This window comes from Marmota flaviventris, chromosome 3 (genome assembly GCF_047511675.1).
Source record: "Marmota flaviventris isolate mMarFla1 chromosome 3, mMarFla1.hap1, whole genome shotgun sequence".
In the NCBI taxonomy this organism is placed as follows: domain Eukaryota; kingdom Metazoa; phylum Chordata; class Mammalia; order Rodentia; family Sciuridae; genus Marmota; species Marmota flaviventris.
The window spans coordinates 24,950,430-25,022,518 of NC_092500.1; the positions used below are offsets into that span (position 1 = coordinate 24,950,430).

The 72,089-nt window shown below is 36.0% G+C and overlaps 2 protein-coding genes across 3 annotated transcripts; one reads left to right on the forward strand and one right to left on the reverse strand.

The window, feature by feature from the left end:
• The first annotated feature begins 2,186 nt into the window (after positions 1-2,186).
• Usp44 (ubiquitin specific peptidase 44) lies at positions 2,187-18,192 on the forward strand. Its single transcript, XM_027929047.3, has 5 exons — positions 2,187-3,608; positions 7,145-7,340; positions 10,096-10,204; positions 16,528-16,733; positions 17,993-18,192. Exons 1-5 carry the CDS (start codon positions 2,187-2,189, stop codon positions 18,190-18,192), a joined length of 2,133 nt encoding a protein of 710 aa, XP_027784848.2.
• A 3,752-nt stretch (positions 18,193-21,944) lies between these two features.
• Metap2 (methionyl aminopeptidase 2) lies at positions 21,945-59,974 on the reverse strand. 2 transcript variants are annotated; one of them, XM_027952145.3, is made up of 11 exons: positions 59,737-59,974; positions 57,870-57,974; positions 51,003-51,068; positions 45,895-45,997; positions 39,121-39,282; positions 38,225-38,406; positions 37,318-37,412; positions 28,813-28,909; positions 24,203-24,306; positions 23,206-23,321; positions 21,945-22,631 (listed from the first exon to the last, which is right to left on the reverse strand). In XM_027952145.3, the coding sequence occupies exons 1-11, from the start codon at positions 59,885-59,887 to the stop codon at positions 22,379-22,381; spliced, it is 1,434 nt and encodes a 477-aa protein (XP_027807946.1). In that variant the 5' UTR covers positions 59,888-59,974; the 3' UTR covers positions 21,945-22,378. The 2 variants fall into 2 exon arrangements, with proteins under 2 accessions (XP_027807946.1, XP_027807881.1); XM_027952080.3 differs by having other exon boundaries at positions 57,870-57,977.
• Between the last annotated feature and the right edge of the window lie 12,115 nt (positions 59,975-72,089).

Here is a 72,089-nt window from a genome sequence, read left to right on the forward strand (position 1 = left end):
ATCCTAGGAGTTCTAATAAAATAGTATGTATGACCAGATTTTAGAACTCAGGAAATTTTTAGGGGAGAGAAGTTAATTTAAAATGGGTATTTGAAATGTGTTCACATGCGCAAATTGGTACTGGCATGAGTTAAGTCATGCTTAGTAGGACTGATATCTAAAAGGAGGCTCTGGTAGCTAGGAGATTTTACAAAGAGAAGTAGGAGAGACCAGAAATCAGCTTTACCTTTGCAGTTTTCATAGGGCCCTGGAGATGGCACTTGAAAGTACCATTGAAATTCATGTCATCTTACTGCCCTTAAAATTTAAAGCATGGTCATGTTACATATGATGTTAATTTTCTCTATCTAGGTTCTCATCTGCACCCTGAAATTTGGCTTCAATTTATGTTAAACCAATGAAAAAATGGCTCATAATCACTAATTTGGTTTTTTTTGTTGTTGTTTTAATTTGTCAATGAACCTTTATTTTATTTATTTATATGCAGTGCTGAAAATTGAATCCAGGGTCTCACACATGCTAGCAAGTGCTCTACCACTGAGCCACAATCCTAACCCTATCACTAGTTTCTAATACATTTTTTTCTTATTATTTTAAGGTATCTATAACAGAAATGCTCCTGACTTTAACTTATAAAGGAGCAAGTTGTATATTAAAAATTATGTAGGCCTTTAAAACAAAAAGTTTATAAACAGGGCTTGGTGGTGCATACCTGTACTCCCAGCTACGCTAGAGACTGAGGAAGGAAGATTGCCAGCCTCAGCCATTGAGCGAGACCCTGTCAAAAAATAAAAATTTTTTAAAAAAAGGGCTGGGGAAATATATAGGTCAGTGGTGAGCCCTTGCCTAGCAGGTATGAGGTCAGTCAATCCCCAGCACTGTTAAAAAAGAAAAAGAAAAGGAATACGCTTCTAATTTCAGATATGCTTAGTCTTGCTAAAATGTTAATGGCTCATTATATTGCCATCCACTTCATATTCTTTCTCTTTTCTCTTTGTTTACACATATTTTTACATTCCTGAGAATATTCAAACATAAAAACATACTCTCTTTCTCCTGAAGGCAAATTGTCAGGTCTGTCAAATAAGAGTATGTTATGCAGCCATTAATTAAAAGTAATCATTGATTTACTAAGTGGAAAGACAAGTTTAATATAATTAAGTCAAATATTTAATTTAAATAAATAGAATATTGACTTATTCACTGTAGCTGCCATTTATGGAGCATTTATCATGAGTCAAATAAACGTTTGTTATCGCTCTCAATCCTTGAACAGTTTTAATGAAGTTAGGATGATTTCTCTCTTTTTTTTAATAGATGAAGTTTAGAAAAGTTAAAACCTTCTTGAACTTTAAAACTTTCTTAAAATATGAATCACAAATAGAATTCCAACACATGCTTTTAACTATGATTATGCTTTGGTAACTCCACATGGGCCTTAGAATGTTAGTAAATATCAGTGAGAGATATATTTGGGTTTTGCCATCCCCAGTGTTTAAGAAGAGCAATGTTTTAGGAACTTCCAGCAAACTAATGGGTAAAAAGGATAGATCTTGTTCGGATTTAGTGAAAAGTGGCCACTACCCATTTTTCACCACTAGATGGTGGCAGAAAATTAAACACAAAAGTTTTAAAGGGAAAGTAAAGTATGTGTTTTGTTTTGTTTTTATATTTTTAGTTGTAGATACAATACCAAAGTATTTGGGTTTTTTTTTGGGGGGGGGGGGCAGGGGTAGTGCTGGGGATTGAACTCAACCACTGAGCCACATCCCCAGCCCTATTTTGTATTTTATATAGAGACAAGGTCTCACTGAGTTACTTATAGCATCTCACCCTTGCTGAAGCTAGCTTTGAACTTGCGATCCTCCTGCTGCTGGAATTATAGGCGTGCACTACTGCACCGGGCCCAAAGTATGTGTTTTTTAAGAGCAAAGTGAATGAGAGATTAGGGAAACCAGGAGTAAGGAGAGAGCGAAAATTACATATGATCTTATGACAAGCAGCTCAGAAATTAGAAGCAGAGAGAACAGATTTATACTATTCTTGTGAATATACCTTATAAAAAAGGAATATTTTTGACTTGCCTTTTATTAAAAATTGACATTGTTCTGCTTAGTTTTCAGGTTCTTCAAGTGTTGTGAACAGAGAGTCGTTTGGATTATGTGTTTCTCAGACAGACTGAATAAATGCTAACAATGGATAAGTGCAAACACGTTGGGCAGTTGCAGCTTGCTCCAGACCATTCCATCCTCAACCCTCAGAAATGGTATTGTGTGGACTGCAATACAACTGAATCTATTTGGGCTTGCCTCAGCTGTTCTCATGTTGCCTGTGGACGATATATTGAAGAGCATGCACTCAAGCACTTTCAAGAAAGCAGTCATCCTGTTGCACTGGAAGTGAATGAGATGTATGTTTTTTGTTATCTTTGTGATGATTATGTTCTTAATGATAATGCAACTGGAGACCTGAAGTTACTACGAAGTACTTTAAGTGCAATCAAAAGCCAAAATTATCACAGTACAACTCGTAGTGGAAGAGTTTTACGGTCTGTGGATACAAGTGACAATTCTTTCTTCTTACATGATGGCACCCAATCTCTGCTTCAAAATGAAGATCAAATGTGTACTGCCCTTTGGCACAGAAGGAGAATGCTCATGGGTAAAATCTTTCGAACTTGGTTTGAACAATCACCCATTGGGAAAAAAAGGCAAGAACAATTTCAGGAAAAGATAGCAAAAAGAGAAGTGAAAAAAAGACACCAGGAATTAGAGTATCAAGTGAAAGCAGAATTAGATAGTGTGCCTCCAAGAAAGAGTTTACGTTTGCAAGGTCTAGTTCAGTCCACCACCATTGAAATAGTTCCTGTTGAAGTACCACCACAAACTCCACTATCACCAGCAAAAGATAAAGTGATATCTACCTCAGAAGATGTGAGATTTAAAAAAGGCAGTGACTCTCCAGTCAAACGAAGACCAATAGGAACTCCTGGTGTAACAGGATTGAGAAATTTGGGAAATACTTGCTATATGAATTCTGTTCTTCAGGTATTGAGTCATTTACTTATTTTTCGACAGTGTTTTTTAAAACTTGATCTGAACCAATGGCTGACTGTGACGGCTAGTGATAAGACAAGATCTTATAAGCATCCACCCATAACAGATACAGTAGTATATCAAATGAATGAATGCCAAGAAAAAGATACAGGCTTGGTTTGCTCCAGACATCCAAGTTTATCATCAGGACTAAGTGGTGGGGCATCAAAAAGTAGAAATATGGAACTTATTCAGCCAAGGGAGCCGAGTTCACAGTACATTTCTCTTTGTCATGAATTGCATACTTTGTTTCAAGTCATGTGGTCTGGAAAGTGGGCACTGGTCTCACCATTTGCTATGCTTCACTCAGTGTGGAGGGTAATTCCTGCTTTTCGTGGTTATGCCCAACAAGATGCTCAGGAATTTCTTTGTGAACTTTTGGATAAAATACAACATGAACTAGAGACAACTGGTACCAGGTTACCAGCTCTCATCCCCACTTCCCAAAGGAAACTTATCAAACAGGTTCTAAATGTTGTAAATAATATTTTTCATGGACAACTTCTTAGTCAGGTATGGATTTTTTAAAATCTTATTTTCATCTTGAATTCGTAAAGTACCAGAAATGCACATTCTGTATGCATCAAGGTTGAGCTTGTTCCACTTCAGGTCAAAATGGATTGATTTTATAAGTGTGTATAAAGAAGTCATTTTACAGTTTTTTCCTTCATGTATCGTTGGAAAATAGTTATGTGTTCATGGAATGAGAAGCTTTTTGAGGGGAGGGGGAAATTAGGAAACAGAACTTTCTAGGTAAATAATAATACATTCATTCTAGGGGATTAAAGATGCTAATGTTCTGTAATATGAGTGGTGTACACTTAAGCAATTTCTTTTTCTTTCTTTCTTTTTGGGGGGGTGGGGGTGGGGGAGTGTATGTGGCAATGGAGACTTAACCCAGGTGTGCTCTATCACTGAGCTACGCCCCAGCCCTGTTTTATTTTTGAGACAGGGTCTCACTAAGTTACTGAGGATGGCCTCAAATTTGTGATCTTCCTGCCTCAGCCTCCCAAGTCATGATATTACAGGTGTGTGCTACCCTGCCCAGCTAATACTTGAGCAAGTTCAGGGATACTTGGAGTACTTTCTGTAAAGCCAGAGGGTCAGAGACTTTTACAAGTAGGTAGGAAAATTTTAAGATAGACAAATGTAATTTTATCTAGAGTAATAATCCTAAATGGTTTTCCTCTATTTTAGTTACTGCTATAACAGTTTCCTCTTTTGTAAAATGTTTCAGTTACAAACTCAGATTCTAATTGAAGGCTCTCTATAATGAATGAACTGTTACTAGAAGTGGACTCTCTTCTTCTCTATAGCACACAGCTTTGCTTTTATTTTAACTGAAATAATTAGGCCTTTAAGTCATCTTCTTCCCCCTGTACACCTAGCTGTATTTTTCAGTTCAACTTTCCATTATGATACCACCTTTTGGGGGTTTTTTGTTTGTTTTGTTTTGTTTATCTTTTATGGTGCTGGGAATTGAACCCAGGGCCTTGTGCATGTGAGGCAAGCAAGCACTCTACCATCTGAGCTATATCCCCAGCCCCCTTCCTTTTGTTTTTATAGAACACTTTTCTAGAATGTTTCTTTAAATAGTTCAGATGCAGTTCTTATAAGGAATAACTGAAGTTTCAGTTTAATGTTTCAGAAATATAAAGATTCAACATTATACCAATTAGCAAATAAGGGTTAACTTTTTTTAATCAGTCTTTTTTTTTTTTTTTTTTTGTACCAGGGATTGAACCCAGGATTGCTTAACCACTGAGTCATGTCCCCAGCCCCTTTTTATATTTTATTTTGAGAGAGGTTCTATTAAGTCACTGAGGCTGGTTTTGAACTTGTGATCCTCTTGCCTCAGCCTCACAAGCTGCTGACGTTAAGGCATGTACCACTGCTCCTGGCTAGTCATTTTTATCTTTTCTATGCAAAAGCTTTAAAATATACTGTAAGTGCAAAATATAGTTGTAGAAAATCTGTATAATACAGGAATTATATAGCAGAAAAAACATTCCCTTCCTTGTCCTATAACGGCATAATTGGTAAAACTTAATATTTTGACATAATTCCTTCTAATCTTTTTTCCTGCACATATTTTGTACCGTAATTGACTTTAATTTAGTATTAATATTAAATTAATATTGTAAGGCTTTTCCATAGTCATTAAAAATATTTGATCATTGTTTTTAGCTGCTTGGGAGGCTGCGGCTAAAGGATAGCCAAGTTTAAGGCCAGCTAAGGCAACTTAGCAAGACCCTGTCTTAAAATTTTAAAAAATTTAAAAAGGACTAGAGATGTAGTAGCTCAGTGTAAAGCAGCACCCCTGGGTTAAATTCCAAGTATTCCCTCCCTCACACACATGAATTGATCATTCTTTTCAAAACATTTTAGTGTCTATTATATGTTTGTTTGTACCCTAACTTTAATCCCTACTTGACTTTCAGATTTTGTCATTATTATAGTATCATGATAAATTAATGTAGTTTTTCTGATGATCTCTTTATGACAGAGTCCTAGAAATAAAGTACTTTATCAAAAGTTAGGACTTTTGATACTTAATGAAAACTTTTTTTTTCAGAAAGATTTTTACCATTTTATATTTCCAGGAGTGTGAGAATGTCTGTTTTCCCCCTCTTTTTCCTTTATAAATGAACTTTGAAATTAATGAAAATTGTTACACAAACTTTGCTTCTCTTAACCCATATTGGGAGCAAGGACAATTGCTGGGGATTGAACCCAGGGCCTTACACATGCTAAGCCCATGCTATACCACTAATCTACACCTCAAGCCCCTTTTCCTTTTAAACGTGTAGTAAACTCAGAAAACTGGTTCACAGGAGATTCCAACAGTTGCTGGGATGGCTTTTATTTCTTTTCTTTTTATTCAAGAAACTTCTCAAAAGGTTAGGCCTGGTGCTAATGAGTCCCCAGACTAAACACCAAGAGTGTTCTTTGTGTCAGTTTGTTATATCTAAAACCTGTAGTAGAACTGGCTTCTTCTTTTTGTTGCCCATGCCAGGAATGTAGCTTATATGAAAGAGTTCCTTTGTGATATTTGTTAATTGTTAGCCCTTAGTCTGTCTTCAATTATGTGCAGGATTGGTGGCATTAAATCCTGTTGTATGTTTCAGTGAAGTTACTTTTTTTTTCCTTCCCTTCCATTTACTGTGTTGCTATATAAGTTGTTAGAATACTTTTTTTATGGTTTTGTTTTTTTTGTTTTGTTTTGTTTTTGTTTTTTTCATGCTGGGGATTGAACCCAGGGCCTTCTTGGTGCATGCTAGGCAAAAGCTTTATCACTGGCCTACATCATCCCCAACCCTTTCTAGGTTTTTTATATTTGGATAGGGATTATATGTAACTTACGTGAAAATATGATATTATTATTTATATGTATTCTTTTGAAATTTCTAGTTGGTAGGGCTTCAAAATCTGCATAATGAAATTTACCAATAGTGTTTTACTTGTACTGTGTTTAAGATGGTGAATTGACGTGCTAGGAGTATAACTCAGTTCTGGAGTATATGCCATGTGAGATGACCTGAGTTCGATCCCCAGCAAGCACCCTGCCCCCCATAAAAGATGGGTTGGGTTTAGAGGTTATAGGATTTGGGGTGATAAAGACAATCAGTAGAAGATGAAGGAAAAAGGGCAAAGGACCTGGTGCCTAATAACATAAAATATGTTAAATTAAGTGCATATAAATATATTTGTGATGTGTATATATATACACACGATATGTGTACACAGACACAATGTATGCCTATCAAATGAGCTTATAGTTAGAACTTTTGCGTAAGTTCTAGATTTGACTTGCATTGGGGCTTTTTGAAGGCCTCATAGTTGAAGCACACTAGTTCATAATGGGTTTAATGATAATCTTTTGGAAAGAAAAATTAGAATTTTTTCTAACAAGAATATAAAGCCAGTAATTCAGCATTTTAATGGTGCATTTTAGAAGAAATACTTATGAATTGTCAATGACCTCTAAGTGAAAGGAATTGGTGTTTCAACAGAATTGTAATCTGAGTAACTAATATTTGTATTTACAGGTTACATGTCTTGCATGTGACAACAAATCAAATACTATAGAACCTTTCTGGGATTTGTCACTAGAATTTCCAGAAAGATACCAATTCAGTGGAAAAGATATTGCTTCCCAGCCATGTCTGGTTACTGAAATGTTGGCCAAATTTACAGAAACTGAAGTTTTAGAAGGAAAAATCTACGTATGTGAACAGTGTAACTGTGAGTACAGAATATTTTCTGCTTTTCTAAGATTAACACAAGTGAGAAGAAGCTAGAAGAAATTCCTTAAGTGAAAATTCATGTTTTTAGTTCATCAGAAGAAATTAGACTAGACATCTCTACAGTATAGTTGGCATTTATGAACTATTTTGCCTTATTGATGACATTAAACAATTTTTTATCCTATAGTCAGTTGAGAGAAGAAATTCATACAATAAGAAATTTAAATTTGACATGTAGAGTAGAATAAAGTGGCAAAGGAAAGCATACCACGTGAATGAAATTTGCTTTATGACAGTTTTGCTACATATCAAAACATTGTTATGTAGATTATGTATTTACATATTTATTAGAAAATAATATGTAGCTGAATTATTACTATGTCAGTTGGCTTCATAAAAACAGATTCAGAACCATCTACTGACTCTTTTGTATTCATTGTTGTAACTGTTGTGGATATAGAGTTAACCAGTGCTCAATATTCCTAGTGGAGGAAACGGACAATTAACATCCATTAAGAACCAGGTGCAGTGACATACCCCAGTAATCCCAGCAGCTTGGGAGTATCATGGGTTCAAAGACCAGCCTGGGCTACTTAGCAAGACCCTATATAAAAAATTTTAAACAGGGTAGACATGTAGCTTAGTGGCAGAATGGTTACCTACCATGTGTGGGTTCAATCAATAGCACTGCAAAAATAATAATAATTCCAATATGATAACTCTCAGGAGCACACAAGAACCCCACATTAGAAGATGAACTAGCTAGGGCTGGGGATGTGGCTATTGAATGCTCACTTAGCACCGGAGGGGTTGCTGGGTTCAATCCTCAGCTCCACATAAAAATAAATAAATAAAATAAAGGTATTGTGTCCAACTACAAATAAAAATATATATATTAAAAAAAAAAAGATGATGATGATGATGAACTAGCTGTCTCAAACAGAAGCATCTATTCCAAGAAAATACTATCTAAAACCACATCAATACATACATGTCAACATATACGTGGTATTTTAGTGTTTATTATACACTTTCAGATATTATTCCTAATTTCCATGTCTCAGAAAAAGATTCTAGAATCTAATCTTTTCTTCTTTGCAGTGCTGGGGATAGAATCCAGGTCCTATGCACATGATAGACAAGCACTCTACCCATAAGTATGTCCCAAGCCCCGATGATAAACTTTTAATGGAAAAGATTTTAAGTTTCAGCGTTGATCTTATCAATTAATGTGATAAGATCACATTAATTGATAGTTTTCTAAAATGACTTTAATTCATGTTTTTCTGCGTACTGTCTAATACGAGTTCTATTCTGAAGTAGTCTAAGATGTATAAGGTTTTAGAAAAAAATGTATAAGGTTTTAGAAAAAATTGACTACACCTTTGTCAATTTTGTTATGATGAAGTGTGTATTTTCTTGCACATAAGTGTTAACAGTCCCAGATGCTTTCATTACCAAATTTGGGGTAGACTGATATTTATAGTTTTATACTGAGTTCGCATATATCTACTGGGGCTACCGCATAGTGGCCTAGAAGAGCTGCTTGAATACACAAAGGCAGAGGTTGAAAGTATTGAGTCAGCTAGGTGAGATAGTGCATACCTGTAATCCCAGAGACTCAGGAGGCTGAGGCAGAAAGATAGTAAATTCAAGGCCAGTGTCAGCAACTTAATGAGGCCCTAAGTAATTTAACAAGAACCTGTCTCAATAATAATAATTTTTTAAAAGGGGGGAGGGGCCTGGGTATATGACTCAGTGGTTAAGCACCCCTGGGTTCAATCACCAGTAAAAAAAAAAAAAAAAAAAAAAAAAAAAAAATATATATATATATATATATATGAGTCAAGGAGTTGGCATCCTTTGTATAGCTACTTGTGGACCATAAGGTTGTAGGAGAAAATCAAGATGTAGGAATAGGATATTCATCAGTAGCCAGGTACCTGGATCTTTGGGTGCTTATCAACATGGCAGAAAGATTTCTGGTGGTCAGAAGAGACAGCTAGAACACAGCTTTATGGTGGACTGATTCTGCCTCCTACATGAGAAGCAGCTGCTGCCATGTCTGGAGTCAGAGTTAATGTTCAAGTTGGAAAAGTCCTGGACATCAAGAGCAAACTTTGCTAGGCAATGGCCCACCAGAAAGCCAGGACACAACCAATCCCTAAAAAGAACACTAGAGAAGTGGAAGGGACAACAAAAATAATCTCAAATTCTATTTGTCTAAGATCTGATGCTAAAAGAGCAAAAATAAGATACCTTGAGTGAGGGAACCCTTGAATGCTCTGCTGGAAGAGGTCCACTTTCTGAGGCCAACAGCCAGGACTGGGGTAGACCCCCAGGAAGGGTGGAGGGGTGTTCTGGACAGTAAGGACCCTGTCCCCCCGGGGTCCTGATTAGCCTCAGTAAACAAGTGACCGCACATTTTTTAACAGTTTGGGAAATGTGTATTAAAATTTTTAGAAGGAAAATTTTAGATTTTTCCTACTAATTGGCCACTTTTAAATATGTGGCAGTATACTTCATTCTTTCATTTGCATAATTTTTATGAAATCATGTGCTTATTTCTAACTTGTCTAGCTTGTTTCGTTTTTTAAACTGTGGATCATAAGTTCCATGTTTTTATCACTAGCACAGTACAACAGCTGTAGCACAGTAAGTGTTCAATTAGTTCATGTCTGAGTTAAGTAAAAAGGATTTATGCAAATTTTCCTTGTATCTTTAATTTGATTTTCATTCTTTCTTTGATATAGCAAAGCGTAGAAGATTTTCCTCAAAACCAGTTGTACTCACAGAAGCCCAAAAACAGCTTGTGATATGCCACCTACCTCAGGTTCTCAGACTACACCTCAAAAGATTCAGGTTAGTAGAAGTAGTGCCAGTTGCCTACTAATTACACACTTCTAACTTGGTTATTGCCTCTCACAATGTTTTAAAACTCGAAAGAACACATATGATGGATTAAATTTTAATACTGTATACTTGGCTAGCAGATGACTAAGGAAAAAAACTAATACATTGTGGCTAACCTTGTTGCTAAAACTAACCTTCTATTAGCATTTCTTTGTAGAATGCATTACTGAGGAATATCCTTACATTTTTGTCAGCTATATGCTTGTAAATTTAATGATGTTTAATGTTCAGCATTTTCAAGTATAATTTTTAAAAATTTAACCTATAATTTTTTTGGAGTGTTTGACATGCTTTGTGCTTGAAAAATATGTGATCAAAAGCATAGCAGTTTGGGCTAGAGATGTAGCTCAATGGTAAAGCACTTGCCTAGTAGGCATGAGGCTCCTGGTTCAGTCCCCAGCACCAACCCTGCCCCCCAAAGGATAGCAATTCAATTCAAAGTGGTTTTTAGAAAGCCAAAATCCTTGCCTTCTGAAATAATAAGGTAAATTAATTGGCAAATCTGTTGGTTAATGAGTAAATGACTTTATACTTTGTGTGAACTGCATTAACCTGAGGAGCTATTTTCTCTTAAGGAATGAGACCCTCTGAAGTTACTTAACATGCAATGGTTTGAAAGCTGTCTAGCCCATGACAAATTACTTGTTGCTATTTGCCTTTGTAATTAAAAAATACCTGTTTTTTTTTTTTTTTGTTGTTGTTGTTGTTGTTGTTGTTGTTTTTGGTGTGTGTGTGTGGTGCTGGGGATTGAACCCAGGGCCTTGTGCATGCAAGGAAAGCACTCTATCAACTGAACTATATCCCCAGCCCCCCAAAATACCTGCTTTTTAAAAATTCAAATACTTTAGTATAGTAAAATTACCTCTCTCTCCTCAGTACTACTTCCCAGAATTGATTACTTTAACATTAATCATTCAGTTATTTATTTTGCTGTTAAAGGTCTAATCAGCAGCATGCCTACAGGTGTTCAGGAGGAAAAGGTCAGCTTCAACAACTTTTAGTGAGTCCCTATCTCAAAATTTTTTTTAAAAGCCAGGATGTAGCTCAGTGGCATAGCATACAAGTTCAATCGCCAGTACCACACATACCACAAATATAATCAGCAAATACCATGTGAAAGTTTAGAGAATTTTTTGTGGGTTGTTGTTTTGTTTTGTTTTGTTACCAGGGATTGAACCCAGGGCCATTTAATCACTGAGCCACATCCCCAGCCTTTTTTTTTTTTTTTTTTTTAATGTTTGGAAATAGGGTCTTGATGAGTTGCTTAGAGCCTCACTAAGTTGCTGAGACTGGCTTTGAACACTCAATCCCATCTCAGCCTCCAGAGCTGCTCGGATTAGAGGCATGTACCATCATGCCCAGCTTGTGAGTGCTTTCTGATTCAAGATATTCCATATATTCAGGCATGCACAGAAATAATGATGCAGTAGAAATATATACACTGCATATAAATATACTATCAGAGATTTGGAGGGAGGGATTTAGCAGATGTCTAAAACTTTCCCAAAGCCTTTCTGAGGGTTCCTCTCGGGCTTTATATCATTCAAGTCCCAGTTCATCTGTGGCATCTTTAGGGAAGTCCTCTCTAAAGTAGCACCCAACCAGCCATCTGTCACAGTATCCTATTTTTGTTTAACAACAAAACCTATTCTCTGCAATTAAGTTGCTTGTTATTTCTCTCCTCCTACCAGGAGGACAAACTCAGTAGACTTAGTGTTTTCATCCCTATATCTCAAGGCCCAGAACCATGGTCCACACATAGTGAGCCCAAAAATATTTATTAAGCAAATGAATGGGGTATATACAGAAGGAGGAGCACTTTAGTCAAAGGGAGCCACATGAACAAAGATATGAATGAAGGAATAGGGTAGAATTTACAACAAAAGGTTTAGTGAAAAATGAGATGAGCCCTATTATTGTGTATAAAATAATGTAGACTGAAAATAAGTTTACCTAGGGCAGTGGAGATTGGAGGGACAATGTATGTACATAATATAACATTCTGCAAAGATAGACTTGAAAAGATTTAAATTTTTGTGATTTAAATTGGTACTTAGTTGGTTACTATAAACTGTTGAAGGATTTCCTGTTCTAATTACTGCTTTAATTCCATCATGGGTACTTCTTTAATCTGACACTTGAAGATCTTAATTCAGATTTGTTTGACATTCCATGTCCCTTCATCTTCTATCCAAAACATTTTTAACTCTTAATACCATTTTTGATTCTAGAAACTTTATCTTGTCTCTACTGCATTTATCTTTCTCTATTCTCTTCATCTATTCAAAGTACTATTGTATTTTCCAGAAGATAAAACATAAAACATGTATAAAAGATAAATCCCAGTTTTTTTTATTTTGGAGGGACACACAGTCTTTTTCTCCAAGAATTAGATATAATTTTAAAGTAGCTTTGTAGAGAGAAACATTTTACTCATATTGTAAATAAGCAAAAATATATAGATAAAAACTGTCACAATTAGTTTTAGTAATTGTACTCGGATGCTATGTATAGAACGTGACAGCACTCCACAAATGTATTAGAAACTGAGGGCCCCACACTTTATAGATTACACTGTAAAACACAAACACCAGTACCATACTTCCATATTAAGGACAATGGGAAAAAGTAAGCCAAGATATAAATTTGAGTAATTGTCTATACAGGCAGTACAAATAGACACCTAATTATAGTATGTTGGAATAAATTACCAAGTTGCCACATGCATAAAGAAAAAGATTTCACTAACAATAGAGAAAAAAATATCCAAAAAAATAATAACTTTAAAAGTGGCATCCTGATATACATCACTACAGAGCCAGTCACAGGGGGAAAATTAATAAATTCTAATAGAAGTTCAAACCAATATAATATATACTTAGCTACATAAGCAGAAAAAAAAGTTTATCATAAGAAGTTCATCCTCAGCTGGGCACAGTGGCACATGCCTGTAATCCCAGTGACTCTGGAGGATTGCAAGTTCAAAGCCAGCCTCAGCAATTTAGCAAGGCCCTAAGCAACTCAGCAAGACCCTGTCTCTAATAAAATATAAAAAAGGGGGCTGGGGATGTAGCTCAGTTGCCTCACATGCATAAGGCCATGAAGATGAACACAAAAAAAGTTCATCTTCATTCTGTGAATGATCTTTGCAGCCAAGTAAAATCTTCATCCAAAGCATTTAATAAGTGTTAATTTCTGAATTTTCCAGATAATTTCCTCTACAGCAGTTTAAATGGTACAATGGTTCACACCTGTAATCCCAGCCACTGGGGAAGGCTGAGGCAGAAGGATCACAAGTTTGAGGCCAGCCTGGGCAACTTAGCAACACTGAACAACTTAGCAAGACCTTGCCTCAAAACAAAAAGTAAAAAAGAACTGGGAATGTAGCTCAGTGGTAAAGCATCCCGAGTTAAATCCCTAATGCAAAATATAAAAATGGGCCCACCGGTCTTTAAAATATTGAGCTCTGTAGAGTGCTTGACAAGCATGTGGGAGGCTCTGGATTCACTACTAGTACCCACCACCTCCCCCCACCCAAAAAAAAAAATCTATTCTGCAAATTTGAACCTACTATTACATTCATATACCTTTTACTTTTGAGTTATGAGTTACAATAGGAATAAATACAATTCTAAAATATTTGAAAAGCAACCCAAGTTTTACTAATGATTGTCAAAAAACCTGGTAAGATGTAAACTTTTTACATTTTCAGCAGGTTCATGTTGTTTAGTCCCCTACCAAAGGAGCTGGGATGGGAGGTTGCTGTGGGCTTGGCTTCTTTGGTTTCATCATCTTGTGGTTGACAACTCTAAATGCAAATGGAAAACTTCTCTCTCAACATGTCCTGATCTTTCTCATGTATGTGTGTTTATGTATGTAGGTATGTAGCCACACTTAAATATATACAGTTACAAAATTTTGTTTAATGATGAATGTATCTTTAAAATACAAAAAGAAGTAATGTTCAAAATAGTGATTGCCTCTGGGGAAAAGGGAAGAGTGGGATTGGGAAAAGCAGCAGAAGTCTATGAAGAAGCATAAGAAGTGAAATATTTCTCATATATCTTAGAAATACTTTGTGTCTACCTCCCAGTCCTATTTCCTTCACCTCTTAGAAGAAAGCTATTACGAATTCTGGGTAGTGTTATCTTGTTCTTTATCATTTTATTTCTACCAGCATAAAAATTTGGGTAGCCAATCTGTTATCAATAGGAGAGTAAATATTTTCTATTCAGATGTCTTACTAGTGTTTTAAATTAACACAGAAAAGTAACAAGGTTTGAATATTATGGTAAAGCTAAAGATATACATAAAGTGAGGATAAATGATAGAAGCTTCTCATATTAACCAAGTCCCATTATTTTATGTGTTGATCTTCCCTTTTATTAAAGTTCTAGGTGCCTTGGATGCAGGATATTTATACATTTCATAGGCAGGATGTACTGTCAGTTTCTGTACTCTCACACACACAGTATTTCTGTGACTTCTGGTTACCAAAACCCATGGGGATTTCTCCCCATCAAGAAAGAAGTTCTACAACAGACCCCAGCTGGGTGTCCTCTAGTTCAGTTACTTTTGACACTAAACTGGAGATAGAATCAGATCCCACAGGTTGAGAGTTTAGCCCCACAGATGGGCCCCTACTTCTTTTAGTCGGAAATCCAGACTTACAGAACTCTAGACTTGTTCAAGGTCCATTAATTTGCTAATTTAAAAAAGTCCTTGTTCAGGGTCCATTAATTTGCTAGAGGGGCTCACAGAACTCAGGGAAATATTTAAGTTTACCCATTTACCACAAAGGTTGTGTTAAAGGATCCAGATGGATGAGATGTGCAGAGCAAGGAGCTTCCGTACCTTCCCTGGCACATCACCCTCTGGGAACATCCACATCTAGCTATTTGGAAGCTGCTGTAGTCCCTTTTGAGTTTTTTGTTTTGGGTACTAGGGATTGACTTGGGGAGCTTTATCACTGAGCGATATCCACAGTCCTCTTTTTATTCATTTTTATTATTTTTGTTTTTGCAGTGCTGGGAATCAAACCCAGAGCTTTGCACATGACAGGCAAGCACTCTGCCACTGAACTATATCCCCAGCTCTATTTTTTTTGACATAGGGTCTTGCTAAGTTGTGGGGGCTGGCCTTGAACTTATGATCCTCCTGCCTCAGCCCTCCCCAGTCACTGGAATTACAAGTGTGCACCACCATACCCACTCCTTTTGCGCTTTTATGGAGGCTTGGTTGATTAAATTACCAGCTAGCAGTGTTCAGTTTCCTGGAGACAGGAGATAGTCTGAAAGACACAACTAGTACCCGTCTCTGAAGCTACTTAGGAGCTTCTAGCCACTAGTCATCTTGTTGGCATTCAAGATACTCACTGGAAGGATTCCAAAGTCTTAGGAAGCTGTATGTCAGTAAGTGAAAGGAAGAATATTTCACAATATCACAGAAATACACCATTTTACATAGTACTAAGCATTTCAACATTTACTTTTCTTTCTAAACCCTGTCTATATTCCTCTGCCTTTTTTCTATTGTTTGTCTGAACTTCAAGTTTTAATACTTTCCATGTATTTATCGTTTGTCAATGTCATCCTTTCCCAAACCGGATTACGTTCTTTTTAAAGAACATAATCCCCCCACCCCGTAGCTCCAATTCATAGTATGCCTATAAGAAAAACACTGCTTGCCATGTTTAGATCCAATAATGGGAGGCATGACCAGAAGATTGAGAAAATCACAATTTAGGGACATTATTAGAATCCTATCAGTAATGGATATTATCCTGACTTACATACAGGCAAGGTCAGTTTCAAAATGTTTCTTTCTTTGATTTTAGTTTAAAGAGCTCTGAAATGTTCCAAGAAAATGAGTTTTTCCCTGTTTGGTTTTCTTTCCTTCTCATCTGGCCAAGAAAAATGTGTATTATCTCTCTCATCTGGGGTACCCTTTCCATACTGTAGTAAGACAATAAGAGATAATAAGGAATTTTGAAAAACTCTTTGGAGCCTTGACTTTATCTGTTAGAAGAGAAAAATGCCCTTAGGGCTATATAATTTTCTAAGAGCTAATTTTCCTATATGTTGTCTAACTCACAAGGCAAATATGTTTTTTGAAACCTGATTGGACCTCTTTAGATTTATTTAACACCTAAATATCTCCATTTATACCCGACTCATCATTAAAAGGAAAATTATATACATGTTTTGTTGTTCTTTTTTAAATTCATGTGCTAATTTTCCTTCCTTTTGCTGATTATTTTACTTTGTTCTCAGGTGGTCAGGATGTAATAATCGAGAGAAGATTGGTGTTCATGTTGGCTTTGAGGAAACTTTAAACATGGAGCCATATTGCTGCAGGGAGACCCTGAAATCCCTCAGACCAGAATGCTTTATCTATGACTTATCTGCTGTAGTAATGCACCATGGGAAAGGATTCGGCTCAGGACACTACACTGCCTACTGCTATAACTCTGAAGGAGGTATAGATAGGAAAAGTTATTTTATCTTGGGTGAGACTTGGATGCTGGATTTCAGGCTTTAGCAATTTGTAAGTTGGCCACTAGATAATCTTAAACAAAGCCACCTGACCACTTTTCTCCTTAGAATGTTTCTGAAATGCTGGGAGTAGTTCCCAGCGGCTTAGAAGGCTGAGGCAGGAGGATTGCTAGTTCAAAGTGAGCCTCAGCAATTTAGCAAGGCCCTAAGCAACTCAGTGAGACCCTGTCTCTAAATAAAATGCAAAAAAGGGCTGGGGATGTGGCTAAATGGTTAAGTACCCCTGAGTTCAATTCCAAGAAAAAGAGAGAAAAGAAAGAAAAAGAATGTTTCTTAAGTATGCTAGTTTAAAGGGGGTGGGGGGCAGGGGCTCTGGCAAACACCTGAAATTCCAGGACTAGGGAGGCTGAAGCAGCAAGATTACAAGTTCAAGGCCAGCCTCAGAAAGCACTAGGGACGTAGCTCAGTGGTAGAGCACCCTTAGGTTCAATCCCCAGTACCAAAAAGACCTTGGGTTTAATTCCCAGTACTGGGGGGAAAAAAAGGGGATGGGGTGGGGTGAGGAGATGTTGTGTAGAAAATAATTGTATTTTCGTAAGGTTTGCAGTAATAGTATATTTTCTGAAAGTCTGAAATACTTTTGAGGATTTAAGGGTTTGGGGGACACAATACTGAAGGTGGTCTTGCTAATTAAAAGTCAGAATGTATACTTTTCTTAAAGACATGCTTCCAATAGCAGGGTCCTATGTTTATTCCTTTTACTTCAGTTCATTTTGTTAACATCTAACACACAGATCACAGATATACAGAACAAACTTAAAGAGTACAAGTTTAATATACATAATGTAGTTTTATTTGTTGTCTCCATGACCCTTCTAGGGACAGTATAATCCTATCAGAAGTGATTGGATTAGACATTTCACTATTCCCATTTTGGTACCTGAATAAAGAATGAACCACCACCACCAGTACCCACACAATAAATAATGTGACCAACACACATACACACCCCTCTACAAAAAGCCCAGATAATCCACAAAGGAATTAATTCAACACTGAATTACCAGGAGTTAGTTACATACTGTAACATACTACATGAGCTGTATTTCTCATTGGAGAAATTAATTGCTGAGAAAATTATTTTTCTTTCAGAAAAAGCTTAACTTTCAGTAAAATTTAGCTTTTTATACTAGAAACTTCTGAGGTTCCTTTATAAACATCCTATTTCTATGCTTCACTCTAGGGTTCTGGGTACACTGCAATGATTCCAAGCTAAGCATGTGCACTATGGATGAAGTATGCAAGGCCCAAGCTTATATCTTGTTTTATACCCAGCGAGTTACTGAGAATGGACATTCTAAACTCTTGTCTCCAGAGCTCCTGTCTAGTAGCCAACATACCAATGAAGAAGCTGATACCTCTTCTAATGAAATCCTTAACTGATCCAAAGATAGTAGGGCTTTCTTCTTGCAATTTGTATATATACTTTTTAAAAGGGCTGACTTAAAATTTTGAGCTTCATTGTATTTTTTTTTTTATTTTGAAATCAGTGCACACTACATTTACATTTTGTATTTATGACAACTTTTTATTTTTTTTACAGAGACAGTGTATCAACTGCAGGGAACTAAACTTTTTTCAAGTACTCAGAGTTTTAAACTTTTAGTGTTTACCTCAGACTAGTGTTACCTCTTATTTTGATGTCTTAATTGGCTCATATCATGAATTTGTGCAATCTACTAAAAAAATTTGGGAGGCATTTTATATACATTTGTTACTTACCTTTTGTAACTATTTTCTATACAAATTCAAAATAGATGGAAAATTAGACACTTTCTTCACAATGTCTTAACCAAACGAAGTTATTTCTTTCAGGCTATTTGTGTATTGAATATCTGCCCCTTGAAGAGAATTAAACTATATAATGAAAGTGAAATATCCAGATATCACCTTAATACTCAGCAGTCATACTCACTGATGTTCCTGAGGCTTCATGCATTACAGGGCTCAAAAGATATCTTGTAAATTTTGTTTCAGTAATTGTTTTTTATTTGGCAGAGTCAATCTGCATTTAAATGAAAATGGCAGATTTACAAATGGTGTATTAAGTGAACTTTGCAACTAAGGACATGAAAAAATGATGGCTGGGACTTATGATTTGTCGGCAGCAAACAGGTTCTAATAAGGCAGATTCTAATAAAGCAGTCATTAAAAAAATTGAATTTAGCAAAACAATATGATGTAATACAAATGTAGTTTATCCTGGGTATGTGTTTATTTTATATTTGATAACATTAGATTTCTTAAAGCTTTGTATACTTGAGATGTTTAGTTCAAAGGAATAAGAAGTCTCAAAAAACTGCATAGGTAGAGAAGGAAAATTCAAAATTGGCAACTGGTTTATATACCTAGTGTCTCATTTTTCTAAAAAACTGAAGCCTGGATTTTTTACTCTTGCTAGGATTATGTGACTACTGGAAACCACTTACACAGGGGCCCCAATCTTAAAAAAAAAAAAAAAAAATTACCTGAACTTGAATTTTACTAAAAACTGTGAGACACTCACTTTACTCTTCTCTAATAATCTCACTAGATGTCTTTTTAAGTCCTACTGCTGCTCCCTTACTCAGAAGGGAACTTCACTAAACTCTGCACATCAGTTCTGTAAGATCTTAAGCACAGTGTTAATTGCTAGAAGATGATTTGTCCCTTTAAGTGGGTTTATTTGCAGCTTGAAATCTAATGAAAAATATCATCCTGTAGAATGCTCTTGGCCACTAGTGCTTGTATGTAAGTATAAACTTGTAAGAGACCTCCATTAGCACATTTAAGTTTCACATGTCATCTGGAGAAGTTGATAACAAAGTGCTATGAGAATTTATCACTGAACAAATTATTTGTGCCAAAAATACAGCTGGAACATAAATGACTAGGTTTAAAACTGTTCATTTTCTGAACACCTATGCAAGTTGTTACCTCTATTGTTATATATTCTTATACCTCATTAAAGATTTATGTGGTCAAGATATCTGAGTTTATCCATTAATTTCAAGTACTGTTTTAAATTTGCACCTAATTTTAATGGGCTCTTAGGATAAATAAGGTTATGTCGTTTATAACGCACGCCTGTAATCCCAGCATCTCAGGAGGCTGAGACAGGAGGATCCTGAGCTCAAAGCCAACCTCAGCAAAGGGGAGGCAATAAACAACTCAGTGAGACCCTGTCTCTAAATAAAATACAAAACAGGGCTGGGGATGTGGCTCAATGGTTGAATGCCCCTGAATTCAATCCCTAATTACCCACCTGCCAAAAAAAGGTATAGTTGCTTTTATTTCAGTGTAAAAATACATGGGAGAGAGTTGGTTGTGGTGGTACATGCCTGGAAATCTCTAGTCAGGATGACGATGCAGGAGGATCACAAATTCCAGGCCAGCCTGAGCAATCCGAGATCTCTCAAAAAAGGGCTGTAGTTCAGCACTAGAACACTTGCCTAGCATTGAGAGGCTCAGGATTCAATGCCCAGTACTCCACACACACACACACACACAAAGCAGTCTTAAAATTTAACACCTGTGTGACCACAGAGGGTATATGGGAAATCTGCAGTATTTTCCATTAGATTTTGCTGTGAATCTAAAACTGCTCTAAAAATTATAATATTAGCAAAACAAGAAACTAAAATCTATTTTTAAATGAACAAATTTTAGATTTCTCACTAAATATCTCAAATATCAACATGGGTTTCTACATTCTCCTAAATTGGTCTAACAAAAAACAACATATTTGGTTGTAAAATAATTTACTAAAGGCACTATTGTTAAACATCAAACTAATTTTACCAATAAGGTACATCATTGTACACATAACAAAATGATTTCAAGAGATACATGGCTAGTAGGCAAACATATACAATTTTTTTTAAGTGACAGCTTTCCTATTTACAAGATCGCATCCATTCCAGGGGCAGCTCCCACTAGTTAGCTGGGAAAGGAGCATGGAGCATATATAGTTATAGATCACTACTGCTAAAAAGGTCTTTCAGCTCCGAAATTCTTCCTTGGATCAGTTTTTAAAATCCTGGGTTTAGAAATCAAAATACTTGTTTTGTATTTCCCACCAAAGCATATAAACAAAACCCCAAAGGAGCTAGCTGGAGGGCCCAAGCCCTACAATGTGTCCACACAAAACTGGTGAGCTCTGCTGCTTGAACAGCATCACAGAAAATGAAGAAATTATTCAAAGGTAGCTATTACATTAGCACCATAATAAACATAGCTTTTACAGCTAAAAACTAGATTGTTTTTCTCAAAAGATAACATTCATTTATAGCTCTAATGCTGAAAGCAGCTTTTCAATGTAACAATCTTAAGTACATAAGTCATAGCTTTCTCCTTAAGAGAAAAAGGTAAACAAAATACAAACTAAACAAGCATCCCAGAGGCAATAAAATCTCATTGTGCTAAAAAGCATATACAAATTAAGGCTTTACCTTGGCACATAACAATATTGAAATTATGCTGGAACAAATCACATATAAGAATTCAAGCAATTAAGGAATCAGTAGTGGGGTCCAGTTCAAACAAGTAAATGTTATGCATCCTTACATTCAACTTAACGCATTTAGCTGCTGTAAGAAGGGTACTGGTAACCTCATTTCCTGAAATGGCCAATCTCGATACTAAGAATCCAAATCAGCTAAGGAACAGAGTGTTAACAGCATTTGACTCACTAATGAAAAACCCTAATTTCAGTTTCACCTTTCTAACTAGAACAAGATCTGAACATGGGAGTTCTTCCTTTGCTTTTGTAGCTTTAATACCCTTATCATATAAGCTGAAAACACCTCCTGATAACTACCACTAAACAAAGGAATGAAATGTTTGTAGGTTTTTTCACTAAATCAATGATTCTCAAGTTGGCGAAATGTTCCTACTTAGTTATGTTTCAATTAGTACATTTTTCCAACATCAGAAAAAAATGAGAGGTACTAATCTGGTTCAATAAGAGGTAAAATCTTATAAAACTGTATACCGGTGAATGAAAAGATTATTGTTCCATTTAATGTACATGAAGATCTTATTTTAGCCATTATGTCAGAACCTCTCGGTATAGTATCTACAGTCCAGATAAAATGCCTTGAAAGTTTTAGCTACTTCCTGTTCAAATTATAACCACAGACATTGAAATGTAGCTCTCAGATCTGAAAATGTCTTTATTTTTTAGAAAATGGATTCCAGGAAGGTTAAAAAGCAATACCAGAGGGCAAAGGTGCAGAATTGGATGTAGTCATTCAAAGCATTCAAGTAAGAATATGGCAATATAAATATCCAAAAAGCATCTCTTAGGTGTTCAAAACAAAATGTATAAGTCAGTCCTAACTAATTTGAGCTTTATAGCATTTCCTAGACGGGGGGTGGGGGAAACAGTTAACATTGTAAAGTCCTGAAAGCTTTTTCCTTTGTTAATTACATTAGACAGTTTGCCTTTGATCAAATTCCTTTAAACATGGATAAAAGTATTACACAGGTCCACTGTTAAAACAGACAACATGTTGCAAATTAATTCTGGTATAATGTATTCCAACAAAGCTTAGAAAATAAAAGATGTTGAGGTGGCTTTGGACTAAGTTTAATAGTCATCTCCTCTGCTGACAACTTCTTTACAAGTCGGACGCAACAGTATGGTATGCTCAAACTGTGCTGTGTATGATCCTTTAATGTCACATAATGGTGGATATGGATCTACAATGCCCAAGTCACACAGATTCTTCAGAGCCATCAAATATTTGCTTTCTCCCAAACGATCCAGCCATCTCCGGCAGAAGGCAAGGGTGCCGAAGTTTTCATTGATGACATTCAGTAAGTGTTTTGTTCTTGGAAGCCTAAGAAAAGAAAGTCCAATGTTAATGGTTGGCAAGAATTACCAACTCATTTTCCCCATTAGGAAAAACCCAAACCTTAGCTGAGTCTTCAGAAACTTTCGTTGTTACTCTTTCAACAATCAAAAGCTGGAATGTGTAATAGCCCATCCCTAATTATATACAGCAGCTGATTAGGAAACCAGCTACATGGTGTGTATGGACATGTGTGTGAAACTCCTAGTGTACTACTCTACAGAGTCATGGAAGTTCCCTTTTGTGCACCAAGCTCAAAAACCACACATAAAAGGAGGTGGAAATCCAACCTTTAATCATCTTATATAAAAAGGTTTAAAAAAAAGGCAATGTAAATTGAAATAACTTTAACAATGGGAAAATACTAATTATCAGACACTTGCCCATATAACTTTCATCTCAGGTAAAAATTTTTAACAGGCTAATCTTTCTAATACTATATTGTAGAAACTCAACTCACATAAGTGTACATTTACAAATGTATACCCTTATGTTTGTCATTATTTTTAGAAATACTGTTAATTGAGAAGAGATATATTAATTATAAATCAATGTCTCTCACCTTATTGGCACATGTCCAACATCAAAATTTTTCATGTAATGTGAACACTCCATATCGTCATGCACAACACCTTTTCCCGTACTACCAAAGGTCTCAATGGCATATACTTCTCCTTCCTTCAAAAGTACATACGGGTCAAGGAAAAAAGAGAAATTCAGAACTAGTTGCAATTACCATCTCTTGACTTCCCACCTAATGCAACATGAAACATCCTGCAGCAGCAGTCTTCATTCAACCTTTCCCTGCCTTATCTCCTAAGCAAATTTTGATCTTTCTGCATTCCTTATTAAAATGCAGGGAATTTTGTTTACTGCTATACCACCAGTGACTACTAAAAAGATTGGACCCAGGCATGGTAGCATCTGCTTGTAATCCCAGGTACTTGAGAGACTGAAGCAGGAGGACTGCAAGTTCAAGGCCTAGGCAACTAAGACATTATCTGAAAAAGAGCAGAGGATAGAGCTCAGTGATAATAGTGGGTGGCTAGGATGTGTGAGGCCCTGGGTTCAATCCATAGCACCGTGAAATAAATTTGAGACTGGTACCTAGGAGATGCTCAGTAAACATTCATTAAATGTTGAAAAAACAACACTTTGGAAGGCCCAGCTTCCACAGCAGACTGGGCTCTGATCTGATCAGATGTGTGTTTGTACAAACATCCCAATTTCTGTCCAGGCAAGTATGAACAGTAAACTCATTTTGTTCAACAAAATGAGTTCAAATTTTGTTTAACTACCATGAGTTTTGGAAGAAAAAAATCCTACTGGCTTGTAACCCAAGAGGCTGAGGCAGTAGGATCTTGAGTTCAAAGCCAGCCTCAGCAAAAGCGAGGCACTAAACAATTCAGTGAGACCCTGTCTCTAAATGAAATACAAACTAGGGCTGGGAATGTGGCTCAGTGGTTGAGTGCCCCTGAGTTCAATCCCCAGTACACACTCCCCCCAAAGAAGAAAAAATCCAAATACTTTTCATGGAAGTGTGTTAATGATTTACATACCTCCATTCTTGTTGCCTCCCCTCCTTTCACAATGGGCACCGTCTTCCCAGCATGTATTCTATATGGCCCAATTGAATGTCCATTCAGATTACGGATTGGCTTCACTGTCATAATAAATAGGGAAGTAAGTGTTATTCAGGGTATCTAGTAGGACAAGCAGATCCTTGGCCTTTTGGGTACAGAGTTAAGGCATTGCTTAAAAAATAAGGAATGGCTCTACTAAATAACCTCACACCTAAAGTAGTTAGATATAAACTGGACTCTAGTGGAACATATAGTTTATTTTATTTTATTTTATTTTATTTTTATTGTTGGTTGTTCAAAACATTACATAGTTCTTGATATATCATATTTCACACTTTGATTCAAGTGGGTTATGAACTCCCATTTTTACCCCGTATACAGATTGCAGAATCACATCAGTTACACATCCATTGATTTACATATTGCCATACTAGTGTCTGTTGTATTCTGCTGCCTGAACATATAGTTTATTGCAGTTATTAATTTAAAAGAATTTAAGAAGGAATGGAAAAAAAATCACAGGATGACACATTAGGAGTCATCTAAGAAGTTATAAATCAATATAAAAGTGTCACGTATGTGGGCTAGAGTTGTAGCTCAGTGGTAAAGTGGTTGCTTAGCAAGCGCAAGGCCCTGGGTTTGATCCCCAGCACTGCATAAAAATAAATAAATAAAATGCATTGGGTCCAACAACTAAAAAATACTTTTTAAAAAAGTACCATGTATGCAAATGATTAAAAGCCAAAAATATTTATCTACATGATTATGGCAAAAGCAAGAATACTGTGCCAATTTTAATAAATGTTAAATTTTATTGTTACATCAACATTTCATATATATATATATGTATATATTAAAATCTAAATCTCAATGTCCTGAAAACAGTGACAGAATAGACAAATCATGGCATAGTTACACAAAGGAATATTATACAACAATAAAAGCAACAAGCTAGGGATACATTTAATAAGTAGAAGAAATACTGATGAATAATTAGTAAAGCAAATAAAATACTCCAGTTCCCAAGACTAGAGGAAGTTTACTAGAGGAAGACTGCTGCAACTGGAAAGGCACGTGAGTGCTATGGTGTGAATATGTCCTCTAAAGTTCATGTATTTGGAAATGATCACCAATGCAGTGGTATTGGAAGGTGACGCCTAATCGAAGATATTTGGTCACGGTGACACCACCTTAATGAATGTACAGGTCAATACCACTATCAGGGGAGTGGATCCCTTATAAAAAGGCTCTTCTGTGTGCACACTGGCTCACTCCTCTGTTCCCACCCTCCCTTTGCCCTTCAAGCCATGGGCTGACACGAGAAGAAGTCCTTCACTAGATGATGGCCCCTTAATCCTGGACTTCCTAGCTTCCAAAACGATGAGAAATGAATAAATTTCTTTATAAAAATTACCTAGTCTGAGGTATTCTGTTATACTAGCACAAAACAGACTAAGCAACGGGATTGAGAGGCTTCTAGAATGCTGGTAACAGTCTTTTCTTTCAAAGGATAAGATCATAGTTTTTGGCATTTGAGATGTTGAATTTTTGTTTTGTGCATTTACAGAACTGCACTTCACAATTAAAAAAAAGAAAAAGTTTAGAAAAATCTATTTCTATAGTTTTAGAATTTCCAGTATAAAGCTATCTTTATTCTGGAGTAGAATTGGAAAGTAAGATTTAAAAAAATTTTTTTTTTAATTGTAGATGAACACAATACTTTCATTTTATTTATTTTTATGTGGTGCCAGGAATCAAACCCAGTGCCTCATGCATTGCTAGGCAAGCACTTTACCAGTGAGCCACATCCCTGGCCCAGGAAGTAAGACTTTTTAAAAACTGTTAACAGTTAAATGACGTGTAAAATACAAAGTTAGGGCGGGTTATGTAAAAAAAAAAAAAACAATTAGCTTTTTAATTCCTCTTATACAAAATAATCTGTTTTTATTTTAAAATTTAAACCTCATTACTCTAAAGACCTGCCTGGCAAACTGACCACACAAGCCTATCAAAAACATTTTTATCTTAAGAAGTTTCTTGGCTACACCTTCCTAGAATATACCAGTTTCAGAGACAGAAATGGTACAGGGATACTCATTTTTATTTATACATGCTGTGACAGAAGTAGACTAATTCTGATGCCAATAGCTTTAAAAGTAAACTTTCCAATCCTTTGGTTTCTTGATCAAAGGCACTTCCCTGATGACCCAGTTCTGCTATGTGGTTTTTGGAATGAGTACTCCTAAAAGTTTAGAACAAAGTCTATTTCTTTATCTTTCTATTATCATTATTTTTCTAATATGCTTTCTGCTTAAATTAGTAAAAATAAATTGTTGCCTTCTAACTAAGAACCTTTATTAATACTCTAAGAAGTATCCAAATAGGTGCTGAAATAATACAACCTAAACTGTTGCATTAGCTTAGTGAAAGAGACAAGAAAACAGGTATTAAGGATCCTAATAATAATGAAGGTTAGAACTACACAGTAAATCAAATTGTCATCTATTACAACTTGAAAGGCAGATCACATGCCAACAAACTGCAGAATTGTGAGAGAACAAACTGTAAAAATGGAGGACATTGGTGTAATGCTGGCTAATATTGGAATTTCCAAGAATTTTCACAAATTCTCAATTCAGTCTAGAAGTACTTTTCACGCATACTGCTATTCAGTACAGGTTGCCACAAATTCGGAAAGAAAAGAGTCACAAATTCGGAAAGAAAAAAACACTCTTCATTAGATGATGGCAACGAACCTAGAAACCAGAAGGCCAAACTTATAGACCCACAAATACCTCAAAATCATTTGGCATTTATTCTCTTAATTTCCGTTTTATCCATGGACAGAAAATAATTCTGGGAAGCTCGTGTCTGAGGCATAACATAAATAGCCAATCCTAAAACAGTTTCTAACTTCTTAAAAAGAACCAGGAAAACAATATTTCACAAAGAAAAGCAACCTGGAAAAGAAGCTTCACCCTTAACTAAGGGACGAGCTAATTTAAATCCACTGCTTTTCATATGAATTAAGTTTTTAAAAATTTCACATAATAAAAGCCAGAAACAAAATATATAAATTATGGGAGGTAATCTAATCCTATGACTTTCAGCTCTTCCAAATATTTTTTTTCAGTTGAGCTTCTGGGGAAAGACAGAGAACGTAGGAGAGGGCTATTAAGGTGTCAGGATTAACGCTGAGTAAAAGATCCTTTTTCTTCAAATAAGAGTGATAAAATTATAAGAACAGAGAAGAAGTATGATTTTCTTTTTGCATCAGGGCAAAAATTAAGGGATATTTGGTTTCTTTAGTTATTTTTCTCTTCAAGAAAGTAATTTCCTGAGAGAAGGAAAAAAAAGACTTGAGAGGATCTTGACCAAGGACTATATTCATGAGACATCCAGAACTGGGGGAAAGAATAGGGAGAAATGACAAGTATTTGCTGAGTGCCTAAGTTCCAGGAACTGTTATATTTCTCAAAAACAAATCCCATGATTAATCCTATAGTCAAAGAAACTTGGGTACTTACAGGTTATAGGATTTATCTAAGATCAAAGTTAGACATGTCTAACCTCAAAGTTCGTTTCTTCATTATCTCACAATATTTCCTCTCCAAGGGTTAACAGCCTTAGAGTATTCTGGCTTCAACTGATGTTCTGAGGGCTAGTGACTAAATGTGCATGAAAGTCATAGAAATAATGAAGTTGAAGGTACAGATGAAAGAGAAGAATTAACACTGACATGAGGGCTAGGCAGGAGAAAGGACATTCAACCATGATGCAACCGAGAGAGTGTCCCACCAGAGGGAATGAATATATGTGTGTGTGTACATTTTTTTTGGGGGGGGAAAGGGGGTGTTGGGATCGAACCCAGGGCCTAATGCATGCTAAGCATACATATTCTACCACTTGAAGTACACCCCTAGCCCCCAAAGGTTATAAAAAAGGAAATGGAAGACATTTACAGTAAGGGAAATTAAATAGCTGGAGAAAAAAAAAAAAAAGACTAATAGTTGTCTAAGAGAACAAGACTGGTGGTAAGTTTCAGTATTCACACATGGGAAAGGACTGTTATGGAGACGAGAGCCACTGAGTTATCAGGTAACTGGTAATACCTAGAGGGATGACATGACTGAATGACATGAATTTACTGAGAGACAAGGAAGCAGGACGAGCCTCCACTCAAAAGTCCACAAATGACAAACAGACGTGGTTAAGAAATAGTCTGCAAGAAAATTATTAGAACAGAGTTATAGAGAGTCATAAGCACAGATCAGGAAGAACTATGGCTGGGGATGGTCAGATAGAATCTGGGAGCTGGAAGAAGGCTGAACTGATGGAAATGAATGCAGCACACCAGAAATATTGGAGAATCATCAGTAGAAAGGGACTCTGGCTTTTCCCTAATCCTTGATTTTACTAGTTATAGAAATTAGTTCAAATTTTGGCTACCTTAGAATAATTTCCCAGATGACTTGTCAGTGACCATAGTACTTCTAGCATGCACCTAAGAGTTGATCCAAAGAAAGCAATCAACAGTAGTTTGAAAAAATTAATTTCAAAATAAGATACATTTTTAAAGACCATACCTTGATATGTCTTCCCATCTATTTCAACTTCATAGGATTCCATAACTTCTTGGATGGCCTCACCAACATCACATAGACGAACATCAATTCCAGCACACTAAAAAAAGAATAAAGTAAACTTTGTTTTTCACAGAGTAAAGTTATGCAGTGACTTAATTTCTTAGTATTTAAAAATAAAGGACAATCAGAAAAACTGCTTTGTACATCATAAATACCTGTATAAAAGACTTTGGGGAATATTCTGGAAAGATGGTGAAATAAGAAACACCAGGAGTAAACCCAAGTTTCTTTGACTATAATAAAATTAATGATGTGGTTTGTTTCTGAGTAATGTAAGGAACATATAATCAGGAATTTGTACCAGAAATATGTGTCCCTACCCAGACAACAAAAGCATTGGCAAAATCTATCTGATGGACCTATGGAAATGCTGGAAATCTACTGAAGTTAAAACCTGCATGGGAAGCATCAGGTGGTTCCTATAATAACCTCCACACAGCTGGGCTAAGCCAGAAGTAGCAGAAAAGAAACTGTCTCAAATATCTTGGAGGGGGCTGAGGGCGCAGCTCAGTGGTAGAGTTGCTTGCCTAACATGCTCCAGGCTGTGGGTTCAATCCCCAGCACCACCACCAAACACACACACACACACACACACACACACACACATCTTGGACTTCCTAACTTCCTCACTTTTGTCTTTCTCCTCTTTTAGGAGCTAAACATTAAAGATCAGTACATTCAAAACAATATATGAGATCATTAAAAGGGGAGCACACATACCCAGGGGAAAATGCCCAGAAAAAATCTGAGAAGACCTTAAGTTTACATAGCAGGAGGACTCTTGACAGGGAACACTTGCAATAAAGAAAGAGAAGAGGGCTTGGGGCTGTAGCTCAGTGGCAGAGCGCTTGCCTAGCATGTGTGAAGCACTGGGTTCAATCCTTAGCACCAAATAAAAATAAACATATAAAATAAAGGCATTCTGTCCATCTATAACTACAAAAAGGGGGGTGGGGATCAGTTTGCATACAAATTGGGAAAAAGTAGCCCATTCAAAGGAAACAAATCAATCAGCAGAAACTATTCTGAAAGAGATGTGAGGGAGATCTACTGGACAAAGACTTTAAAACCACTACCTTAAAGTTGTCCCAAGAATTAAAGGAAGATATGAAGTCCAACAAAAAAATGTATGAACAAAATGGAGATATCAAGAGATTTAAAAAACCTTAAGGAAACCAAAAAAAGTGCAGTAACCAAAATGAAAATCTTTCTAGTGAGAAGGATTCCTTTTTAACTTGTACACAAATGTTTATTAACCAACAGCATCATATTAACAAAGAGTGTCCATCATTGGCAGAAATACAAAGAAAGGATCACCAAAACTGAAGATAAGAGGACCCATAGGTTACTATCAACTAGACCAATATATGCACTGTAGGAGTCTCAGAAGGAGAAGAGAAACAGGGGCAGAGAGAGAATGTAAAGAAAAAATGTCTGTTCCCTACCATATTTGATGAAAGACACAAATATTCAAGAAGTTTAATAAATGCCAAGAGATAAACTCAGAGACCTATATACCAAGACACACTGTAATAAAAACTTTCTAGAGACAGTGTGAATCTTGAAAGCAACAAGAAAGAAATGACTCAGTACATATAAGGAATCCTCAATTAGATTATAAGCAGAGTTCTCATCAGAAATTCCAAAGGCAAGAAGGTAGTAAGATTATATATTCAAAATGCTAAAATATAAAACTGTCAACTAAGAATTCTATATCCAGCAAACTTGTCTTTCAAAAGTAAGGTAGAAAAATAAAGGCATTCCCAGATAAACAAGGCTGAGAGAGTTTAGTACTACTAGGTTTTCCATGTAGGAAATGCTCAAGGAAGTCCCACAAAGTATATAATGAAAGGGCACTAGACAGTAACTCAATCATATGAAGAACTAATTGCTACCATTAGTCTAATGATGATTTCTAACTCCACTTTTTCTTTTTTACATGACATAACTAAGATATTTTTTAAAACTTAGTTTTAATCTAAATGTTATTATGGTATGTATCGTGGTAAAAATTTAAGTTGGAAAATGTGTACATGGTTCAAAAAAATTCACACTGGGGATTTAACTTTAAAATATTAAGTGTAATCCTCATGGTAACCATAGAGAAAATATCTATAGAATAGGCACAAAAAAGAAATGAGAAGTAAACATTTCATTACAAAAACATCAATTAAACAAAGAGAGCAATGTAGGAAATGAGAAACAAAAGAGTTACAAGTTATACAGAAAAATAGCAAAATGAAACCATACCTTCCTTTATCAGTAATATGGATTAAACTCTCAATGAAAAGTCACAGATTAGCAGAATGCATAAAAACGCATGATCTAACTACATGCTATATATCTAAGAAATCTGCTTAGCTCCAAAGGCATAAATAAACTGAATATGAAAACACAGAAAAAGACATTTTATGCACACAGTAACCAAAACAGCTACTCCAATATCCAACAAAATAAAACTTAAAAAACAATAACAGCAAACAAAGGCAAGGAGAGATAAGGAAGACATCAAATTTCAATAAAAGGTTCAATGGAACAAGATATAGCAATTATAAACACCAATAACAGACCATTTAAATATACAAAGCAAACACTAATAGAACTGAAAGGATTAACAGACAAATCTCCAATAACAGATGGAAATGTCAATACTATACTCTCACTAACAAATAAAACAAACCCAACAGAAGATAAACAAGAGGACTTAATAAATAAACTAGATCTAACAGACATACACACACAGTTGGAATTTCTGCAACAGAGAACATGTATACTTCTCAGGTACATAAAGGACATTTTCCAAGATAGAATATATGGTTAGGCCATATATTAAGTCTCACCAGAATTTAGATTAGATAGATACCATCCAAGTTATCCTCTCCAATAACAATGAGGTGAAGAAAAATTAATAATGAAATTAAATCTTGAAAATTCACAAAATTGTGGAAATTAAACAATACATTCTTAAAAAAACTAATAGATTAAAGAAGACATCAGGAGGGTAATTAGAAAATAAAAATACAAGCCCGGTGCAGGTACACGCCTGTAGTCCCAACTACTGAGGAGAATGAAGCAGGAGGATCACTTGAGCCCAGAAGTTCATGGCCAGACTGGGCAATATACAGAGATTCAAAAAAAACAGGGGAAAGCAAAGTGAAAACACAACATACCAAAACTTATGGGATACAATAAAAGCAGTACTAATGGATAAATTTATAGCTATAAGTGCTTACATTACAAAACAAAAAAGATCTCAAATCAATAACATAATATTACAATTTAACCCATTAAGTGTCAAGTTTTCAATTCTGTGACTATTTCAACAAAATAGACACAGGTGCACTAAAATATGTTAGAAATCATAATCTAGAGCTTATGTATTATTATAATTACATTCATTATTATTATGTAGTATATACTGTATTTAAGTTTCTATAGGTTGTCCACAATTGGACAATGGGACAAAACAGTTAAGGAACTTTCTAGAAAAAGAAAAACAAACTAAACCCAAAACTAGCAGAAGGAAGGAAATAATTAGAGCAAAGATACATGAATTAGAGAAAATAGAAAAAAAAAAAGATTAACAAAACTGATAATTCTCTAGATAGACTAAGGAAAAAAAAACTTAAATTACTAAAATGAGAAAGTGGAATATTACTATTGATTCTACAGAAATAAAACAATGATTCTGAGAGAACCACAAACAACCACACATTTACAAGTAGATAACCTGGATGAAATGGACAAAATCCTAAACACAAAACCTACTGAGACTAAATCATAAAGAAATACAAAATCTGAATCGACTTGTAACTACTAAGGAAACTGAATCAGTAATCAAAATTCTTCTGACAAAGAAAATTCCTGGATCTGATGGCATCACTATGAATTCTATCACTTAAACAACTAATACTGGGGGTGCAGCAGAATGATAGAGAGCTTGGCTAGCATACTCAAGGTCATGGTTTCAATCCACAGAACCTCAAAACAAAAACTAATACCAACCCTTCTCAAATTTCTTCAAAAAATTGAAAAGGACAGAATGACCTATCTTATGAGATCAGCATTAATTTGATATAAAAGCAAAACAATGACACTATAAGAAAACTACAGATCAGTATCTCTTAATAAACACTTTATACAAAATCCTCAACAAATATTACCAAACTTAATCCTACAGCATATTAAAAGGATTACACACCATGACTAAGTGAGATTTACTCCTGGAATGCAAAGGTAGTTCCACATATAAAAATCAATGTAAACAAACAAATTTGAAGGGGAGAAAAGTACATGATTATCTTCGTGCATAAAAAGCATCTGACAGCTAGGCATGGTGGTTGTAACACATCCTATGAACCTAGCTATTTGGAAGGCTAAGGAAGGAGGATGGCAAGTTTAAGGCCAGCCTGGGCAACTTAGCAAAAGCCTGTTTCCAAATAAAATCAAAATAGACTAGGGATGTAGCTCAGTAGCATAGTACCTGCCCAGTATGTATAAGACTCTAGGTTTAATCTCCAACCCAATACTGAAAAGGGGGGAAGGAGGGAGCATTTGTCAAAATTCAATGTAATTCTATGATTAAAAATACTCAACAAATTAAGAACAGAAAGAGGGTGGGGTATGTAGCTCAGTGATAAGAGTGCTTGGCTAACACATGCATGACCCTAGGTTTGATACTCAGCACTGAAGGAAAGAATATGTATATATTTAAGAGTAGAAGGAAACCACCTTCAACATATGAAAAGTCAGGTGCCTATAAGAAATCTACAGTAAACACAATACTCAACAGCAAAAATGTTTTCTCTAAGACCAAAAGTAAGGCAAGACAGAATGACTACACTGATATTTTTATTCAACCCTGGAAGTTCAAATCAGATTAAGCAAGAAAAGGAAACAAAAGGTATCTAAATTGGAAAGAAAGAAGTAAAACTATCTCTGTTTACAGATGATATGATGTTACAGGTAGAAAACCCTAAGATTCCACAACAATAAATAAAAACCCTATAAAAACTAACAAATTCAGCAAAGTAGAGGATATAAAGTTGAACACAAAGTCTGTTGCATTTCTATACATTTAACAATCTGAAAGAAATTAACTTAAGCAAGGAAATAATCCTATATAATGAAAACTACAAAACATTGTTGAAAGATATTTTAAGAGACATAAACGAAGTCATATTCCATGTCCACAAACTGTATTACTTAAGATTAAGACATTTATACTACCTGAAGCCATCTACAGATTAAATGCAATCCTCATCAAAATCTCAATGGTGGGACTAAAATGTAGCTCAGTTTTAGAGGGCTTGCCTAGCATGCCAAAGCTGCAGCAACAACAACAACAAAAAAAATCCCAATGGTGTTTCTCATAGAAATAAAAAACTCCACTCTAAAATTCAAATGGCACCCCAAGGGATGCTGCATAGCCAAAACAATCTTGAAAAATAAGCACAAAAATGGAGGATTCATACCTTCTATTTCAAAACTTACTACAAAGCTACAGTAATTAATAGTGTGGGACTTGCATAAAACAGACATAGATGGATGGAATAAAGCCTAGAAATAACACTCATACAGATTGTCAAATATTTTGGACAAGTGTGCCAAGACTGCCCAATGGGGAAAAGACAGTCTTTACAACAAATGCTGCTGGGAAAACTGGATAACCATATACAAATGAATAAAGATGGACCCTTCCTCACCTAATGCTATATCCAAAAGTTAAAATGGATAACAGACCTAAATTTAAGACCTAAAACTTACTCTTAGAAGCAAACACTGGGCACAAACTTCAAAATGCTGGATTTGGGCAATAATTTCTTCGATGTAATACCAAAAATCCACAACAAAAGGAAAAAAAAAACCACTGGACTTCATGAAAACATTTTATGCATCAATATGAAAACAATAAAAAGGCAACTCACAAAGTAGAAGAAAATATTTGCAAATCACCTGATGAGAGATTGATATTCAGAATATATAGAGGACTCCTGAAACTCAACAACAAAACAACCTAATTTAAAAAATGGGCAACGGACTTGAATAGATCTCTTCCCCAAGATGATATACAAATGACTTGGAAGCAATGAAAAGATGCTCCCCTCACTAATAATTAGGGAACTGAAAATCAAAACTACAATGAGACACTACATCACATTCATTAGGATGACTACTATTAAAGAAAAGAACCAGGCATGGTGGTAGATGCCTGTAATCCCAGAGGCTCTGGAGGCTAATCCCAGAGGCAGGAGAATTTCCAAATTCAAAGCCAGCCTCAGCAACTTAGTGAAAACATGCCTCAGAAAATAAAAAGAGCTGGGGATATGACTCAGTGGTTAAGCACCCTTGGGTTCAATCCCTGGTACAAAAAATAATCCCCCCCAAAAAAAAAAACGAAAAAAAAAAAAAAAAAAACTACTCAGATAAATAGGTGAAGTTAAAGATGCAGAGAAACTGGAACCTTTTTTGTTTGCAGATGGACAGAATACCTTTATTTATTTATTTTTATGTGGTGCCAAGGATTGAGCCCAGTTCCTCACACATACTAGGCAAACGCTCTACCACTGAGCTACAGACCTTTCTTTATGCACTGTTAGGTTAGTGGAAATGTAAAATGTAGAGCCATATGGCAAAAAGTTTAAAACAATTACCATATGATTCAGTAATTCATTTCTGGGTACATAACCCAAAGAACTGACAAACAAGGTGTTTTAAAGATATCTGTACTTGTGGGGAAGGGGGGTCTGGGGGCAGGAAAGATGGTGAAATGAGACAGACATCATTGCCCTAGGTACACGCATGACACACGCATATGGTGCAATGCTCCATGGTGTACAACCAGTGAAATGAAAAATTGTGCTGCAGTTGTGTACAATGAATCAAAATGTATTCTGCTGTCATATACCTAATTAAAACAAATGATAAAAATAAAAAGATATCTGTACTCTCATATTATAGCAGCATTATTCATTCACAAGAGCTAAAACAAGGAAATAACCCAAATGTCCATCAATTCATGAATGGATGAGCAAATGTGGTACACACATAAAATTTTCTTTCTTTCTATATTTTCAATTGTTGCATTATAATTATATATAAATGGGATTCAATGTTACATATTCATACACTCAAAAATATAACAATATAATGTGGTCAATACTGTTCCTGATATACAATAAATTATTCGGTCTTATAAATTCCAACACAAGTCACAACATGAGTAAAGCTTGAGGATATTATGCTAAGTGAATAAACTAATCACAAAATGAATACTATGATTCCACTTACACAGCAAAGCACTTATATTAGTCAAAATCAAAGACAGTATAGTGGTTTTTGCCAGGGGTTAGCGAAGAAGGAAAAATCAGGAGCTACTATTTAATAAGTATGAAGTTTCAGTTTTACCAGATGAAAAGAGTTATGAAAATGAATGCTGGTAACAGCTGCAAAATATTATGAATGTACTTAAAGCCAATGAATTGTATACCTAGAAACGGTTAAGATGGCAAATGTTATGTAGTATGTATTATAACACACACACACACATTCACACACTACATGGTGGTGATTGGGGGAAGCTAGGCTGCACCAGGGATTTGTAGGAAGGAAAGATGAACTGGCAGATCAGAGGATTTGAAGGGAAGTGAAAATATTCTGTATGATACTATAATGGTGAATATGGCATTACATATTTGTAAAAACCCACAAAATGGGGGCTGGGGATATGGCTTAGTGACAGAGTACCTAGCATCTACAAGGACCTCAGTTCAATATCCAATACAATCCAAAAAAACTCGGAAAAACAAAACAACAAAAACTCACCACAGAATGTACAAAACTAAGGGGGATGGGGTTGTGGCTCAGAGGTAGAGCGCTCACTTGCCTAGCACAGGTGAGGCCCTGGGTTTGATACTCAGCACCACATAAAAAAATAAATAAAATCTAAACGTATTGTGTCCACCTACAACTAAAAAATATTTTTAAAAAAATAATGTACAAAACTAAGAATGAAGCCTAATGTAAACTAAGGAATCTGAATGTTTATGATGTCAATGTTGGTTCACTGGTTTTAACAAATGTACCTCTTGTTGGGGGATGTTGACAGTAGAGGAAGTAATACAATAGGTGGTGACATGAAAAATCTCTATACTATCTGCTTAATTTTGTTGTGACTCTTAAAACCGCTCAAAAAATAAAGCCTATTTACAAAAAAAAACACAACAAAAAACAGCCAACTTGGCAGGCAAAAATAGATTCAAACTCTTAAGTTTTAATAAATACTAGAAAAGATGAATTTTAAAAAAGCCTTTGGTATACTTATTACACACTTAAGACTCTAGAGGCACTGAAATAAGTAATTCACCTTAACTATCCACAGACTATAAAACAGAGTATAAAATGCTTAAAACATGTTCTATGAAATGGTGCTTACAGTTCACATACCTTTATTCCAGTATTAGTGGCATCTTTTACAGCTTTTAATAATGCATCATATTTGGGATTAAAAGTGACAGTAAAAGCACAGTCAATAATCCTACCTGAAAGAACAACAATTCATCTGTAAGTTTATTTTCAGTTACTCAATTTATTTAATTTATAGCATTTAATCTACCAACCTCAATAGTTAAAAGGAAAACATAATGATGGGCTCAAGAAAGGCAGCATTCTAAGTTTCCAGAGATCATTCATAACCAAAGGGGGTGGGGGAGGAAGTACACAAAGATTTCAGACTGAAATGTGTAATTCCCGAGTTCATCTGTTAGACTGTAATATTAATTCACTACTCTCTCAGACAGCTATGTGAACAAACAGAAATAAAAATGAAGCAAGAAAAAAGAAAAGACAATGAAATACAGAACAATGTAGGGCAAAAAAAAAAGAATAAACCAAACCAATAGAACCACTGGATCCTACCTATCCAATTCAGTAAACCTTAGGTAAGTAGTTCATCTAAGTTTGCTTTCTTGCCTGTTAAGTAAGAAATAAGATACTTGGGGTTTTGGGGAGAGTTTACAAAAGTAAACAAATACCCCAAAGCTGAAAAAATTAAAGGCTCTACTATTTGAATAGATAATGTATATAACAATGACCTGACTAAAGAAACACAGGATACTTTCTATGCTTCAATACAAAGAAAATAAACCTTGATTACCCAATAGACTTCATTTTCAGTAGGATGCTTTAAAGGAAAAGAAAAAATCTCCCTCAACACATCTCTACTGAAAAGGAGACAAGAACAGAATTTGGAAGTTCAGTATTTATAGTTCCATCTAACACTATAATTCTGGAGTGGCTGGTTTTTTTCCCGAGGGGGTGGAGTAAAAGATAGGAATTATATCCATGAACTCACCACTTATATGTGTTCCAAAGTCTATCTTACAGATGTCATCATACTGCAATACTGTTGTGTCACCAGCATTGGGAGTATAATGGGCAGCACAATTATTGAGAGAACACCCAGTAGGAAAGGCCAGGCCTGCGTTTAGTCCATTCTCTTTTATTAGCTTGCGTGAACAGTCTTCCAACTTTTCACTAAACAAAAAGAAAATGAAATTTGTTTACTTTTAGATTCTTACTTTTATATACCTTATAGATTAGTAAGGCCAGAATGTTTACTAAAACTCTTACATTACTTTTTGGGAACAATCTCAGTATTTTCTGGATATAAATAAGTAACAATTTCTACTACGATATGAAAATAGCTCATCTATAAAAGACAAAGAAATTTCATATCTGGAGAAAACAATCCAATTTTATTTACTAGGAGATAAGTTTCTGATAAGTTTAAATGTTGATTTTATTTTTTCATGATGTATATTTTTTAAATTATCTAAATCAAAGAACTGTCTTTTATACTAATAATTTCTCAAGGTGAAAAATTAGGGAAATAATTTTATTGGTTTCTTCACTGCACTATAATTATGCTTTGTGTCTAAGAATTTTTATTTTATTATGAATTATTAAATCACAAGAGATTACTACACAGAATATAAAAATTAGTAATGAATACATGTGCACCTGAATATACACGTGCAAAAAGAGAGAGACCACGGTACAAAACAAGTGTGCTCCTCTTTTGGTTTCCTCATTATAGTGATACAAGAACTTAGTAGATATTTATAGAATCTTTATTTAAAAATAGTTTTATGAGCAAACAGTTAAGGAAAGCCAAACATTATAACTGCAGAGTTAGTATTTAAATAAATTTTTTTTTATCATGTTCTTACAAAAATGTATTCCTTTTACCAGATTTCTATCATTGTCATCCCAGGCTTGATCCAGCTCATAACATATTTTCTAACTTGTCGATGTGCTTCTGCAGCTTCTCGAAAATCATTCCAAATCTCTTCACTAGCTTGATCTAATGCTTTCTTTTCTTCACTTGTAGTTCTCCAAGCAGCTGTTCGCCTTTAGAATAGGCATAGCATACTATGAGTCATTTAAAAAAAAACAGCAGAACAAGCATAAAAGCTGAGGGAGATAATAATACAAGATACTTTAGATAAAGGATATTATGCACAATTTCTGTATGTCAACAAACTTTCTGAAATACCAAAATCACATACCTGTAATCAAACCAAATCAAGTTAAACATTTTTTTAAGATTCTTAAGGGGAAAAAACACCTCAAGTGATTTCATTCATAGTCAGACTAATATACTGGCAATATAAAATAAAAAAAGGAGAAAACCAGAAAAGACATAAGAGTCCTAGAAACCAAGCAGGTAGGAGAGAAAAGGTCATACTTCCACTTGAGGCGATATATACTTACAGATTTCAAAAGAGTACAACAAAAATTAGCCAAGAGAGAAGTAAAATTGTCCTGCATATCTGGGGAACTGGTTCCAGAACAAATCCAATGCCCTGGGAATACCAAGATCCATGAATGCTCAAACTCCTTATATAAAATGATGTAGTGTAGTATATACATACAACCAATGGGCATTCTCCTGTATACTTTAAGTGATCTCTAGATTATTTAAAATTCCTAATAAAATGTAAATGCTATGTAAGTGTTATACTATGTCATTTAGGGAACAATAATAAAAGTCTGTACATTGTACGTGTTCACCATATTTTTTTTTTTCTTTCTTTTTGCAGTGCTAGGGATCAAACCCAGGGCCTCTTACATGGTAAGCAAGTGCTCTACTACTAGGTTGCATCTCTAACCCCAGATATATTTTTTTTTAAATATTTTTGATTGGTAGTTGGATGAATCCACAGGCACAGAACCCAATGATAGCAAGAGCTAACTATTAATCCAAAGACCTGAACTGGAAATGTGTTTATACTATCCTCAAAACACATTATACTATGTGCTTGTATAGGATTTTTCTGATTGTATAAGATACCGGAGGTAATGTTTCTCTTCAAGAAATGACTCACATTTTTAAACTGCCAGGGTTAACAAATTTTTATATTTAATATCTAGGAATGAAAGCCATTGACTCCCTCTAAGCAGAACATTTTTAAAAAATAGTTACTGTTTTAGAATGAAAAATCTTTTAGAACATCCTCATAATTTGGGAGTGGGTGGGTAGGGTCTGTGCTGGGATCAAATCTTGGGGCACTCTACCACTGAGCCACATTCCCAGCCCTTTTTAATTTTTTTTTTTTTTTTAAATTTTGAGACAGGGTCTTGCTAAATTGCCCAGGCTGGCCTTGAACTTGCAAACCTCCCATCCTAGCCTCCTGAGTTGCTGGGATTACAGGCATTCACCACTGCACCTGTCTAAGCTCCACACATTCTTCAGTAATATTGTGTATATAGCTCACAACTCATTGATTACTAGAGTACAAAGGAATTACCCTTATTTGCCTCTTAAGCCAGTGGCTCAGCCAACTTCGGCTCTCAGTTAAATCCAACCTGGTATCTGTTTTGTACATAAAATTTCATTCCTGTACCTATTCATTTATGTACTGTGGATAGCTTCTTCCATGCTACAACAGAGATGAGTAACACTCAAGACCTAATATTTAGTACACGTTCCTTTATAGAAAAAATATACCCAAGTCTAAGTTAACAGGCCTCTAAGTTAATGCTCTAAAATACTTCCTGACCTCTTCTGTGTGTTACTATCAAGTTTACCACATTCATTTCCTACTGTTTTTGCTACTTGTGTGCCAATATCTTGCACCTCTAATTTGCAAAGGCCCAAAGGAGATGTCCTATTTGGCAGAGCACCACACAGACTTCTTTGGTTTGTTTTCAGTTTGGAAATGTATTTGAGATCTGTTTACTGATGTTATCAGATAATCAAAATAGTATGGTACCATCAATATAAAGTCAGTTTTAACCCCATAAGTATTTAAATGTATATAAATTACTTTTACAGAAACAGTGAAAATTTAAGCAATTTTTATTCAAAATATACAATGGACCATCCTATCTATATATGGTAAAAGCATCAGACTAGAAAGTAATAGGATAAGATCCTTCCTTTAAAAAGAATACTCTCAAGAAGTGGCTCAATATGCTACAATACAGTAGTTGCTTACTCCAAGCTGGAACAGAACTAAGAACCTGGATATTCTAAGAACAAATCATTTTCAGGCAGGCATGAAGGTCATAGTTAATCAATTTTTAAAAAAGACACAGCATAATTCTTCATCTCTTACATCGCCATAATTCTAGCACATATACCACAGCAGTAGCTGGTAGTCAAGTTTAAGCACCACTTGCCTCAAAAAGTAAAAAACATCAATGAAAAGCACGTCCATAGGAAGCTAATGGAAATCATGAATCTAGGTTGTGAAAATGAATTAGTTATTATTAATTCAAACTCTTGCCCCCCCATCCAACACTTAGTTCTTAAAGGCTAAAACGTGAGTATAATTAAATTTCAAATGCACTATTCTAAATTTTAGAATCAGAATATGCTGTAATAAAGACCCCCAATACTAAACTCAGGAAATCTCATGAGTATCCTACACTCTTAGAAGGAGTGGATTCTTCAAGATTATGGAATGTCTTGGAGATGAAGCTTTTGATTTGATCCCTAGCACCAAAACAAACACCACAAAGGTTATAGAATGATCTCCATCAGTGGCAAAGAACTACTAATCAGAAACTGGATTAAAGAAACTCTTGTTTGAAGTCTTTAGTTTAAATTAAAAATCAGCAATCATAGAGAAATCAACTATAAGGGCCTCTTGTTATAATTTAAGGCCCAAATGAAGGACAAAAATATCATGGAGTCACTCTTTCCTACATTGAATCTACAAAGAACCTAATTTATTTGCAAACGGTTAAAAACTACTTCTATGATAAAAGAAAAGAGCAAACAGCCATACAAATAACCATTTGTATTTCTACAGGACAATACACAACATTGCAATATTTAGGAAAACTGTTACCTTGAAAAGTATTTCAATATATAATTAACAGCTTCCTCCATTAAACCAGAATTCTTTCTACCTATATTTAATTTGCAATAGAAGCTAACAGCAAGGAAAGGTAGTTTTATTTAAAAAGGTAGTTTTTTAAAAAATCTCAAACCAGGTACCACAGTGCGTGCCTGTAATCCCAGAGGTTTGGGAGGCTGAGGCAGGAGGATTGCGAGTTCAAAGCCAGCCTCAGCAAAAGGGAAGTGCTAAGCAACTCAGTGAGACCGTGTCTCTAAATAAAATACAAAACAGGGCTGGGGATGTGGCTCAGTGGTTGAATGCCCCTGAGTTCAATTCCCACTACAAAAAAAAAAAAAAAAAAAAGACTCAGTATTTTTCTCAAGTTACTTCAAGTATTCCACAAGACTCACATTAAATTATTAACACTACATTAACAAACATAGGAAACCAATGACTTTCCTCTCCTAACAATAAGCAGATAGAAATGGAATAAAAACATTTCATTGGGGCTGTGGTTCAGTGGTAGAACACTTTAATCCCTAGGACTACATAAAAATAAACAAATAAAATGAAGCTAGTGTGTCCATCTACAAATAAAAAAAATACTTTAAAAAAACACATAAAAAATTCATTCATATCAGCAAAAACATAAAACATTTAAGAACAAATTTAACAAGAAACAGATAAAACCAATCTGAAAAAAAAAACTGAATAAATGAAAAACAGCATACCAGGACAATGGATAAAACAGCAATAAAACTGCCAAATTTCAGAAACTAATAACAATGTGATTCTAATCAGAATTCTCACAATGACATTTCAGTATGTATGTGTGTGACTGGGGAGAATAATTTGTCTTATCAACTTATTATATTACAAAGTTTATGATCTATTTTAAAGTTTCAATATCATAAGAATAGACAAATAGATCAGTGAAGCAGAACAAACAATTCAGAAATTGATTCCATTATATATAAGAATATATAATTTGACAAAGATGGTCATTTAATTCGGTAGCATGAATTATTTACCAATAAACCAGCTATCCATTTGAAAGAAAATGAGTACACAAAAAATGTAATAAAACAACAAATAATCCGACTCTGAAAATTATTTTTACTTAATACACATATACCTACCTAGACAGAATTAACTGCTGAATGATTTATAGTGGCAAAATATATTAGAGACAAAGAGAATGCCCGTCAATTACAGATTGGTGGAATAAAATAATAATAGAGGGGCTGGGGATGTGGCTCAAGCGGTAGCGCGCTCGCCTGTGAACCCGGCCGGGGTTCGATCCTCAGCACCACATACAAACAAAGATGTTATGTCCGCCGAAAACTAAAAAATAAATATCAAAAAAATTCTCTCTCATTCTCTCTTAAAAAAAATAATAATAATAATAATAGAGGTATTCTAATTACTTGGAGAGACTTTCAAGAGGTAGCACTGAATAAGAAAAGCAAAGGAAGTGTGCCTATGATTCCATTTTTATAAAACAGTGACAAAATTTTCTCCCTTATATAAAAAAGACACAGATGTACACATATGTGAGCAAAGAAAAATATGAAAAGCTACCTGCTAGGTGGTTAACATGAGTCTAGAAGGAAGGGAAAGAAGAGGGAATAAGCAAAATAAATAAATAATAAATAAATTTAAAGATGTATGTGACCACATATGTACTATGAGAATTTATGTGATTAACATATAATTGCATGTATCTATGACATTTAAAAAGTATTTTTGAGCTGGGGTTGTGGCTCAGTAGTACAGCACTTGCCTGACATGTGTGAGGCACTGGGTTCAATTCTTAGCACCACATATAAATAAATGAATAAAATAAAGGTCTATCAACAACTAAAACAATATTTTTTTTTAAAGTACATCTTTTAAGACAGGGATAGCAAATGGTGAATTCACATTCAAAGAAAAGTTGCCTGTGCTATAAAATCCTCAATTTTACAGATTTAATGCCTAATAATACTCACATTTGGGAATAAAGGAAGTGAAATTAACATCATGTTTTATGTTTAAAGGAAAATAGGATGTCTTTATATACAAAAAAGAAAAAGAAAACTACAGTAGAAGCTTTCTTAACCAACTATTGCAACCACTGAATCACTCAATGCTTTTTTTTAATACCAGGGACTGAATCCAGGGGCACTTAACTACTGAGCCACATCCCCAGCCCATTCTAAATATATTTATAGATACACACACACATATACTGTTTAAAGACATATATATTGTTTAGAAACAGGGTTTCACTAAATTACTTAGGGCCTGGCTAAGTTGCTGAGACTGGCTTTGAACTCACGATCTCCTGCCTCAGCCTCCCGATCCACTGGGATTATAGGCATAAGCCACCACGCCCGGCTTACACAATGCTCTTGATTCCCTCTGTAAAACAGATTGAAATGACCATGGTATTCTGAATATTTGTGGCTGACAGGTTACTATGCTGGAAGTAATAATAGCAGCTAATTTACTTAATGCTCACAATGCATCTGTTACTTGTTTAAGTGCATTACATATGTTATCGTTCCTCACAGCAATCTTCAAAGTGTGCATTATATAGAAGAGGAAATGAAAGCAGACACAATAAATTACTTGCCCCAGTCACAAATCTGGATGTTAGGACTAGGATTTAAATACAGGTAGTTTGGTCCCAATTTCCATGCTGTCTACATAATACCACTATGAGCATCTGTTGACCAGATGAAACTATCCCCACAAAACAATTTTCTAAGAATTGGGAGAGTTTGTTCCCAAACCTGTGTAAGTCATCTGTACTTGATACTGTAATTATATAATTCAATAACACACTACATAAAAATAACTGTTTCTATGAAAACTAAAATGACTACTCTGAAAGTCTCTTATAAAGATAAACCATCAAAAAATACTTCTGTCAAACGGGGCACAGTGGCTCAGACTTATAATCTCAGTGAATTGTGAAGCTGAGATAGGAGGATCACAAGTTTGAGGCCAGCCTCAGCAATAAAACAAGGCCCTAAGCAATTTAGCAAGACCTTATCTCAAAATGAAAACTAAAAAGGACTAGAGACATAGCTTAGTGGTAATGTGCTCCTGGGTTCAATTCCAGGAAGGGGAAAAAAAAAAATCTAAATAAAATATATATGGTTTGGGGTGTGGCTCAATGGTAGAGGCCCCCAGGTTCAATCCCCAGCACCAAAACCAAACAAAATAAAAACACTTTTGTCAAATTAACTCTAGATAAGATTAAATTTAAATGTTTTTGGGGAAAAATGTAAAGATACGACATCCATCCTCAGCTCACTTGGTTCTTTCTTACTCCTCTCCAGAGAAATCCAACATAGACATCATAGGTAATGCATTATGAATAGTTTATGAAGGAAAAAAAATGAAATCCAAAGGAAGTCCATGCCAAAATACTGAAAAGTGAAAAACAAATTTAAATTATCCTTTATCTAAAAAGATTTATTTGGGGGGAGAGTCCCACTTTTTTTTGATTAATCAACCTGCAAGAGGTCCCAATCATTTTGGATAAGAGGGCTTCTAATGTATACAAATTCATAAGCTTTTAATAATAAAGTAGTAGTTCAAAGTTTAGATAAAAATCAAACCTGCTTGATTGCTAAACTAAAATTGCCAAAAGTCAAACTAGAAGTTGTTTTATGATCCTTACCCATCTTGAGTGGGTGGGTATTCACACTCTTGTCCTTTGGGAAATACACCATTAGGATACAGGTCACATATCGGTACTGAGGGAGGGTCTGTCTGAACTCTTGCTGTGAAACACAAATAAAGTGTTAACTTCTATAATTAAATATAAAAGTAAGCAGTTATTATAGCTTTCTCTGTTCTAATGATTGTTATATGTCCTCATTTTAATTTCCCCGATGTCATATTACAGTTAAAAACAGAAGACACTTCAACATGCAGGCCATTTCCTGACTTATTGCTACATGGTGGAATGATCTTAATACCATAGGAACATGTGTGACTGCATGGTGTGACGCTACATCTACATAGTGTACAACCAAAAGAAAAGTTGTGCTGCAATTGTATACATTGAATCAATGCACTCTGTTGTCATATTTACCTAATTAGAATCAATGAAAAAATTAAATTAAAAAGACATCTTTAACTCCTCAAGATTCCATTATGTATTTAAAACATATAAAAACATCATATGCTTTGGTAGAAAAAGCACACTTCCAATGTTTTCATCCCCACTTACTGTACCAGAGATGTTAAGAGCACAGAAGTTGGCTTTCACAGATAAAAAACAAAAAAGTGCCAGGCATGGTGGCACATGCCCGTAATCCCAACGGCTCAGGAGGCTGAGACAGGAGGATAATGAGTTCAAAGCCAGCCATAGCAAAAATGAGGCACTAAGTAACTGAGTGAGACCCTGTCTCTAAATAAAATACAAAATAGGGCTGGGGATGTAGCTCAGGGGCTGAGTACTTCTTAGTTCAATCCCCAGTAACCCCCCCACACACACACACAAAGAAAAGTAACAAGAAAATAAGAAGTCCTATTACATATTAATAAGTGAAAAACTATTATTCCCAGGGAATAACTAGTAAAAGTTAAGAACATAAACTATCGATGCTGAAAATCTTGAGTTAGCCATATGCAAAATTTCCAGGTACATGAAAAAAGTTATAGCACTTGGCAAACATCTTAGACATTATTTCCCAAATTGTAGAAAGTTTAAGTATCCCTAATCCAAAAATCCAAAACACCCCAAATCTGAAACTTTCTAAGCACTGACATACTGCCATAAGTGGAAAATTCCACACCTTATTTCATGTGGCAGGGTTCAGTCAAAACACAAGCACGCTAAAATTACCTTTAGGAAATGTGTATATGAAACATCAAAAATTCAAAAACACTGCTGATCCCAAGCATTTTGGATAAGGGATACTCAACCTGTAAAGTCGCCAAAATGCTTTAAGAAAATATAAATTTTTCTCTTGAAACTTTTAAAAATACATAAGAACTAACCATGTAGTTCTTACTATATGAAGACCTGCCTTTTAGTAATGAATGCTATATCCAAGGGAATACCAAGAAGTTGCATGAGAGCTAATTTATGCAGCAATATATGACTTTCAGCATAGACAACTGAAGCATTTACCAACTACTGAGTAAGTGGTTCATATGTTATGAAATTTTTCTTAAATTTTACACATATTTTCCTTTTTTTGTTCTGTAAAGGGGAAAAAAAGGCACATAAACATGACCATTTAATGAGGCAAATTATTATCTAAGGAACCATTAAAGGCTCACTCCTTCAATCCAAAAGTAGTATCTCATGAGTGCCAGCTGGTTCTTTCTCTTTACATGATTACATTTAAAACTGTTATATGGGCAAGGAAAACTGGGAAACACTTTCTCCTCATGTTCCTAAGAGGAAACAGAATTATAAAATGAAAAAAAAATTAGAGATTACCTAATTGAGCTTCACATTCAATCTAGGAATCCTCTAACACTCCTTACAGATGAAGCTGAAATCCTGACGGTGGAGATAGTCACTATCTCTCAAGCTAATATCTATTCATTTTGGGAACACTGTAACTGTCTGAAAACTCGTCCCATATTCATCTCTCTCTCTCTCTCTCTCTGTCATGTTCTTCTATTAGTCCAGCTTTATTCTTTGAAGTTTAAAAAAAAAAAAATTGACTATCCACTGCTACTCATTCCTCCCTACAACGAGGAACCACTTTAAGGGATATGACCATCTCATCACTTTTATCCAAATTTGCCAGCCTTGAAATTGTTAATGTTTATTTTAAATGGAGCCAAAACTGACTTATATTAATGTGTCAAGTTAGGTATAATTAGTGTAAGACTATACCTTGGATTTTATACACTCAAACTCCTAAGGATCCCAATCACCCTATATTAATTTTGTATCTGTATCTGTAAAATTTCCGCTTATTAACAGGTTATATAACCTTATTAACAGGTTATTATCACAGTTATCCTAGGTTCAAAAAAATCTTGATTTTTGTTTAAGTATTATCACCAATTAAAGACTAGTTATTCTGGTCTTATTATTTTTTTTGTTGGTCAAAGTTTTATTACAAATAAATATGACTTCTATATTGCCTACGAATTAAAAAATGTTAAAGATCTCAAAAAGAGCCAGAAAAAATAAAATATAGCTAGGTGAGGAGGTGCACATCTGTAACCCCAGCTACTCAGGAGGCTTAGGCAATATGATTGCAAATTCTAGGTCCGCCTTAGCAACTTCGTGAGACTTCCCTGTTTCCATATAAAAAAATAAACTGGGGAAGTGCCTAAGTGGTAATGCACCCCTGGTTTCAATCCCCAGTACGAAGAAAGAAAGGAAGAAGGAAGGAAGGAAAGAAGGGAGGGAGAGAATTTGTAATCAGAATATCAGAGCAGAGTTAAAGTCTATCATTTACCAATTACTAGCTATGACTAGGACAACACAACTAAAAGCCTCAGTTATCTCATTTACAAAAAGAAGTCACATGAAATCCTGATAAACATTTGGTATCATAATGTACTGTATTTGAGGATGTGTGCGTGTGCACGAGCGTGCGCGAGCGAGGGGAGGGGGGGTTCAAATCCAGGGCCTCATACATGCCAGATAAGCACTCTATCACTGAGCTATGACCCCCAAATTATATAAAACTATAAATAAGCTATAATAATATGTATTGCAGTTACATGCTATTACTTATAATTCTCCCACTTTATAGATGTGGAAAATGAGGGAAGTAAACTAATCCTGGTAGCATTATTTTTATTATAATATTATGTCTTATTTCAGAAATGTTTTATCAAAAATACACAAATAAGAGACATTCAAAGTAAATAAGAAAGCAAAAATCAAAACAAGGAAAAGAATATGAAATAGAACCTGAAACAAGGCCAATAAAAAAAAAAAAAAAAAATCACAAATTTGGCTCTAGGCCCACAAGTAGCCAACCTTAAATAAATAAAAAGCCAGACTATTTTCATAGTTCATGGTATTTTTGAGATAAAACCAATCAACTACACAGGAAAAACACAAATATTCTTGATACCAAGACCAGAAAAAAGACAGTCTCTTAAAAGAGTGCTAATAAAGTCAGGTGAAGTGGGACATGCCTTAATCCCAGCAACTCAGGAAGCTAAAGCAGGACGATCCAAGTTTAAGTCCGGCCTCAGCAACTTAGTGAGACCCTGTCTCAAAAAAGAAAAAGAAGTGGGGATGTAGTTCAACGGCAAAATAAAATGCCCCTGGATTCAACTCCATCTCTCCCCTCACACAAAAAGAGTGCTAATAAAGAAATGCAATGAAAGGGCTGGGGACATAGTTCTGAGAGTATTTGCCTAGCATATATAAGACCCTGGGTTCGAGCCCCAGTACTGCAAGAAAAAAAGAAATGCACCAAAATCTGGTACAATGGCACACATTTATAATCCCAGCATCTTGGGAAGCTGAGGCAGGAGGATCATGAGTCAAGTGAACCTGGGTTCAATCTCCAGTACAAGAGATAAACTCAATAAATTCAATCAACAATATTCTAACAGGAGGCACAACTGCATCATACCAAAACATTTGTCAGTAGAATTTTAAAAGGGACAAGTGTAAAATAGCTCCATAATCATCCTCCTTACCTATCTACTTTCATTAGGGAGCAATTTTAGAGTATTTGGAGAAATAGGTATCTGCAATTCATTCTCAGAGAATACCATTTTACACAGTCACTTTTTATTTAAGTGGTACCAGGGATAGAACCCAAGGCTGTGCAAGTGCTCTACCAGAGAGCTACATTCCTAACCCTTCACAGGCACACTATTAATGATTTTGAATGGAAAGAATAGGGAATAGGACATTAGAATATGTAGAAGATTCCTGGAATGTAAAATTAACTTGTGCTCACTAAATACAGACTTATATGTCCTCACAAGTTAGAGGCAGAAATGACATCCTTATACACGAGTTAGAAAAGAAAGGTTATCCCACCTCAACCTGGTTACACACACTAGGGGAATGGCTGACAGAGGCAAGAGCTTCTCTAAACAACAGATAAAAATGGAAGTCAAGTCCCCTAAATTCTAATTCTTAAAATTTTAACCTGAAATATCTTAAAGGACGGTATAACCAGACATTTAATGATCCCCAATAGCCCAAAGAGCATCCAAGATTATTAGAACTTACATGTTCTAATTCTCAAACCAATCTTTATTTCTCAATACTATACAGTCTTTCCCATAGTCTCCCTAATATGTTTTTAGGCTTTTGAAGATATATGGTTGTCATTTTTAGAAATACAATCTAAGTAGGGTCATATTTTATACATATTTAAAATAGTATTATAACAAATTTATTTATAAAATCTCACCATATGCACGTAGTTTAAAATAATGGAATTCCTCATTAAATGTTCATTAAGAATCTCATAACTTCAAAGCTGGCAGATAAACCACAAACCATGTTCACCTATTACAACATAGGGCCACAACTTACCTATCCCTGACAAAATTATTCTTTGTATTATGCAAGTTTTAATTTATAAAATTTTTAGGAACTCACCCCTACCTTGTGATTAAATGCAACCAATTTACATAAACACTATAGAAAACATCAAAAAGTTTGTTAAACTAAAACATTTGCTATATAATAATTAGTTTCACTAAATTTTACCTCTATTAACCTAAATTTATTTCTCTGACGTGTATTAGGACCTTAAACTTCTAACCTACTCTTCAAACCTGTTGGTTAAAAATTACTATTACCAAGTAAGATTAACTTAAGATACTAACGTCCTCTCTTCTTCTTCTTCTTTTTCTTCTTCTTTCCAGTTGCTCCATCACCATCTCCATCTCCATCTAAGAAAAAACAATTCCAAATACACATTCATTTAAACCTCATAAGGACAGGGGTAAAGAAAACAGAAGGAGACAGGTGTGTATGAATGTGTACATACACACAATGCGTTTTAAATAGCATTTGATAAGGTATACTGCTAGCTTTTAGTACATTCATTTATGTAACCAAAAAACACTAGCAGATTTTACTTTGAATTACTTGAACACACATTGTTGAATAAAGTATCTTTAAGAATAAAAACTGCATTGACTTTCTTTTTTAAAAGCTAGGAAAAATAACTGTAAAAAAAATTACATCAATAATAATGACCCTGTGACTTCATCTAAAATAACACTAATAACAATTCACATGTGCTCTGCAGTTAAACACAGTTAAACACATCATTATTACCTCATACAATGCTCAAAGCAACCCTGTGAGGTAACAAGGAATGTCTAAGGTACTTGCACATAATAACCCTACTGGTAAATTGCATAACTAGACCAATAATTATGTCAATTGATTCCTAATCTAGTAGGGTTATGTGGGGTATCATTATTTTTAACGCCTTTTCCAATACAGTTAGCAGAAAAAGAATTCTGCAGTTAGGCCAAACTTTATGCAAAACTCAGTGGGCATGGGCGGGGTTGTAACTCAGTGGTAGAGAACTTGCCTCACACATGTGAGGCCCTGGGTTCGATCCACAGCACCACATAAAAATAAAGATATTGTATCCATCAACAACAACAACAAAAAAAACATTTTTAAAAAATCAGCGGGCATATATATACTCTTCCTGAATTCTGGGTCTCTACAGCGCCTGATGCCCAAAAATTGGTGGAAAATAGTTGTCAAAGAAACACCCAAAACAGCCATGAATCTGTTTGAGTCTTTATAATAACCATCTATGATGGAAACTTTGAGAAAAGTTAAGGATACAATTAAAGACAAGATGAAATAGTGACTCAGAACATTTTAAATAAATGTATAGACCTAAGAGTCTGAACTTCTAAAAATGCTGTTCAATAAATTCCAGCAATTACATTTGAAGTTTCCAAATCTACCCAGAAAAATCACACTGCTCTGAAACTGCAATGAACATGACGCTGTCTCAGATAAGTATTAGCTGATGGTCTAATAGTATGCTCATCATCATTTAAGTGTTCTTTTGAAAGTTCCACCTAGTGGCTATAGTAACATCAATAATTTTAGATAGTAAAACCCACACCTATAAAACAACATCAAATGTCTCTTAAATTTTTCTTCTTGAAGTGCACCCTTTTACTCCCAGATTAAAGAAGAGCCATGAAAGCAATTCTCTCACTATTCGATATACAATATTATTTTAATTATCATATAAAATTGCAATCATTGGCTTAAACAGATCTCTATTCATCTGTGGGCTCCTTAAGGATTACACATCTTAAAACTAAGGACAGTGACAAGAACATGGTGAATGAATGGCCCTTTAATTTATCCTGTTAATATTTATGAAAAATCAATGAAAATGCCAGTATTTGACAATTTTTTACTTACAAAATTGAAATTTCTTATATCCAATCTTTTATTGGGGGTACTGGGGGTTGAAGCCAGGGGTGTTTTACACTGAGCTACACCTCCATCCCCCTCCCTTTTTTTTGAGAAAGAGTCTTACCAAGTTGCAAAGGCTAACCTTGAACTTATGATCCTCTTGCCTCAGCCTTCCAAACACAAGGCATGTGCCACCACACCTGGCTGTTACATACAATCTTATAAAATTAACAAGAACCCACTAGGTAGAAGAGTACAATGGAAACACAAATACTGCATATTTACTCATTATTTATTGCTTTTTATGTTCAGAAGCCTAAGAGGAAAAACTTTTGGAAAATACAACTCAATGTCCTTGATGTATCAGATAATCTATTTCATATATTCTGCACGACAACTTCTTTATTCCATTAAATGCTGAGTTTCTAAGTGCCAGGCAACAGGGACAGACAGTAATAAGCAAAATAGTTTTTGTTATGAAAAAATATTCAAGTGTCTAGCATACTGCTACACACACTAGACTCAACCTAAAACAAACATTTTGAGATATGAAGCCACTTTAAAACATGCTAAAAATTTTTCCAGCTGTGTGCCTTTGGTGAATTATTTAGCCTCCCTCTACAATGGTTTCTTCATCTTAAAAATGGGATAAATAAAATATCCTTATTTGATACTTTATCGTCCTTCTGAAACTAACTGCCTTATTCAATGTCCAATGTCTGATTCAATACAGAGTAACAGCCACCACTTATGGAACTCTTTGTGCCAGGATGGCAGCAGAGTCAAGATCTGAATAGTAAGCTATATGTAGTTTTAGTTCCAACCATTATACCATATTGAAATTTATGTTTTTATATGTCTGTCTTTCATAGCATCCCAAAATATTTCTATTAGGTAAAGACAGTTCATATTTATTTCTTTATTAAAACCATGCCCAAATCAACTGATACCCGGTGAACTGACAATTAGACATTCACATAGGAAAGGAAAAAACCCTTCTATTTTTACCTTGCTCAATAGAAAAATTCTGAAAGGCCAGATGTGGTGGCACATACCTATAATTCCAGTGATTCAGGAGGCTGAGGCAGGAGAATTGCCATTTCAAAGCCAGCCTCAGAAACTTAGAAAGGTCCTAAGCACTTAGTGAGATCCTGTCTTAAAAATAAAAAATTTAAAGGGATGGGGATGTGACTCAGTGGTAGAACACTTGTGGGGGTTCAATCCCCAGCACACATGCACGTGCACACACATGCATACACATGCATACATACACACACACACACAATCAAAAAGGATAACAGACCTAAATGTAGCAGGTAAAAATATATAACATTCTTGAAAAGAAAATCTTCATGACCATGCATAAATTAAAAGAGGATAAACTGGACTTCATCAAAATTAAAATTGTGTTACGAACAATACCATCAATAAAATGAAAAGACATTCCACAGCATGGGAGAAAATATTTGTAAAACATGAATCCAGTAACATGCCTCTAGAATACACAAAGAACTATTATTACAACTCAATAAGATGACAAATAACCCAATAAAACATACACAAAAGATCTGAACACTTATAAAAAAGATATATGAAGCCTGTTATAGTGGCACACACCTGTAATCCCAGTGGCACAGGAGGCTGAGAAAGGAGGATCACAAATTCAAAGCCAGCCTCAGCCTCGGTAAGGCACTAAGGAACTCAGTAAGACCCTGTCTCTAAATAAAATACAAAACAGGGCTGGGGATGTGGATCAGTGGTTGAGAGCCCCTAAGTTCAATCCCCAGTAGCCCTCCACACCAAAAAAAAGAAAAAGATATATGAAGCCTGGATTACAGACTAGTTGACACCTGTACTCCAGTGACTAGGGAGTCTGATTGAGACAGGAGGATCACCAAGTTCAAGGCCAGACTCAGCAATTTAGTGTGGCCTTAAGCAACTTAGACCCCATCTCAAAACAAACAATTAAAAGGGCTGAGGATGTAGCTTAGTGGTAAAGTGTCCCTGGGTTCAATTCCCAGTATCAAAAAATAAAATAAATAAATAAATAAAAAGATATTAATATGAAAGACAAATAAAAACATGAAACCATAATGATGTACCACCAATCACACCTATCAGAAAGGCTGTAATTTAAAAACTGACAATAGTTAAATGCTTATGAGAATACGAACCTGGAACTCTCAATCATTGCTGAGAGGAATGCAAAATGGTACAGCCACTTTGGTAAAGTTTGACAGTTTCAGAAACCTCATTTGTAGGTATTTACCCAGGAGAAATGAAAACATATGTTTACACAAGGGCCTTTTTGCAACTGTTCATAACCTTATTCATAACAGATAAAAGCTGGAAACCCAAATATCCTATAAATGGTAAATGGATAAATGAATATGGAATATTATTCAGCAATAAAAAACAATGTACTAATTCCTAAAAATGAATGCAACATCTAAATAACTGTCAAAACTATTATTAAGTGAAATAATCCAACAAACAAGCTGCATACTGAATAATTATATTTATATGATAATCTAGGAAAGGCAAAAACTACAAGGACAGAAAAACATTAGAGGTGGCCAAGGATAAGAGCATGGAGCAACAGAACTTGATACAAAGGGACAAAGGAAATTTTTTGGTGGAGATATTTTTGTGGAAATGGTCTATACCTTTGTTTTTGGCAATGGTACACAATTCAATATCAAAACTCCCCAAAGTGTACACTTACAAGGGGAAAATACTATTTTAGGCAAATTAATAAGCCTGACTTAAATTTACTGAATGATTTACCTCTGGCATGTTGCCAGATGCCTATAGGATCAACTATAACATTGATACCAACAATCTCATGTTCAACATACCTAAAATTAAATTCAATATCTTCTTCTTTGCCTACAAAGTCCCTCCCCTAACTCTAACCAGCTCTCTGCTAACTTCATATTACAGGCAAGAGCATTAATGCTCTGTCACATCAACAGTCTCCATTACTATTATTGGCTACTTCCTCTCCATTTCTATTTGACTATTTGTTTAAATCTTCCCTCACCACATGCCTGGCCTTCTGCTAAGTGGCCTTAAAAATGATCTCCTTGCTTTTAACATACATGTACTCTCCTGTAAATAATCATGCACAAATATAAAGTCTAATTATTTTGTCATAACATGCTTAAAAATGCTCAAAGGCTCCCTCATTGAATCCTCTTTTATAGCCAGTTTGCTCTGTTTATTATACTCTGAAAACTTTCTCAGCATTATCCCTTCTCAAATGGTCTCTTCTACTTGGTTTTAATCAAGTCTTACTCCCTCCAATGAGTATTCTTTTAGCATTCAGCTTACAATTCCATCTCCAAATTTCATTGAATTGTAGTGTATATACCAGAATATCTTTTCACTTTGTATATCTTTTCACTTGATATTTCCAATACACCAACAGTTTTCTTCTAGGAGAAAAATTCTAAAATATAGCTTTCCATCCCTCAAAGAGCACTCGTAACAGATAAGTAGTACTTAATTTATCCTTATTATGAAAACAAGTTAGGAAAATAATCAGCTCAAATTGGTGAAAACTGTCAATATTCCTAAAATTGTCTTTAACACACTGAAGGTTTCTAATTTATCACATAAAACATTTACCATGTCAAGAAATTCAGTGAACTTTGTAAAGGTAAAAACGGAACAAAGCAAACATCAAAATTAGCACTATGATATTCTATACATAGTGGATCTATAACAACCTATTATATTACCTTGAATTTACAAACTCCTTTCTTGTTCAAAGTTCAAAATATGTTCATAATCTGAAGCATAAGCCAAAGTAGAATGGAGAAGATGTTTGCTTAAGGAAAAGGAAAAGCTAATGATTTCTTTCAATCTAGGCACCTCTTTTCCACTTATGTTTACTATAGCTTTTTTAAAAAAATGGCTGCTGTGACTCGAACCCAAGCCCTGGGGCACACTAAACAAGCATTGTACCACAAAGCTACACCCACAGACCTTTCTTAATTTTTCTCTCTTTTTCTTTTAATTTTGAGACAGCATTGCTAAATTGCCTAGGCTGGCCTCAAACTTGCAATTCTCTTGCCTGAGGTTCCTGAGTAACTGGCATTACAGGTGTGCACCACCACACTACACCTGGTGTGACTTAAGCTTCCTGAAGGCAAAGAACACATCTTTCTAAAAAAAAAACTACTCTAGATTACCCAAACAAAATAATTTGGTACAGCCTCCACTGGCTAAAAGGTATTAGCCCCAGGCTGACAGTGCTTGAGGTAGAGCAACTGGTCCTGGTAGTAAATAAATAAAAATTCAAAAAATAGGAAATCCCTATTTCCTCCTGTACCAAAACAGGCTATAGAATTATAATAGACTTCTGACTTAATCTTCTCTCCCTCCTGTCTTACAGTTACATCAAATACTAGAATTCTAGTAGCTGTCTTAAAAGAAATTTTATTTTTTTTAAATATTTATTTTTTAGTTTTAGATGTACACAAAATCTTTATTTTACATTTATGTGGTGCTGAGGATTCAACCCAGCGCCTCATGCATGCTAGGCAAGTGCTCTACCACTGAGCCACAACCCCAGCCCCAAAAGAAATTTTATAACATCCAAATACCCATAAAGAACTAGGATCTGGGAATTCAAAAGAGTTTAGAAGCACTCCAATATACTCCTTTAAGAATGAAGAGAGGCAGCACTGGTATAGAGACTAAAAGGCATGAAAATAAGGTGCTAAGTTTCAAATTCTGGATCTGATATATATACTAGCTGTGTCATGAGGCAAATCATATAACTACCACTTCTCTGTAAAATGGTAGCACCTACTTTGCTGGATTTGTGAGGTTAAAGTAAGTGAAAGTATTCCAGCATAATGTCTAGAATATAGTAGTTGTTAAATAAATATCAAATAAACAGCCTCTCAATTTTATTGTATTAATACCCTCTACCTGGCCTTCTGCCAAGTACATTTTTTTTAAAAAGCTTTTTTTATTGTAAATGGACACAATGCCTTTATTTTTTTTTTTATTTTTATGTGATGTTGAGAATCGAAACCAGTGACTCACATGTGCAAGGCTAGTGATCCACCACTGAGCTAAAACCCAGCCCCCCAAGTATATTTTTGAAAACTAAGATCTGTGCTACCTGAGCAGCTAGTCAACATACACAACTTTTTAAGGAGTTGCTAATAAATGCCTCTTCCTTTATCTGCAACATTAACTGAAGCTTTGGCAAGTGAAATGTCAGATAACCTCACATTTTCTATCTTATAATCACAAAGATCAAATTAACCATTTACCTTCATCATCATCATCTCTTTCTTTCTCTTCCAATGCTTGTTTTTCCAACTGTCTTGCTACCTCATCCACTGAGGTTCCTGATTCTTTATCAGGTTCCTGTTGCCCTGCTGATCAAATAAAATAGCATGAACCAAATGTAATAAGGATACTTTCCCACTAGAATATGTTCTAATGATCCTGGACAGCTTGCAAGTGCTTCTTGATAAGTGCTCAGGAAACAAAAAACAGAAACACTATTTTGAATATAATTTGTTAAATGGCAGAAAAAAAAATCTTGCATACCTAAGTAGTACCATCCATTCATTAATTCATTCAACAAAATATCCACTACACATACTAGCAGTAAAGATAAATAAGACCTTCAAGGTCCCTATCCTTATTGTACTTTAACTTTTAAAAGTATTCAACACACTCATCAAATTCTTTAATTACTAGCAAGTACCTATCTAGTAATTAAGTATCTAATACAGGCAACAGTGCTGAAGGCCTTAAGAAGGATTCAGACAGAATACCCCTAACTCTGTGAAGAAAGCAGCTGTCATAATGAACTAGGTTTGAAAATCAATCAAACAAAATAAACAAAAAAGGATAGTCCATTGCGAAAATACAAATTTTTGAACATCTAAGCACAAGATGAAGCCCATGCTCTGCAAGTAATTACAATCTAGCTGTATAAGTAATACACTGAGAAAGAGTAAAACCAGGTAGCACTTAATAAAGTGACATTCTGATTACTGAAAAGAATTTATATTAAGAGATACAACTGTTAAAAATATATTAGGATTATTCTGCTGAATACCTTCAAGGACAAACTGAGGAGTTTGGATTTCATCTAAAAGCCAAAACAGCCACCAGAGTATGTCCTAGGATTAAATTTTGCTCTGGAAGAGACCCAGCAAATCTACAACTCTCCCTCTTCCCATCTAATCAAAATTTCAGAAAGACATCGATTCATCCTGTGCACCCTTGTTTTCACTATGACCTCTCCGTTTCTGTCTCGTTGTATCTCTGATTTTCATTAAAAACAGCTAAAACCAGTTTTTTTGCTAAAATGAAGTTGGTGAACAAAAACGGTGACTTCTCAAAACACTTGAGTTCTTAGCTAATAAAACGATCCAACTGTGTACTTTCAGTTGTTTTCCTTGCTTCACCAATAGATTTGGAGGTTACTGCTTGAGACGTTCCATTCAGAGCCAAAGAAGATCCCTTCTGCATTTGCCTGAAAGTGGCATCACAATTCGGGCCTAAAGGCCCTAATGCTGGACGATGCTGTGGAATAAGGCAGATGAAAATTCGCACCACCACAACCAGAAATTCTCGCTGACATGAGTGTGTGGGCAAACAGACATATATATACACACCCCAAACGTGCAACCTGCAACAACAACCCCGATGTAAACCCGGATGGTGGGGGGCCATCGGGTCGGGCTATACTCTTGCCCACCGCCATCCATACGTCTCCGGTAGCTCCAGCAAAGAGGCAGCATGGAGATTTTTGAGGAGGGCCCCAAACCACGCGGAATTTGGTAGAGCCGTGTTGTGTGGCTGGTTTCATGTCCGCGCCATGGTCTGCCTGGGAGCTGAGCCCCGGCAAAAAAAAAAAATGGGGGTGGGGGGCCGGCCCCGCGATCCCAGGGCTACCGCATGCGAAGCTGAGGCATTCTTCTACCTCATCTCTGCCCCCAAAAGCGGGAGAAGCCGCTCTCCCCAGCCTAGGAATCTGAAGCCCGGCCTTGCCCCTCTATCAGGCCTGGGAATCAATCCAGTCTAGGGCTCCGGGTCCCCGGTCCCTGCCACCCCCGCCGAGCCTAAGCCAAGTCGTTCGGCCATTCCTGGCAGAGACTGGGAAAACAAGACTCCCCTTACCTGCGGTAGCCCCTTTACTCTTCTTCTTCTTTCGTCTTTTTTTCTTGGCTGCTTCTTCCGCCGTAGAGGCAGCTCCCTCCTCCCTGTCGTCTGGATCCAAGTCGCCATTCAAGTGGCTCCCGGAGGCCGCTGCCTCCTCCACGCCCGCCATGTTGCTCGAGAGAGCGCGAGGGAGCGAGACAGAGCGGCGAGGGCCCGCTCCTTCTTCACCCACCTACACCAGCGACGCCGGAAGCTGCTCTCGATGGTAGGGCCGCGGGGAATGCTGGGACGGCGGAGAACTGGACTGCGGCGTCGGGCTCCCTGCGGCCCGCGTGCGGGCCTCTGTGCCTATCTGGTGTGGGCTAGGGGCTGACTGATACCTGACTCGTCCCAGGCCTCGGGCATTCCCGGTACAAATCTGCCCGCGTACCGTCAGCTTGAAGGGGGACCAGAGTGAGCTGGAGAAGCCCGTGCCTGCTGTGTAGAGAGGGCGACCTGCAGGAGGAGGGGCGTGTTGGCTGGAACCGAAAATTTTAATAGTCTTGATTTATAAATCATAAGGGAAGCAGCGAGCATTCCTTAAAAAAAAAAATGCGTTTGATTGAACACATCCCTTTTTGTGTGTGTGTGACTCAAGGACTGCGTCGTTAGTCACAGCTCTCTAGGCACGTCATGTTGGAATCTGGAATTCCGTGTTTCGTGTACTGTAAACCTTGGATGATTCAAGATGGGAGCCCCTCACGCTTTTCTTATTTTCCAGTCCATGACAAGAATTGCAGGTTCTGACAGACGAGGATACACAGCCCTTCCCATTGATGCATACACCACTGTCTTTATTTCTAGTCCCCCTTCTTTTTGGTCTTAACTATTCGCCAGAATGCAATTGAATTTTGCCTATTCTTTCTCTAATCTTATTATGAGAGCCTTGCAGTTTGAGATTTAGTATGTGGCCTTAGTAGATTGTGATTGGCTGCCTGAGCCAATTCCTCAATTTCTACCAAATATGGGTCTTTGTTCACCAACAGAATTTAGGGGTTTTAATCAGTTTTAACCGATTATGTTTCCATGTTCCATATATAGGACACACATAGAAGTTTACAAAAACTTAAATTGAGCAACAAAGTTAAAGGTATGGGGGATGTGTGTGGATGTGTGTGTATACATATGTGTGCATATGTATACTTATCATATATGGGTGTGTCATGGAAAATGATATATAGGTATAAATGTCATATGTGTTTGAGTGTCTCCATATATATAGGACCCAAGAACATATAGGGACCAAGCTTCGTTGGCATCAAAATGTCTGTAAGGGCTTTCTTGCTAGTAATTTTATATTAAACCTTACACAGGCTCTGATCATAGCCCCTGAAGTGCAATATCAGATGGGTGGGGTGTAGCTCAGTGGTAGAGTGCATGCTTAGAATGCTGTAGGCTCTGGGTTCAATCCCCAGCACCAAAAATAAAAAATAAAAATAAAGCATTATCATGTCTTAAAAGTTCAACACCTAGCCAATTCTACTAAAAACTATTATACCTTTACAAATATTTATTTTTCAACTGAAATATATCCCTACTTACATTTTAAATTCCTTCCTATGGTTGATATATATAAAAGTGACAATAGAAAACTATGAACCAAACACAGTATCAAAAAAGTTGACTTATCAGCCAATTAAGAGGAAACTGGTTTGTAATAATATTGCAAGTAAAACTTCAAGTCCCACAGAACATCTTTTTTGTTGTTGTTGTTGTTTTGTTTTTTTTAGAACATCTTAGTATTAAGAAAAAAAAAAAATCAACAAAACCTGTAATCCTGGTGTTGGTGTGGAGGATTATCCTGCAGAATGAATCTAATGTGTCAGTATATGATTTCATAGCTTAAATATTTATTTATGCTTTTGAATAGATGAAAATTAGTTTGTAGTGTAACCATAAGAAAATAGACACACAGTATATTGTTCATTGGTACTTTAAGTTACTTGTTTTTCTAATATCACCAATAAAAGGTTTTGGCAATGTCGTTTTTTTAAAAAAAAAAAAAAAAGTAGATGTAACCTCCATTTACCCACAATCCTTTAAAATGCCTAGTATGATCTGGCCCTTACCTATATCTCTAGACTCTCCATTCCCTTTCTTAGCTACAGTTCACAAAGTTCTGTCTGACCTTGGAGCATTTCACACATGCTGTTTCTTCCAGCTGGGCTCTTCTTTGCCTGGCTGATACCTTCACTCATTCAATCTGGGCATGGTGACACAGGCCCATAATCCCACCAGCTCGAGAGGCTGAGGCAGAAGGATCGCTATTCAAACGAAGCCTCAACAATTTAGCGAGGCCCTAAGCAATTCAGTGAGACCCTGTCTCTAAATAAAATATTTAAAAGGACTGGGAATGTGGCTCTGTGTTAAAGCACCCCTGGGTTCAATCTCTGATACCAATAACAGCAAACTCGTACATGTATGAAAATCAATTTCAGTTCATGATTATCCTGTTTTCCCTTCCCCTTTTTCCTTTAGTCTTCCCCTTCCCTTCTCCTTCTGTACTCTACTAGAATTCCTTTCTCTCGTCTATTAATTTGTATTTAATTGATTCTTTATGTAATCTTATCCTTCCCTCCCCCTTTTCTCATTGTACTCTAGCTTCTGCATATTGGAAAAAATCTCAAATTCCTAATAAAAGATCACAAAAAGACATCTATAGCATTTCAACATGATGAATACTATATAGCCATTAAAAACCAGTAAAATGAGATGCCTGTAGACTATGTGGATAAATTAACATATTTACATAATACAATTGTCAAGATGGACAGCAATATAGTCACTTTGCTCTATAAATGATTGCTCTGCTAGCAATCTAGATTCTAGACCTATGGTTCCCATCCTATTGGATCCTGTATTCTATTCTGAGAGTATGGTACTTTCTACCTTTTAAGTAAACAGTCTTTTTACATTATCATTATGAAATGACAATGAAAGTAGATAGCATCAGTTTTTGTGCCCTGGCAAAAAAAAAAATTATGTCAATTCTGAAACCATTTTCAAACTTTTCTCAACAGTGACATCCCAAAGACTAATAATGTTCTCTATTCTGAAGAAAGAATTGAAAATGGGAGAGCTTGGTGTGTGGGAAAACTGCCAAGTTATGCTGATAACAATATTGATGAGACTTTCCCAAAAACTGTGATTGGGAGCTTAGAGAGAAGAGTTTGCACGGCAGAAATATTTCTTAAGTAGAATTAAGAGAACTTAATGGTCCACTGAACTTGGAGGGGGCGAGGTTGAAGATGACACCCAGGTTTTTGGCTCTGGTTCCTGGGTGGAGAGTGGTACCACTCCCTGAGATAGAGAATGAAGGAGGAGAAGGACTTTTGGAGGAGGTGGAATGAAAGATAAGTTTTGATCATTCTAGGTTTGAGATGCCTGCAGGGCATCCAGGCAAAGATAGGAGTCGTCAGTTAGAAATATGGATCTAGAGATACAGATGTTGAGGTCACTGGGGCCTAGATGTGGCAGAAGACCATAAAGGAGGTAATTCAGGGAGAAGAGAAAAGGACCAAAAAACAAAACACAACTCAGAAGAGGGTTTGTTTGTGGGGAGGGTGGGAACTTCTGTTAAGAAGACTGCAGAGGAATGAAAAGACAAGAAGAAGAAATATTTTCATAGTCAGGTGCAGTGGCACATGCTTGTAATCCCGGTGACTCAGGAGGCTGAGAGGAGGATCACAAGTTCAAGGCTGGTCTCAGCAACTTAGCAAGGTCCTAAGCAACTTGGTGTAGACCCTGTCTCAAAACGAAAAAATAAAAAGAGCTGAGGATTTAACCCAGTGGTAGAGTGCCCCTATATCCTGTCCCTAGAACCAAAAGAAAAGGAAGGAAGGGAGGGAGGGAGGGAGAAAGAAAATGTTTAACTACTATGGAAAAAAAGAAAGAAAATGTTTAACTGCTATAGAAAAAAAGAAAGAAAATGTTTAACTGCTATAGAAAAATTAAATAGTACAAACTCTCAAAAGATACTATTGACTTTGGCCATTAGGAAGCCACACTGGTGACTTTGCAAGAGCAATTTTGTCAGGAGATACCCCAAAAAAAGATACTCGAAAGAGATTGGGATGCATGGAGGATCAAAAGATCCTTTGTCTCCAACTTGTTTCATCAGTGACTTGTAATAGTCCTCTGTATTGTTCGGCAGAGGACACTTCTTAAAACTAAATGTAGCTCCCTCATACTTTGTAATTTCCCCCCATCTTAATCGTGTCCATTGACATCTCAAACTACCTTTTATCTCACAATATGTCATTATCTCCCTCTTGCAACTGGAATATAATTAATTGCTAACTAGTAGAACATCTTTCCTTTTCCCCATACTCTCCGGGTATTGATAATTTCCATGGATTGAGGCTGAACTTTAGGAAAAATATATATGATTTGAAGCAATGCTCCTGGGACCAAGATATCAGGAGACACATTACTTACATAGAATTTATAAGTGCTTATTGGACAGAGTTTTGTAGGTTTCAATGTCAAAAGCTCACTAAAGACAGATCAGAACTATGTGAAATCCTATTGACTAATGTATTCAAACAGATCCTTCTTTTATTTTGCCAGTTTGATATTATACATGGTTGAACATGGAAATCCTCCTGCGGATCTTTCATGTCCATGCTTTTTGGCTTTCCTTCCAGATCTGGAGATGTTTGCTTGCTAGTGCATATTTTAAGATGGTGTGGTAGAGAAACTAACTGAACTCCGTGTTTGTGGACAGGACTTTGTCACAAATAGCCCATATACAGAATTCACTTTTAGTTTTTCTTTTGTTACTATAACCCTCCTTTGGTTCAGGTGTCTAGCCTTCTTTATTTAGCCCAGTGAATTTATCCTTAACTCAAGGGTAAATCCTGAAAAGAAGCCCCATCTCCCTAGTGGGTGGTTTGTTTTGACAATGGCATGCGTTACAATTTTGGTCAATGAAGAATGAGAACGTCTGGAAAAGGTTTCCTAACCCTTAAAGAAAGAAAAGACAAAAGAAAGTGTAGCTCTGTCGGATGTGGTGATGCATCCCTGTAATCCCAGAAACACTGGAGGCTAAGGCAGGAAGACTGCAAATTCAAGGCCAGCTGGGCAACTTAACAAGACCCTGTCTCAAAATAAAAAAGGGCTTCGGACATAGTTCAGTGACAAAGCACTCCTAGGTTGAATCCCTAGTACAACCACATACCAAAAAAAAATAATAATAATAACAAAAGGAAGGAAGGAAGGAAGAAAAGAAAATATAGTCCCTTTACTTTATTTTCTTGATATTTTAAAAGTGTGAAGATGATCCCTATAAAATAAGAATAGAGAACAGTGAGATGGGGTGATGTTGGGCCCTTGATGATGTTATTCAGCCACTGAATTGGACAAATCTAGAGTCACTCTACCTCCAAACATGTATGATATCACTTCTCTGTATTGTTAGAAATGGAGATTTCTGATATCTGAAATCTGATAATTACAAACTCTAGAATGTAGAAGAGTTGGTGCTCAGATGTCAACTTCCTTTCTGGCTTTGATAGTGCTTCCAGATCATTTGTTCAGTTTCTTTAGAAGAGAACCTTCTGCCCAGGTGAGGTGGTGCAAGCCTATAATTGCAGCAGCTCAGGAGGCTGAGGCAGGAGGATTGTGAGTTCAAAGCCAGTCTTAGCAACAGTGAGGCACTAAGCAACTCAGTGAGACCCTTACTCTAAATAAAATACAAAAAAAAAGGATAGGAATATGGCACAGTGGTTGAGTGCCCCTGAGTTCAATCCTGATACCAAAAAAAAACGAAGAAGAACAACAAGAATAAGAACAACAGGGAGGAGGAGGAGGAGGAGGAGGAGGAGGAGGAGGAGGAGGAGGCGGCGGCGGCAATGGCGGCTCTATTTTTGCCCTTTGTTTGTTGGTTTTTGTTTGTTTTGTTAGTTTTTGGTTGGGGTTTTTGTTTTGTTTTGTTTTGTTTTATTTTTTCCTGGCAAATGATGAAGCACCTGAATCCTGGGCATTACCTCTTATAAAAGTAGACTTGTAGACATAATTCTCAACATAGACTTTAAATTAATCCTTCTGTTTTAAGCCTCATGTCCTACTCTCTTGCACATTTAGTGTTTACAAGTCCTTAGGTTTTTTTGGTTTTGCTTTGCTTTTGTACTGAGAATTGAACCAAAGGATTGAGCTACATCCACAAGTCTTTCATTTTTTAAAAAAATTGTATTTATTTATTGGTATGTGGTGCTGAGAATCGAACCCAATGCCTCACACATGCTAGGCAAGTGCTCTACCACTGAGCCACAATCTCAGCCCCACAAGCGTTTCATTTTTATTTTGAGAGAGAGTATTACTAAGTTACCCAGGTTGGTCTCAAACTGGCTATCCTGCCTCAGCCTCCGGAGCTGCTGGGATTCCAGGCATGTCATTGAACCTGATTTCCCCAAAGTTTTACAGGGCTAATAGGGACCCTTTTCAACAGAAGCTTATTCTATTGAACTCTGAGTTTTGCCTCTTTTTTCTTGTGTCATAAATCTTTCCTCCATTGCTGAACTTCAGTCAGAAAAACTTTCATATTTGGTGTCCCTTGAAATCCTGCTTCTATTCATGTGTTGCTGTGAATTGATTGTTTTAAATTATTTTATAACTATCTGGGACAACAAGAAAATTGCATGTGCTTGGTTGACTCTCTTGGTTCAGAAATTCCAAACTTGCCTTTCCAATGACTAAGGATGATTGAAAATAAAAGCCTTGCATGGAATTAACTGGTCTTGAAATTGTGAATGGAACTCTGGTATACAGTGATTCCAAGGTGAGAACCAATAGATTTCTAATATTCCTTGGGTATGAAAACTTACAAAAGCTGGTGAGACAGAAGGTAGGTACTTTTTGAGGTGCTCGGATATTTTTGAGAACCGATCTTTGGCAGTTGATGTCACTAGGTTGGTAGATACAGAAGCTGGAACTGTCTGTATAATTTTTATTTTATTTTATTATAGACATATATATCTATATAATTTTTATAGAGAGATATGTATATATGTCTATATAATCTATTTATATATAATTTACCTACAATAAAATTCACATTACAAAATGCACAATTCTATGGGTTTCAGTAATTACATGTCATACAATTGTCATCCCTATCTAATTATAGAACATTTTCAGTACCCCAAAAAGAAACCCCATACTGATTAGCAGTCACTCTTCATTTCTTTTGTACTTCATTTCTTCCCCCCCAACCTCTGGACTCATTTACTTTGTCTCTATGACTTAACTATTTTGAATGCTTCGTATAAATGAAATCATGAAATATACAACCTTTTGTGTCTTTCTTTCACTTAGCAAAATGTTTTCAAAGTTCATCCATATCATAGCATATAACAATAATTCTTTCCACTTTAAGTCTGAATATTATTCTATTGTATACATATACCATATTTTACTTATCCAGTCATCAGAGGATGGGTGTCTACATCTTGGCTATTATAAATAATGCCACTATGCCTGGTGGGAGGCCAAGACAGGAGGATCACAAGTTCAAGGCCAGACTGGATACCTTAGTGAGACCCTGACTCAAATTTTAAAAAGAGGCTGGGTGTGTAGCTCAGTGATAGAAAACATTTGCCTACTGTGCACAAGGCCCTGGGTTCAACCCCAGTGCTGCAAACAAACAAACAAACAAACATGCTGCCTGTGAACATTTCTTTGCAATTTTAGTGTGGGCATATTTTCATTTCTCTTGGTTATCTACATAGAAGTACCATTGCTGAACATCTTAGTCCATTTGGACTGCTACAACAATATACCTTCCACTGACTGGTTTATAAATAACAGAAATTTATTGTCCACAGTTCTGGAGAATGAGATGTCTCAAAAAAAATTTTTAAAAAGGGCTAGGGATGTAGCTCAGTGATAGAGAACCCCTGGGTTCAATTCCCAGTACCACTAAATTAAGTAATTAATTAGAAAACTGAGCATATACTTCAGTGTAACAGTGCCTGCCTAGCATGCAGAGAGCCCGGTATGTTCAATCCCCAGTACTGAGAGAAGGAGAGAAACTAAAAATGAAAAAGGAGTCCAGGGCATTCTCAATGCTTGTGTTTTTTGACAGTTCCTAATTATTTCTCCTCCTCCTCCTCCTCCTCTTTTTCTTCCTTCTTACCACACTACCTTCCTAATTTCCTCAGGGACTGCTCCCTAGGTTTCAAGATGATAATGACATCATTTAAAACACTCTAAATTTATTTAAGCTATCTCCCCCTCCCCCCTCTCTCTCTCCAAAGAAAATTACATTCTGTTCTGCCACAATGTGTGTTTATATAATTCAAATGAGCTAGTGATTACTAAATAAGGGCATGATGTCAGTGTGATGTGGAAGCCGGCATACTCCACTGTCCTAATGAAATGGAGGGCACAGTAAAGAGAGTAGAAACATAACTTTAGCAGAAAAGGAAGAAGACTTCAGCTCAGCTGCTGCACAGGCAGGAACTCTTTCAACTCTTAAAAAAAAAAAAAAAATTGAAACCCACTTTCACAACTCTTCAATTCTGGCAGGCTTCACTTCCTTCCATCCCCACCTGATGTCGATTTCACTGGCAGGCAGCTCCATGTCCATCACCATTATCTCAGCACCAATAAGTTTGCTTTTCTATTCTGCTGTTTAATATCCCCTGAAGCAGTGTCCACAACTGCCTGCTTGGTCTATGTTTCTCCCAGAGTGCCAATTACAATTTTTCTTTTGTATTCTTATTATAGAGTGGCATAGCTTTAAATGGTTTTTCCTAACAGGTTTCCCACCCGCCCCCCGCCATATATTCTATTATTTTTAGTGCACAGTTTTGTAGGATATGAGATATTTCATGAATGCATATATCATGTTATAGCATTAATGCCTGAATTTACATTCTAACCAGGGATTTTGGAGGCACATATTTGCTCAAAGTAGAGTCTTCACTCACAGTGGCAGGACAGTGAGATAGAGATGTTCAGATAAGCAGAAGCTTCCCCTGCCCCCCCGCAGGTTTTTTTTTTTTTTTTAGTTGTAGATGGACACAATATCTTCATTTTATTTATTTATCTTTTATGTGATGCTGAGAATTAAACCCAGTGCCTTGCTAGGTAAGCTCTCTACCACTGAGCCACAAACCCAGCCCAAGCAGAAGCTTTCGATGTCTCTCAAATCTCATTTTAAAAACATTTTCCTGTTCCTCTTTAAGAAAGGGATAGCTCTGTCTGAGCCTTGGAAAGTTTTCTTTATTATTATTTTCATTGATAATAATGATACTGATAATAGCTAATGATCATCAGTCCACCATACATCCTATTCATTGAATACTGTTGCTCCTTCGGCTTAATTGCCCCTTACATTCATGGCAAATCCATGAAACCATTTAATTTTGGTTTAGCTAGCCCCAGATTTCCCTCCCAGTTAAAAGTTGAATGGTTTTCACAACTTGCTTAGTAAAATGTAATACTTCAACATTCACCAGAATCCCCCTGAGAGGGCTTGTCTAAAATAGATCCCAGGGCCAGGCACAGTACTACATGCCTGTAATCCCAGCTGCTGGAGAGGCTGAGGCAGTGGATTGGAAGTTCAGGGCCAGCCTCAGCAACTCAGTGAGACTCTGTCTCAAATAAAAAGATAAAGAAGGGCTTGGGATTATAGCTCAGTGGTAAAATGTCCCTGAGTTCCATCCCCAGTATGGGGCGGGGGAAGTTTCCTGGATTCCACTACCAGAGGTTCTGATGCCTTCTGTCTGGGTAAGACCTGAGGATTTGCATCTCTAACAAGGTCTTAGATAATGCTGATGTTGCTGGTCTAGGAACCACACTTTGAGTGTCACTGCTTCAATAAACCTGCCATCATCGGTATCACCCATCCTCACAGGTACTAATTCCTTCCCAAGAAACTTCCCCCTCCCCTACTGTCATTGCACAGTATGAACCAGGGGTGATTTTGATCCCAAGAGGACAATTGGCAATATCAGGTGACACTTTGTGCTGTTATGTCTGCATGAGTGGGTATGCTACTGGCATCAGGTAAGTAGAGACAGGGTTGCTGCTGCTAAACATCCTATAAAGTACAAGCAGTTTTCACCACCAAGAATTAATTGGCCCAAATGCCAGCAGTGCTGGGATAGAGAAGGTCTAGATTGGCACGCTGTTACTGCTTTGATTTCAAATAGCATTCAGTCCTGATTGTATCAATGTCAAGTCAGTAGCCCATGAAATGAAAATGGAGATAAGGAAATGGTTCAATCCACATCCCCTACATTTTTTACACTTCATTGAAAATAAAAAACATCAAGTTTAAAACCATTGAATGCTTTGAATCTCACCTAGAGTCATGATAACTTGTCTTCAGATTTCCAATTTCTTTTTTTTAGGTCTCATGGAAGAATGCAGGCATCTGTTAAAGATAAGCCTTTGGACACTGGACCCATCTATTTCTTTGATCAGGTAATAATATTGCTCCATTTCATCCTGTAATAATTTACTTTAAAAAAAATTTCAATTTTGAATGACATTTCCCTCTTCATCTTTTTAAAATATTTTTTTAGTTGTTGGTGTACCTTTATTTATTTTTATTTATTGATATGTGGTGCTGAGGATCAAACCCAGTGCCTCGCACATGCTAAGCAAGTGCTCTGCCACTGAGCTACAACCCCAGCCTCTCCCTCTCTTCATCTTAACCACAAACTTTTTTTTCCTTTTTCATTTCAGTTGAAACCTAAAAGGAATAAATGGGAAAAGGAATCATATGAAGAAGAGTTCTCCCAACTAATGGCAAAATATGGGTAAAACATTTGGAATTTCTCTTCAATTTTTGATATCGTTGTACATTTGCACAGGCTTATATAATGTTCAAGGTCACTGCTTTCCCCTTATTCATCCCCACAAAAACTATATCAAGGAATTGGCAATTCAAACCCAACTCTGAGATCATGCAGAGAGCTCTATTTTAGTCACATCAGTGGTTAATTTAACATACTGGTCCTATTCATCAGTCACCCTAGTTTTCTTGTTGTTTTGCAACAAACCCTGCTCACTCTACCTTAGGGAGTGAGCAGGGTTTGTTGCAAAACAACAGGTGCTGCCTCTGCATTCTGTAGCTTCCTAGTTTCCTTTTAATTCTCTACTCAAATAGCACCTTTGTGGTAAGACTTTTCTTTCTTTCTTTCTTTGAGACTTTTCTTGATTACCATTTTTAGATTTCTTCTCTGCTCCTAATTTAGCACTCCTGTCCCCCCTTCCTAACAATTTTGCTGTTGTATTTATCACTTTCTAGCTTTCTCAATGATATTCTTATTTATATGTTTACTGTCCAGCCCCTCAAAAGATTATAAGGACTTATTTATTTACTTATTTATTTTTGTAGTACTGGGGATTGAACCCAGAGGTACTCTACCCCTGAACTATATCTCTAGCCCTTTTTATCCTTTTTATTTTGAGGCTGCATCTGGTGAAGTTGCCCAGGCTGGTCTGGAATTTGAAGTTCTCCTACCTCAGCCTCCCGAGTACCTGGGTTTGTAGTTGGGCACCACCACACCTAGCAAGGGCAGGAGTTTTTAAATGCTTGTTCACTTCTCTATCTCCAGTCCCTGAAACAGTGTTTGGTGTATATAGAATGTATATAAAGAATGACCTAATAAAGATTTGTGATTAACAATCATGGAATGTGTCAAGTTCACAGAGATGAATGTAATAATGAAGCTAGTCATTCCATTTTTTATCAATTTAGTTACTATAGTTTCTTAACTTGTAAAGTGGAAATAAAAAAAAAAAATACACCAATCCGTCTGATCTTCCCCCACCCCCAGTACTGGGCATCAAACCCAGGGCCTCACACATAGTGGGCAAGTACTCCACCCCAGAGCTGCACCCCTAGGCCCTCCACCCGATATGAATTATTTCAAGGAAATACCTAAGGCTGCTAACTTTATAAAGAGAAGAGGTTTATTTAGCTCACAGTTTTGGAGCTCCCAGGGCATGGTTCTGACTTTAGCTCAGGTCTCAGCTATGTCACCTTATGGTAGATAGCAGTGGTGGGAATAAGCAGGTGACATCATCTTAAACCAGGAGCAGAGAAAGGATGGGAGGGGCCAGGCTTGATCCCTTTATAACAACTCTCTTGCAAGAACTCAAGGATTTCACAAGAACTGCCAAAGGGTCCACAAGGTCTAACTCATACCTCCAATTACCTAACTTCCTCCCACTAGGTCCCAGCTCTTAAAAGTTCCACCCCCTTCAGTAGTCTCACCCTGGGGACCAAGTTTTTAATACTTAAAACTCTTGGGAAATGCACAATTAGACTAAATTTAAATCATAGCACAGTCAATTTTATCCTTTTTAAAAATTTT

Excerpts from the sequence above, each read along its gene's own strand:
- Metap2 (XM_027952080.3), bottom strand. The coding sequence starts at position 59,887 with ATGGCGGGCGTGGAGGAGGCAGCGGCCTCCGGGAGCCACTTGAATGGC. Across the intron at positions 37,413-38,224 it reads CTTTGGAACACATATAAGTG|GTAGGATTATTGACTGTGCT; the intron begins GTGAGTTCATGG and ends TTGTTCTTTCAG. Across the intron at positions 24,307-28,812 it reads AGATGGGAAGACATATCAAG|TGAAGCCAATCCGTAATCTG; the intron begins GTATGGTCTTTA and ends TTATTATGACAG.
- Usp44 (XM_027929047.3), top strand. The coding sequence starts at position 2,187 with ATGCTAACAATGGATAAGTGCAAACACGTTGGGCAGTTGCAGCTTGCT. Across the intron at positions 7,341-10,095 it reads CGTATGTGAACAGTGTAACT|CAAAGCGTAGAAGATTTTCC; the intron begins GTGAGTACAGAA and ends TCTTTGATATAG. Across the intron at positions 10,205-16,527 it reads CTACACCTCAAAAGATTCAG|GTGGTCAGGATGTAATAATC; the intron begins GTTAGTAGAAGT and ends CTTTGTTCTCAG.